Below are 51,279 nucleotides of genomic sequence, written 5' to 3'. Positions count from 1 at the left end.
CCAAGCGTCATAATGCAGAGGAAATTTGATCTTAGAATTGGAATGATTTTTGGGTTTAGACGGGCGGTTTATGTATCCCAGATACTGCGGATCTCCTGCGATTTTTCCCTCAGCAGTCTCTGAAGTTCATAAAGTATGGTGCGGAAAAGCGAAACAACAACAAAAAAAAAACAACAACAACAACAGCAAGGAGCGGCCATTGTGAAGGCGCAAACATATTGTTAGCGAAAGATGGTAAAGGGGAGGGGTCAGACTGGCGCGAGCTGGCGGAAAACGGACAATCCAAATGTAGTACGAGTTTGCAGTTGACCACTTCTCAAGCCTAAACACTACGAAATTTGAACTAGGGGCTACAGCAGCGGAGCGAAGCAGCTAAGGTACAAGCAGGGACCAATTTATCAGATACAGGAGTTGCCTAACAAATTATATTATCCGGTACCAGTGATAGGGAATGAGCGGGCATATGTGATATATAATATTAAGACAGTATGGATGTGCGGATGTGAAATGAATAACGTTTCATTAATGAGAGAAATGATTAAATTAAAGACGGTTCTTAAGGAGTCCATTTAGAATGTGCTGACACAGAAAGAGCGTGCAAAGCAACTTGCAGGGCAACGTATAAACCAATTTGCAAAATCAGGATGAAACAATAGCTTGCTGATTAAGAAGGAGAAGGGGCGAATACGGGTAACGGGAAGACATGCTTAACGGTTGAACAATAACGGTGTTAATGCGCTGAGGCTGATAAGTGGGCCAAAGGGTAATCACAATTGTAATTTTGCAATGAGATTAAGGAAGAATGTCTGCACCTCACATGGGTGCAACTCACAAAGTCGTAAACGAGTAGGGTATAAAAAACTGTGCAAAGTGTAATTCGGCACTCAATCTAGCAGGAGCTGGTTGGGTCCGACTCTGCAGACTCGAAAAATAAAGTTTACCGTTCTGCAAATTGCTGAGACTCAGTGTGTTTCTGACAACGTGGGGGCTCGTCCGGGATCCACACTCCGGCCGCGGTGGACACGAGGAAGGACATCGGAGACGGTGCACCCCGCCGAGTTTGGCGGTCCCTGACTCCTTGCTTGTCGCTCCGACGCGGCTTGAGCGAGTGATATCCGGACAGCGCAGAGCGGTAAACGGGGAGAAGGGGACAGTACCTGGTACTGGAAGTCCCAGGACGCACCGGGTAAGTGCCTACTATTATACGGGGAGGAACAGGATTTGTAAACGTCCCTCTGACAAGTACCGAAGTACGAGGATTTAAGAAAGATATGAAAACTTTATTAGAAGATCCAATGGGACTGGCAGAACAGTTGGATCAATTCTTAGGACCTAATGTTTACACTTGGGAAGAAATGCATGCGATTATGGGAACGCTATTTTCTGCACAAGAGAGGCAAATGATACGACAAGCTGCAATATCAATTTGGGGAAGGGAACAGCCGAATGAGTTCAGTGTGATAGATCTAAAAGATGCCTTTTGGAGTTGCCCGTTGGAGGAAGGTAGCCGAGATATGTTCGCATTTGAATGGGAAAATCCCTTCACTGGGCGGAAGAAGCAACTCCGGTGGACCGTCTTGCCCCAAGGGTTCACGGAGTCCCCAAACCTATTCGAACAGGTACTGGAGCAAGTATTGGCTGGATTCCATTGTACCGAAAAGAACCAACTATTACAGTATGTCGATGACCTACTACTATCGGGACCAGCAGAGGAGGTAGTGCGAGACGATACTATAAGACTCCTGAATTACCTAGGAGAAAAAGGATTGCGGGTGTCCAAGAAGAAACTGCAATTTGTCGAGAAGGAAATAACATATCTCGGACACAGAGTCAGTAAAGGGCACCGCCAAATAACCCCAGAAAGAATAGCGGGAATAACTAAAATACCGCTTCCCAGGACAAAGAAGGAAATAAGACAATTTCTGGGCTTAGTGGGCTATTGCCGGATTTGGATAGAGAATTATACCTCCCTGGTGAAGTTTATGTACGACAAATTGGCAAAGGAAGACCGGGGAATAATCAGCTGGACCGAAGAAGAAGAACAGAAGTTCAGGAAAATAAAAGGGCAACTAATTCGGGCCCCGGTATTAACACTGCCAGCACTGGAAAAGCCCTTTCAGCTGTATGCAACAAACAATGAAGGAACTGCGTTAGGAGTACTAACCCAAGAAAAAGGAGGAAAGCGGCAACCTGTGGCCTTTTTATCAAAAATGTTAGACCCGGTATCCCGGGGATGGCCGACATGCATACAAGCCGTAGCGGCAGCAGCCGTACTAGTAGAAGAAGCACGGAAATTAACCTTTGGGGGAAGAATGACGGTGTATACCCCGCACTCCGTTAGCACCCTCTTAGCCCAAAAAGCTCAGCGGTGGTTGACGGACTCTCGCATACTGAAATACGAAACCATTCTGATGGACGGGGATGATTTAAGCTTTGAAAAGAACAATAGTTGTAACCCGGCACAGTTCTTATACGGGGAATCAACAGGGGAGGAAACCGAGCATAACTGCGTGGAGCTAACAGACCTTCAGACAAAAAGTAGGGAAGATCTACAAGAAGTTCCCCTAATTGAAGGCGAGGAACTATATATCGACGGCTCCTCCAGATGCATCAATGTGGTACGACACAGTGGATATGCTATTATAAACGGGAGGATTAGGGAGACGGTGGAGTCCGGCCGGCTCCCGGGTAATTGGTCAGCCCAGTCTTGTGAACTATATGCCTTGCAGAGGGGACTGCAACTGTTAAGAAACAAAATAGGCACTATATACACCGATTCTAAGTATGCCTATGGAGTGGTACACACCTTCGGAAAGATTTGGAAAGAACGGGGGTTGATAACAGCCAGGGGAAGGGAATTAGCTCACGAACAAATGATAAACATGACTCTGGAAGCCCTAACATTACCTCAAGAAATTGCAGTGGTTCACGTTCCAGGACATCAACGAGGAACAGCCCCGGAAGCAATAGGAAACCGGCTCGCAGATGAAGAAGCCAAACGGGCAGCAATGGAAAAAACGGTCCGACTTCTAACCCTGATACCAATAAGGGAAGGGCTTAACAAACTACCAGTCTTCACCCAAGTAGAAATAGACGCTATGAGCCAGCTGGGAGCCCGACAAACATCAGAAGGCGAGTGGAAGACCCCCGACGGAGGGCAAGTACTGAATAAGGAAGTAACTCGTCATATACTGCAACAACTACACCAACAAAGCCATTGGGGAGTGCAAGCTATGGGCGACACTATCCTAAGGGACTATGTTTGTAAAGGGATATTCACACTAGCCCAACAGGAGGTGTGGGGCTGTTACACCTGTCAAAAGGTAAACAAGAAAATGATGCGTGCCACCCATAAGGGGGGACAAACACCGACCGTTCCATCGGATCCAAATAGACTTTACGGAACTACCACAAGTTCAGAGATGGAAGTACCTGTTAGTAATTGTGGATCACTTCACTCGGTGGGTGGAAGCATTCCCAACCACTAAAGCGGACGCCCCTACAGTGGCACGGATCCTATAGAAAATATAGTCCCGAGATATGGAATAATGGGGTCTATTGATTCAGATAGGGGAACACACTTTGCCTCAAAAACACACCAGCTAATCTGTGACGCCTTAGGAATCCAGTGGAAGCTGCACACCCCCTGGCACCCTCAGAGCTCAGGAAGAGTCGAGAGGATGAACAGCACTTTGAAGACGCAATTGACAAAACTGATGATGGAAACCAAGCTACCCTGGACCAAGTGTCTACCCCTGGCCTTACTAAGAATCCTCACGGCTCCTCGAAAAGATATAGGAGTATCCCCTTATGAAATGTTGTTTTGGCCTTCCATATTGGAACAAGGTGGAGGGCTATCCTTCCCTGCAAGGGGGAGATGTCTTTGTAAGGAACTATTTACAGGCACTGTCTCGTTCTTTTGCAGAATTGCGCAGGAAGGGGTTACTCGCACAAACCCCACCTCTGGACTTCGCACTCCACCGAACTCAGCCCGGTGACTGGGTCCTGATTAAGACTTGGAAGCCAGAGAAGTTACAGCCGCAGTGGGAAGGCCCATTCCAGGTGCTACTGACCACCGAAGCCGCAGTAAGGACAAAAGAAAAAGGGTGGACCCACGCCGCGAGAATCAAGGGACCCGTAAAGCCCGAAGAAGGTGCAGAATGGACTTGCGTCCAGGGAGAAGACCCGATGGTGCTAAAGCTCAAAAGACGGACAGAATGAACTTTGGGACTGTAATGTATATACTGCTATTGTTGAGAAGCGCTGAAGGAGGAGTATGTGGAAAGTTTCATCTAACCAACTGCTGCTTAAAGATAGATGACAACGGAAAGGTGGTTCAAAAAATATCAGATAAAATAAGGAAACTGGCCCACGTGCCGGTACAGACCTGGAAGCCGCTGGGGTATTGGGACTGGCTGGACGGATGGTTGAAAGGAGGCTGGTGGCGAACCGCTTTAGGGGTTATAGGAGGGGGATTGATGGTCCTCCTTCTGCTACCATGTCTGATCCCCTGCTTGCGGGAGCTAGTAGCTCGGGTGGCAAGACAAGTCATGCAACCAGGGGCCCCAGCTGATCCTGTTCAGGTACTCCTACAAAGGGAAATAGAGCTAGAGGAAGAAGCCTATGTAAACCCGTGGCAAAAGCCCAACTGATAGCACATTCTAAAAAGAAAAAGGGTGGATTGAAAGAAATGATTAAATTAAAGACGGTTCTTAAGGAGTCCATTTAGAATGTGCTGACACAGAAAGAACGTGCAAAGCAACTTGCAGGGCAACGTATAAACCAATTTGCAAAATCAGGATGAAACAATAGCTTGCTGATTAAAGAAGCGATACGGGTAACGGGAAGACATGCTTAACGGTTGAACAATAACGGTGTTAATGCGCTGAGGCTGATAAGTGGGCCAAAGGGTAATCACATTTGTAATTTTGTAATGAGATTAAGGAAGAATGTCTGCACCTCACATGGGTGCAACTCACAAAGTCGTAAACAAGTAGGGTATAAAAAACTGTGCAAAGTGTAATTCGGCACTCAATCTAGCAGGAGCTGGTTGGGTCCGACTCTGCAGACTCGAAAAATAAAGTTTACCGTTCTGCAAATTGCTGAGTGTGTTTCTGTGTTTCTGACAATTAACATATTGGGAATTCTGTGGATACATTACTTTGAAATAATACCGGACCATGGTCGGTTCCAAATAATTTAGGAATGGGTCAGGTTTTCAATGCAGTCACTGGGACTGAACTGGAATTGTTTACGCTCTGTATGACCATACCAGTGTGGGAAAGCTAACTTATTAAAGCGTGCACACGAAAATGCACTTGTCATCGAACAAAAGCGCACACGTGGCGACACTGTGTGTCTCGTCCGTACAAACTCAAACAAGAGCAGGGATGTGATGCCCAGGCTTTATAAGGCACTGGTGGGGCCTCACCTTGAGTATTCTGAACAGGTTTGGACCGCTCATCTTGGAAAAGTTGTGCTGGCGTTGGAGAGGGTCCCGAGGGGGTTCACAAGGATGATTCCAGGAATGAAAGGGTTCTTACACACGGACCGTTTGATGGCTGTGGATCTGTTCTTACTGGAATTCAGAAGGATTGGGAGAGGGTGGGATCTCGTGGAAACCTTTGGAATGTTGAAAGGCCTAGACAGAGTAGACGTGAAAGAATGTTTCCGGTTGTGGGGGAGTCCAGGACAAGAGGGCACGGCCTCAGGATAGAGGGGCGGCCTCTCAAAACAGAGATGCGGAGCAATTTCTTTAGCCAACGCGTGGTGAATTTGTTAGAATTTACTGCCGCAAGCAGTTGTGGGGGCCAGGTGGTTGGGTGCGTTTAAGGCAGAGATTGATAGGTTCTTGACTGGGCGTGACATCCAAGGTAACCGGGAGAAATCCGGGAACTGGGGTTGAAGAGGAGAAGAAGAAAAGAAAGATCAGCCATGATTGAATGTCTGGGCAGCGCTGATGGGCCAGATGGTCTTATGGTCTAAACTGATCACTAAACTTGCAGGCTGTTTTTCCCATAGAATTGTAAATAGGGAAGGTGGAGGAAAGAGGATCCTCAGGAATATGGAGCTTTTGGGAAGATTAGGGAAAACTTAGCAAATAAATTATGCCGACGACTGAGTATACCTCTGGGAAGTGAAATCGCACATCCTAGGGGTTTCCTTGAGAAGAGAAATAAGTAGGAATTTCTGCCGCCAGAGTGTCTGGAATGCATTGCCACGGGACGCCTGTGCAGGCCAGGTCATGCGTGCTCTGAAAGCGGAATTTGACAGGTTCCTTATTACTAAGAGTACCAAAGATTACCGTGAGCAGGTGTAAACATGGGATTAATAGGGATATTAAATCAACCATGACGGAATGACGGGGCAGATCCAATGGTCCGAATGGTGCAATTCCGCTCCTATCTTGCATGGTCTTGCGATCTGTCATCAGGTTATCTAATTCCAGCTCCCACCCCGCAACGGAACTGGAACATAAAGTAATGCTTTACAAAAGCCAGTGTCTCTGTTATCCAGGCAGGCCCACTATGGTTGTGTCGGTGAGAGCGAGAGTGGACGTTTTGGAAGCTGTTGGGAAGTTTCATTTAAGCTGATCTTCTATGCAATTGTTTGACTGGAAGAATAACGATGCCTGAGAAAATTATAGTATGGCTTAATAAGCCAGTACGCTGGGAGAATCGCACAGAGCATGAAGCCGCCTGCAAAATGAAGGGGAAAAAAATCTATCCACGAAGGAGTGAGCGAGGTGTCACTGAAAAGTTTCAGGTCTTGCTGAGTTGTTGACTCGAAGTATTCGACTCGACTTGGCCTGTATTTTTCAGATATCAAATTGAGACGCGCGCATTTCAATAGTCTCACAGTTTCGGCACAGGGAGCGCTGAACTCGGGCTGAACCCAGGTATGACCTGCAAAGAGCAATGCTGTGCCCGGTTGTCTATCGTACCTGATGAACTCCCTCGGTCCATAATGTGAGGCAGGAACTTGAACTTGAAGGAGTTGACACCACCTTGTTCTAAAAATGAAAACTATGCCTATCAGTCACTGTCTCTCTCTCTCTCTATCTCTCTCTCTCTCTCGCTCTCTCTCTCTCTCTCTCTCTCTCTCTCTCTCTCTCTCGCTCTCTCTCTCTCTATCTCTCTCTCGCTCTCTCTCTCTCTCTCTCTCTCTCTCTCTCACTATCTCTCTCTCTCTCTCTCTCTCTCTCTCTCACTCTCTCTATCTCAACATATATGTTCTTCTTGGGACGGCTGAAAAGTAAATTCTGCGGGTCGTTTCAGTTCATTTAATAGAATATTGACGTGTCATTCTGGTAATCAGTTGAAATGCAATCTGTTGCGGATGAGCGTGTATTAGATTGGACAACAACAGGGGGGCGTTCCGCCTTCAGGACCTCCGATGTTGCAATCTATCCGGTGGACAGTCAATTGCTTTCGGTCTGAATCGGTTCTCAGAGACTCGGAGAACAAACAACTCCTCCCTGGTCAATGCCTTTTCACCGGACATGAGGTAAAGGCGTTCTCGGGATGCAGCTGGATAAGTAGATGGAAAAAACTGACCGCGCATTCTCTCGGAATGAAAGTGAAAAAGGCGCAGACTGCGATGCTCTCACGCGGGTGCTCCTCCCAAGAAGGTTTTAAATTAAGCTGCGGTTTCAGATCAGCGTTACAATTACCTCCGGTTTAAAATCAGTGATGAGTGTGTGTGTGTGTCCCTTTTGTTTCCTGCAATGGTTTGGATATCCACATTTTCTGCAGAGTTGAAGCATTACCCCCCCCCCCCCAACCCAATTTTCTGAATGAATGGGAAAATATAGGAAACAGAAACAGGAATGTCGGAGGCTCAAACTCACCCTATGATCTGCAGTGATTTCTGTGACAGTTTCTGTGCAGATGGCCCATACGCTCTCTTTTTTATTTGACCTTGTCTTCACTTCCTGCTTGAATGGAAAGGGGGGGGGGTTGGTGGGGTTGAGGGGTGTTCACTGTTTCAGTTAGTGACGAGGAGCTGCGAATTTCATCCGTCCCCCTCTGCGGGAAGGTCCCGAGTCGGGAATATCCGACTCTGTGATATTCTCGTCTGTGATACGATACTCTGTGATGACTATCCTGAAACTCTCCTCGGATGCAGAGACCGGGAGACGGTTTCCGGATTTTTTTTTTCTCTAACCCCCGTAAGAGGTATATTTTTAAAACTATATTTTAACAGAAATTTCCCAACACGGTTGGGCGTGGGGGAGCATGAATAGTTTGAACCAGCTCGACTAGGTTTAGGCACAAAAGCCGCAAGTTGCTCCGAGGGATGTTTGTGCGTGTCGGAACCTGCGGATTAGCCACTGGCATCTCCCGCGTCATTGAGCAAAATTGCTCAGCCAGCTGTTAAGGAGCAGAGAAGGCCGTTGATCTGAGGACCTGGCTCGTTCAAGTTCAGGTATGAATTTGCGATTCGGTGGTGTGTCTGTCCCTGATTCCCCCCTCCCCCGCTGCAATGGATAGGATTTGAAGCATTCTCCTCCCTGTCTGACTAAACCGCTGCGATGAATTCTGGAGGCAGTGGCGATAAGGATTGCAGGGGAGCTGGACCAGTGAGTCGGATAATGAGGTTTATTATGTCCATTAAGAAATAAAAACTAAGAGGTTAAGGCAAGACATTGTGTCGGTTTTGATGGAACGGGACATCAATGCGCTGCATTTCTGTGAACATTTTGCCTGATAGAATAGATACGCGGGAAGGTGCTTGATGGTAACTTCTGATTTTTAAAATACTCTTTTAAAAAAAAGTATATTTCGTATCGCCCATGCATGGAATGAATAGACAACCTGGGAGCGCAGAGTTTTGAGTGGATATATTTCGTACGGGGTTCCGAACTGCATGGCGGAGCCCGCAGACCGGACACGACAACAGCATTTATTTCCCTTTTCTGATGACACCTGCGTTGTCTGCCCAAGTAAAACGGAAAATTAATGGTCAGGAACCAGCAGCATCGGAAAAGTTGTCCCCACTCCCCTCCAACACATTTTCCCCAGCGCACACCAGCGACAGTGGCGTGCAAAAGTTTGAGAAAGAAAGCAAAGGAGCACCACGCAAAAGTTTGGGCACCCAAAGACATCTGAGCTCTCAGATAAATTTTACCAAAGTCTTTAATTAGCTCGTTAGGGCTACGGCTTGTTCACAGTCATCGTTAGGAAAGGCCAAGTGATGCAAATTTCAAAGTTTTATAAATATCCTGACTCCTCAAACCTTGTCCCAACAATCATCAGCCATGGGCTCCTCTAAGCAGCTGCCTAGAACTCTGAAAATTAAAATAAATGATGCCCACAAAGCACGAGAAGAAGATACCAAAGCGTTTTCAAGTTGAGGTCTGGAAGACCAAGAAAACTTTCCGAAAGAGCTGCTCGTAGGATTTCGAGAAAGGCAAATCAAACACCCCCGTTTGACTGCAGAGGACCTTCAGGTAGTTTTGGCAGACTCCGGAGGGGTGGTGAACTGCTCTACTGTGCAGCGACACCTGCACAAACATGACCTTCACGGAAGAGTCGTCAGAAGAAAACCTTTCCTGCGTCGTCACCTGAAAACTCAGCGTCAGAAGTTTGCAAAGTTACCTATAAACAAGCCTGATCCATTTTGGAAACAAGGCCTGTGGACTGATTAATTTAAAATAGAACTTCTTGGCCGCAATGAGCAAACGTATGTTTGAAGAAAAAAAGGGTGCAGAATTTTACAAAAGGAACAGCTCTCCAACTATTAAGCACGGGGGTGGAACGATCATGCTTTGGTAGAGGGAGGAGTGAATTCAGTTAAATACCAGCATATTCTGGAAGCAAACATCACACCGTCTGTGAAAGAGCTGAAGATGAAAAGAGGATGGCTTCTACGACAGGATAACGATCCTAAGCGCACCTCAGAATCCGCAATTGTCTACCTCAACAGGCGCAAGCAGAAGATTTTGCCACGGCTCTCACTGTCCCCCGACCTAAACATCATCGAAAACCTGTGGATAGACGTCAAAAGAACAGTGCATGCAAGACGGCCCAAGAATCTCACAGAACTAGAAGCCCTTTGCGAGGAAGAAAAGGCGAAAATCCCCTAAACAAGAATTGAAAGCCCTTAGCTGGCTACAGAAACCGTTTCCAAGCTGTGACACTTGCCAAAGAGGGTCTTACTAAGTACTAACCATGCAGTGTGAGTCCAAACTAGGCTTTGGGCCCTTTTCCATTTTTGTTATTTTGCAACTGTAAAAGATAGAAATAAAAAAGTTATCTTGCTTAAGATATTAAAGCAATGTGTTATTCTTTGAGCCAGGACCCCAAATTTGGGCCACCAGTACCATCTTGGGGGAATAATTCTTAGAGTGATATATTGGCAAGGTAGAAAATCTGTGCTAGCATTGCAGAGGTGGTCGCTTTCTATGTGTTATCACTGGATTTATAACCCGATGCCAAAACACACTTCTCAATGCTATACATAGCACAGAATAAAGCATTCTACTTCAATCTGATGGTCCTCTCTTATTATTGATGCTTTGTCTTTTAAAATTTGTTGGAACATAGCTCAGCCTATATGGTTTTCAGAAAAGCTGTTAAAACTAGCAAGAAGGGCTATTTTATTAAAATGGAATGATATTTCTTCCCCTACATTAATTGAATGGTTTTCTCAAGTAATGTTATGTCTCAGTTTGGAAAAAAATATAGTAGAACTCTTGAACTCGATTTGATTTTGAGAGCAGATGGGATTCTTTTGCCAATTATTAACATTTAATTTGAATTATTCTATATGGCTCCCTTCCAGTTTTAATTATATATTTTTTAAAATGTGAATTTGGCGGTTGATTACTTTTTTATATATATAGATGATGGTTAAACGTATCGTTTCCGGTGGTTGATTCCTAATGTTTGTTTTGGGTTTTTTTTGTAGTTAATGGGTTCTTTTTCTTAGTTAGATGGGGTTTTTTTTCTTCTTTTTTTCCACACAATATTTTTTTCCATTTTTATATATTATGATTAGGTTTTTGTCAGCTTTATTAATTGTACACATTTCAATTTTTTGAAGTTCTGTATTACTCTATAGTTGTGGACGATTATTTATCAGTAAAAAGATTTTTAAAATGAAATTAAAAATAGCATCTCTACAAATGACATCTATTACTGGCACTGACAATACAGTGACTATACTTTACATGAGTGTACTTCTGTTTTCTTGTTCTCTTTCACATTTATGTCTTGTGTACCAGGTGTTTATTTTCCTCCCAGCAAGGTTAATGAGTTCTTTGTTTTCTGTTTCAGGTACTGTGCTGGTGCGATTGTCCTGCACGACAGAGGGCAGAGAAGAGAAGGGTAGGTTTAGATCTGGAGCCGCTGAATCACTTTGCTTCAGAACGGAGAGCCACAAGCACAAATAATTTATTAAGAAGCAGTGTATCATACACTTGAAGACATCAGAAGATGATGAGCATTTAGTAGGTCCTCAAGGCTGACCGAAGCCTGGACTGACAACTTGCCCTACTGTCCTGTTCATTATTTATTGTAATGCCTGCACTGTTTTTGTGCACTTTATGCAGTCCAGTGTAGGTCTGTTGTCTAGTGTAGCTTTCTCTGTGTTGTTTTATTTTATTACGTAGTTCACTCTAGTGTTTTTTTTTACTGTGTCATGTAAACCATGGTCCTGAAAAACGTTGTCTCATTTTTTGCTATGCACTGTACCAGCAGTTAAGGTCGAAACGACAATAAAAGTTGACTTGACTTGACTTGACTATGAATCCTGGAAAACATCACCCGAAGCAGACAAAGTCAGAAACCATGCCCCTATTTCGCACGTTGCTAAAGAAATTGGAGTTACAAGAATCCGCTATCATCTAAAATGCCGAAGCCTCTTCACCATAAAGAGAGACTTGGAGACTCCGAAAAGGAAAGCCCAGGGAAATATCACTGATGAAGCTGGTGAGAATGCCTGTGCATCAAAAGGGCCATGTAGGAGATCTTCATCAGAAGCAAGGAGTGGGGGGTGTGATGAGATCTGCATTTTTTTTTATATTAAGGTGAAATCTCAGAAGGGCTGCAAGTCACATGAAAAGCTTACACAAGCTGTGCAACTCAGAACTGACCAAACACTCCGGGAATGTGCAGCCCAAAAGGAAGATGAGAAGACTGTAGCGGTAACAAGCAGAGGCATAGTTGCTGCAGAGGCCTGCTACCCGGTTTCATGCTGTGAAGATTATACCAGAATCAAGAAAAAGGAACCTGAGTCCAAAAAGAATGATGATGAAACAGATGGAGAGGAAATGTGTAAAAGGATTGAAAGGGAAGCCCAGAAAGGTATTTTTAAGCTTATCAGAACTATATCAAGATGAATCACTTCTTTGGTCACGAAAACTTGAATCTTTCATGCTATCTGGTGGAGTTACTCTCCTGCAGGATTCTACAAGGAAGCACATTCATAGAAAACTGGAATCTGAGCTGGGCAATTCAGCAGATATTTTCCCAGATGACAAAGGAAAATTGTTAATGGTTCCTGAAACTGCATGATTAAGGGAGGTTGTCTTGGAATATCAAACTCTGCAGAGGGAACTCAAGGTTTGGAAGGCCACGGCAACCAATTTCGACACGATCATAGATCAGACTTCATCACACATTGCTGAGAAAGACAAATAAAGCTTGTGCTGTCATTACGACAGTTATTTAGTTTATAATATTTTCGCTTAGTAATTCATTCAATAGTATTTTCTAGTTAGAATTAGAAGTGTTTAAAGTGTATTCATTGCATGTAAAATATATCGGCATGCGATGACGTCACATCCGGTTTCGCCGCGTCTTGTGGGAAAACACCGGTTTGAAATTAGCGCGAGGGTGGGGGCTTTCCACGAGGCTCACCTGAGCAGAAGCAGTTTGCAGGCATGAGAAATCACAGTGAGAGCAACGCTGTAAGTTAATAGATAATCGATATATTGAACTAAGATGTTAATGCCGATCCTGTTAGAAGTAACGACGGTAGATAATGTTTATGCTTTCGTTAGTTAAAGAGTCGCGGATAGTTTGCATGGAAGTGTATTTAAAGTAGTCAATGGAGCAGGTAAACTCTCCCTGTATACTGCACCTTAGTGTAATGTAGTTATAGTCACCTTTGAGAACGTTACAGTTTTTTTTTCCAAAATCTCCAGTAATCTATCATTATAATTTCTAAGGTTATAACCATAAATATTAGCAATAAGAAACTTTTTACCACATGTGATTACTAGGAACTACAGTGGGGCCCAGCAGCTCCTTCAGCATGCATCTACACTACACCTCCTGACTCCGCGTCCATTTTTCATTGAATTTGTTGAGAGTTGATGTACTTTTAGTTACCTAAAACCTTCCCTAACCTTAACTGCTACTCCGTTGTATTTCTTTGCGCCCAGCATCATGGAGCCAAACGCTCGGCAGATTGCGTGGTGATCAGACATTTGTGGAGAGCCTCTTCATTCACAAATGCGTTCATCGACGTTCTTAAGGTTTCTGTTGGACAATGGAGGAAACTTCACGGGATTTACAACCAAATGGGGCCTGTAATTATTGTACTGTAATTCTATATGCTATGATATCATTCTGGAGGAACGTTGTCTCATTTCTAAATGACATTAAACTGAATCTGAAAAGCTTAAGATTGTTTTGATTTGATATGGAAAATATCATGACATTGTGGCGACCCATTTCCTGGCACATCCGAACCGACTCACAATTAGATAGCCTACGGGGGTTTGCGAGCACAGAGCTTTGGAGCCTCTGCGCCAAGAGGGGGCAGGTTGAGGGAGACTTAAAAGTGAGGCTGAAGAGTTCGAATAAAGTTTTTTCCTTCGACTGCAGTTACCGACTCCGTGTCGTAATTTTAGCGCTGCGTGTAGCACACCGCTACAATTGGTGACCCCGACGGTCTAAACGATTTTTGGACCAGAAATGACCGACGCCGCCTCTGTTCATGCGGTTTTGTTGAAACTGCCGGGTTTCTGGACACAGCGCCCGAACCTATGGTTCCAGCAAGCCGAAGCCCAATTCCACGTTCGCCAGATCACCTCAGAAGACACCCGCTACTACTACGTGGTGGGCTCCCTCGACCAGGACACAGCGGCCCAGGTCGCGGAGTTCGTACAGTCGCCCCCGGCAGACGGCAAGTACACGGAATTCAAAGCCCTGCTCCTCGGGACTTTCGGACTCTCACGGCGCGAGCGGGCTGCCCGTTTACTGCACCTGGATGGCTTGGGAGACAGAGCTCCATCGGCTTTAATGAATGAGATGTTGTCTCTGGTCGGAGGACACAAGCCCTCCCTCATGTTTGAGCAGGCATTCCTGGAGCAGCTGCCCGAGGACATACACCTGCTGCTGTCCGACGCGGATTTCAGTGACCCCCCGGAAGGTGGCAGCCCGGGCGGACTTGCTGTGGAACGCCAAAAAGGTGAGCGGGACGTCCATCGCACAGATCTCCCAGCCACGCTCCCGGCAGCAAACCAGTCCAGGCCCGGCCACAAAGCCCGCCAACCCCCGGCCCAGTGAACACTGGTGCTTCTACCACCAGCGGTGGGGCGCAGAAGCCCGCCGTTGTCGCCCGCCCTGCAAGTTCCCGGGAAACGCCAGGGCCAGCCGCCGCTGATGGCTACGGCGGCTGGCCATCGGGATAGCCTGTAAGTGTGGGATAGAAGGTCGGGACGCCGGTTTTTGGTCGATACTGGGGCTGAGATCAGCGTTTTACCTCCGACGAGTTAAGACACCAGCAGCAGGGCACCGGGTCCCCCCCTGAGGGCCGTGAATGGCAGCACAGTAAGGACCTATGGCACCCGTCAGGTGCAGCTACAGTTCGGCTCCAGCCAGTTCACGTGGGACTTCACACTGGCCGCCGTAGCCCAACCGCTTCTGGGTGCGGATTTTTTGCGGGCTCACAGCCTACTGGTCGACCTGCCCAGGAAGAGACTGGTACACGCCGAGACCTTTCAGACGTTCTCCCTGGGTGAAGCCCAGTTGCCAGCCCCTCACCTCGGCTCCATCACGCTGTCCGACAACGACTTCACCAGGGTCCTGGCGGAGTTCCCATCGGTTCTGGCACCGCAGTTCACAGCGGCCATGCCCCAACATGGCGTACAGCACCACATCCCGACCCAGGGAGCACCCCTCCACGACCGCGCTCGGCGGCTTCCCCCGGACAAGCTACGACTGGCGAAGGAGGAGTTCCAGAGGATGGAGGAATTGGGGATCATCCGGCGGTCCGACAGCCCATGGGCCTCCCCCCTGCACATGGTGCCCAAAGCGACGGGGGGCTGGAGACCGTGTGGCGACTACCGCAGGCTGAACGAGGCTACCACACCGGACCGCTACCCTGTGCCGCACATTCAGGACTTTGCAGCAAACCTGCACGGCGCACGGATCTTCTCCAAGGTAGACCTCGTCCGAGGGTACCATCAAATCCCGATGCATCCTGACGACGTCCCCAAAACGGCTCTCATCACTCCGTTTGGCCTTTTCGAGTTCCTCCGCATGCCGTTCGGCCTGAAGAATGCCGCACAGACGTTCCAGCGGTTAATGGACGCGGTGGGACGGGACCTGGACTTCGCGTTCATCTATCTGGATGACATCCTCATAGCCAGCAGCAGTCGTCAGGAGCATCTGTCCCACCTCCGTCAACTCTGCGCCCGACTGAGTGAGTACGGTCTTACAATGAACCCCGCCAAATGCCAGTTCGGACTCGATACCATTGACTTCCTGGGCCACAGTATTACTAAAGACGGGGCCACCCCTCTGCCCGCTAAGGTAGCCTCTTTCCCCGACCCTTCAGGAATTCGTAGGTATGGTCAATTTCTACCGCCGCTTCCTCCCTTCAGCTGCCCGGATCATGCGCCCCCTGTTCGCCCTGATGTCGGGTCCGAGCAAGGACATTACCTGGGACGAGGAGTCCGCCGCCGCTTTCGTTCAAACGAAGGAAGCTTTGGCGGACGCCGCAATGCTAGTACATCCCAGAATGGACGCCCCTACTGCCCTCACAGTGGACGCATCAAACACGGCAGTCGGTGGGGTGCTGGAGCAACTCATCGCAGGTCGCTGGCAACCCCTGGCGTTTTTCAGCAAACACCTGCGACCACCCGAGCTCAAATACAATTCTTTCGACCGGGAACTGTTGGCGCTCTACCTGGCAATCCGGCATTTCAGGTACTTCCTAGAAGGTCGGCCCTTCACCGCCTTCACGGACCACAAACCGCTTACCTCTGCGTTTACGAAAGCGTCCGACCCCTGGTCGTCCCGCCAGCAACGCCACCTGTCCTACATCTCTGAATACACGACGGATGTCCGGCACGTCTCGGGTAAGGACAACGTCGTGGCGGATGCGCTCTCTCGCCCTACCGTTCATGCCCTTTCCCAAGGGGTAGACTTTGAGGCACTGGCAGAGGCGCAGCAGGCAGATGAGGAGATTCCGAGTTACAGAACCGCAGTCTCCGGTTTGCAGCTCCAGGACCTCCCCGTAGGCCCGGGTGAGAGGACCCTACTCTGTGACGTCGCCACCGGCCAGCCCCGCCCCGTCATCCCGACAGCCTTGCGGCGCCGCGTTTTCGACTCCATTCATAACTTGGCGCATCCCTCCATCCGGACAACTGTCCGGATGGTTTCCAGCAGGTTCGTTTGGCACGGACTCCGCAAACAGGTCAGTGAATGGGCCAAAACGTGCATGCACTGCCAGACGGCCAAGGTGCAGCGGCACACCAAAGCCCCACCGCAGCAATTCCATCCCGCCCACCGGCGTTTCGACCACATTCATGTGGATATCGTGGGCCCCCTGCCAGTGTCGCGCGGAGCGTGGCACCTCCTGACTATCGTGGACCGGTTCACAAGATGGCCAGAGGCGGTCCCGCTCACCGACACCACCTCCGAATCTTGCGCCCGAGCCCTGATCGCCACCTGGGTATCTCGCTTTGGTGTACCAGCCCACATTACCTCCGACAGAGGCGCCCAGTTCACCTCCAGCCTGTGGTCAGCTATGGCCAGCCTTTTGGGGACTCAGCTGCACACCACTGCCTACCACCCATAGTCGAACGGGCTAGTGGAGCGTTTCCACCGTCACCTGAAGTCGGCCCTCATGGCCCGCCTGCGAGGAGCCAACTGGGCGGACGAGCTTCCCTGGGTCCTACTCGGCATCCGCACAGCGCCCAAGGACGACCTGCACGCCTCGTCGGCCGAGTTGGTATACGGCGCGCCCCTGGTCGTCCCCGGGGAGTTCCTACCAGCCCCAAGGGGGCAAGAGGAAGATCCCGCAGCAGTCCTGGGCAGACTACGCGAGAAGCTCGGTAACCTGGCCCCCATACCCACTTCACAGCATGGGCGGCACCCGACCTGCGTACCCAAAGACCTACAGAACTGTAAGTTTGTGTTTGTACGAAGGGGCGGGTATCGGCCACCGCTGCAGCGGCCATACGAGGGGCCGTTTATGGTGCTCCGGAACAACGGGTCCACGTTCGTGCTGGACGTTGGGGGGGAAAGAGGAGGTTTTCACGGTGGACCGCCTCAAACCGGCCCATGTGGACCTGGCGCAACCTGCCGAGTTTCCAGCACCTCGGCGCAGAGGCCGACCTCCCAAGCGGGTTCTGGCCCAGACTGTGGACATTGGGGGGTGTATCGCCGGTTCTGGGGGGGGGGGGGGTTATGTGGCGGTCCTGGCACATCCGAACCGACTCTCAATTAGATAGCCTACGGGGGTTTGCGAGCACAGAGTTTTGGAGCCTCTGCGCCATGGGGGGCAGGTTGAGGGAGGCTTAAAAGTGAGGCTGAGGATTTCGAATAAAGTTTTTTCCTTCGACTGCAGTTACCGACTCCGTGTCGTAATTTTAGCGCTGCGTGTAGCACACCGCTACAACATAAATAAAACTCCAGAAACCTCTCCAAATGAGTTTTGTTCGCCTTTGGTGGGGGTGGGGGCTAACATTTAATATATATATACAGAAAGTGATTACTTATTTGAAGTAATAAATCTACCACGGGTGCAATGCTATCACCTATTTTCTAACTCTACACCTTGCCAAAAATCACTATGACCATTTTTCCTTTCAGGTGGTACCGACTGTCGTGGTTTTTTGTGCCTCACAAATGACCAGGAGACGCAGAAGATTCTTCAAGAAGGGTTAATCTTTAATTTGCAAATCAATGCTGAGACAGTCAGTGAGCTAGTCGCTGATTGCCCACCGATCCTCGGACACGGCATTTTTTATAGCAAAATCCTGGTCTCGTTTCACACGTACCACACATACAGTTCTAATCTACATCTCTTCAGCTACCTTCCATTATCACAACATTGACTTCTACATTCTTAATATTTCATTCTCTTGCTAAATCGGGTACATGCATAGCAAATAGCAAGTTTCAAAGCTGACTACATCTCTTAGCTACCTCTCATTAACATAGATTAACACACCATTGTCTTCTGCATTCCTAGGATTTCATCTTGGTTTTTGCCTTGGGGGAGGGTGGGGTAACATGTAATATGAAATATATACAAAAAGTGATCACTTATTTGAAGTAACAAAGCTACCACTGGTGCAATGCTATCACCTATTTTCTAGCTGTATACCTTGCCAAAAATCACTATGAGCATTATTCCTCTCAGGTGGTACCGACCAACCCGACTGGCTCTCCGGACTATGTTATCTTCAACTTTAAGGCTTTCGGAAAATCAGGTCACCTTTTAACTATTCACAGTAACAGAAATTTTAACCAGGTGTGCTCAAACTTTTCCACGCCACAGTTTGTGAAAGAAGAATGAGACAGATATTACAGAAGAGTGGATAGCGGCATCACGTCGGCAGGAAAATCAGGTGTGTGTGTATGTGTGAGAGAGAGTGTGTGTGTATGTGTGTGAGAGAGTGTGTGTGTATGTGTGTGTCAGTGAGTGTATGTGTGTGTGTGTGAGAGAGAGAGAGAGAGAGAGAGAGGGAGGGAGTGTATGTGTGTGAGAGAGTGTGTGTGTATGTGTGTGTGTGTGAGAGAGAGAGAGAGTGTATGTGTGTGAGAGAGAGTGTATGTATGTGTGTGAGAGAGTGTGTGTGTATGTGTGTGTCAGTGAGTGTATGTGTGTGTGTGAGTGTCTGTGTATGTGTGTGTGTGTGAGAGAGAGAGAGAGAGTGTATGTGTGTGAGAGAGTGTGTGTATGTGTGTGTCAGTGAGTGTATGTGTGTGTGAGTGTCTGTGCGTGTGTGTGTGTGTGTGTCAGTGAGTGTATGTGTGTGTGTGTGTGAGTGTCTGTGTGTGTGAGTGTCTCTGTGTGTGTGTGTGTGTGTGTGTCTGGGGGGGGGGGCGGGTAACATATGGATAAAGCATAAATAGACATGTTTTGAAGATGCAGACGCGCCTAGCTTGAAACCAGCAGATGCCTTCAATGTCATCAAACCGGTCAGTGGAGTTTCGCAGCAACAAAAGCTTACGTCAGAGCGCAACGGGGAAACTGCCAGATCAAACGGTCGGGCCAAATTCAGAGCCTGCGAATCGAAATAAAGGGCAGTGCCTCTCTGTTAGACGGTACTGATAAGGCAAGACTGGCGAGCTCGATGCGGAAATGCAATGCAGAAACGACGTGCGGCAGTGAGGTGAGTTTACAGAAAGCTCTTGTACTCCCGTCTATATTTCCTCTCCTTTCTCGCACTCCGTTCTGCCCGGTATCTGGCCTGTCGCCGTGGGGTTCTTGGCGTTCTGAGTGTAGCTGATATTAGACCTGAGGCAGTCCACCTTTAATCTGGGGTGGGATCTTCAGTGTCTATTCGGGTATCTCCGTCACGGACTAAGTCATTGAAGTGGGAGATGGAACGCGGAGGTGGTTTTGGAACCATTAAACGGACATATCCTCGGTAATGGATGACAGATAAGGGACGGGGAGGTGGGGGGGGAGGGGCTGGAAGCGAATGGCAGCGAAGGTAGATTTATCCTGGATTTCAGAGACAGGGGATGTTCCTCAGGGATCAGTATTGGGACGGATTCTTCGCACATTGTTTGTCAATGATGTCGACGGGATGGCAGTGTGGTGAAATCTGCGGCTGATATGAAGAAACATGGAGTAGTAGGTAGCGCTGCGGAAGCAATGCGATTGCAGCGGGACTTAAGACAATTTACATCAGGCGTTCAAGCGGAACTTGGAGCCCTCGAGCAAAGCTCCCGAGAGTTTAATTCACGGGTTTGAGTCTGTGGTAAAGAAAGCAAATTCAATACTAAGATTTATTTCAAGGGAAATACAATATAAAAGTAAAGAGATCGTTCTAAGGAGTTATGAGACACTAGTCAGGACGTAAGTGTAGTATATTCATCAGTTTTGGGCCCCATATCACAGAATGGATTCGCTTTTTTTTCCCCCGAAAGAATCCGGAGGAGGATCACGCGGATAATTCCGGGAATGAAAGAGTTAACAGATACCGAGCGCTTGGCAGCTTTGTGTCTGCACTCTCCTGAATTTGGAAGAACGCACGTTAATCTCACTGAAAGCTGCGGTATAACCGGGAAATTGTCTGCTAGTAACTTTTAAAAGACTTTAAGAAAAAATTTCGCATTTACCCACGCTTGAAATGAATCAACAACCCGGAAGCTCCTAGTTTTCAGTTAATATTTTGTACGGGGCTCTGAACTGCAAGGCTGGAGAAAGCAGAACGGACATGACAACGGCAGTAATTCCTCTTTTCTGATGGCGTGTGCCTTTTCTGTCCGCGTAACCAGATAATGAATGGGCGGGAACCAGCAGCATCGGAAAAGTTGACCCCACTCCTCTCCAACACACTTGCCTCAGCCGCACCATGTTATGTAAATAAGTAGGTAAACACAGAGATGCATTAGATAGGTACTACATAAGAGTAAATGTCCGCATTGCATCAGCAGGAAAATCAGTTTTATAAGTGTTTGTGAGTGTGTGTGCGTGTGTGTGTGTCTGTGTGTGAGCGTGTGTGAATGTGTGTCTGTGTGTGCGTGTGTCTGAGTGTGTGTTTGTGTGTGCGTGTGTTTGTGCTTGTGTTTATGCGTGTGTGTGAATGTGTGTCGGTTTGTGTGTGTGTCTGTGTGTGTGTTTGTTTATCTGTGTGTGTCTCTGTGTCTGTGTGTTTGTGTGCCTGTGAGTGTGTGTGAGTTTGTGCGTGTGTTTATGTATGTGTGTGTCAATATGTGTCGGTTTGTGTGTGTCTGTGTGTTTGTGCGTGCCTGTGTGTGTGCGTGTGTGTGTGTTTGTGCATGTATTTATGTAGGTGTGTGTCAATGTGTGTCTGCTTGGGTGTGTCTGTGTGTGTGTGTGTGCCTTTGTGTTTGTGTTTGTGTGTGTGTGTGTGTGTGTGTGTGTGTGTGTGTGTGTGTGTGTGTGTGTTTTTGTTATGTTAACATATGAACAAAGCAGAACTGCATATGTTTTTCCTGAAGTAGAAATACTTCAAGCAATTGTAATACTAAAGGCAGTGGAAGTGCGAGTTTTAATTAATCTCTCCAAACCTGACCGAATTGGCAGTAGGCAGTAGCAGACTGGTTTGCCTTGAATGCGGCAGATGCTACCAACGTCATGAAACCAGTCAGTGGAGTTTGTGTGAACTCTGGCAGCAACGTTGATAGCAGTGCGGCGCAGAGTAGCTCCCATATCAAAGGGGCGGGTCAGCTTCAGAGTCTGGGATAAACCCAGAGCAAACCCTTTCTGTTAGACAACGTCATGATTCCGGTCGGTCGAGTCTGTCTGTATTGCCTTCGGCTTTGGGTCCCATACCTCAGAAAGGATGCGCGTCCACTGGGGAGTGTCCGGAGGAGGGTCAGGAGGATGACTCCGGGAGCGAATTCGCTGGCATGTGAGGTACTGTTATCACTGGAATTTAGAAGAATGCACGTGGAAACTCCCGGAAAGCGACCGGATGTGGTGAGGATGTTTCCCCCAGTGATAGGCATCCAAAACTAAATGGCGCTGCCTCAGGCTGAGGGGCGACCTTTTAGACAGAAGTTGGGAGGAAATGTTCAGCTAATTGATATGACTGTGGAAGATTGTGTCAAAGGTTGCGGTTCAAGCCAAATCCGTCGGTATGTTTAAAGGAGAATCTAATAGACCATCTGATTGGTCGGGGCATCGGAGGATGTGGCGAGAAGGCAGGTCTATGGGGGTTGATTGGAATCCGGGATCAGCAATGAAGGAATAGCGGATGGGCTGAATGGCCTACATCTTCTCCTTTGTTTTACTTTTTATTGTTTGTGTGGTCTTATCTTTCGTTCTGGAATGCTGCTTCCCAGTTGAAGGGATTTATTTCCTAATGAGACTGTGCCGCTGCTTCCTGTGTATAAACACTTTATTAGGACCCGGTGGCACCTGCCAGAATTTGGGTTTCTGAGCGAGAATCACCCTGGAAAAGAGACCCTGATGATGGAGCATTTCTAGCCAGTGTACGACCATTCTCTGAGAATCAGAACGAGTGACTGCTGATGGTCTGAAAGGCGTGCAGTTTACCCGAGTCTTCTGGCTTTATGTCACTATGGACTTAAATTTCATTCTGGGATCATCATTCCCAGGTGACGTGGTCTATTTCCTGTCTCTTGCTGATGGAATCTGACATTTAATCTGGTAATGGGAGTGTGAGGCTTGCTGTTTCCACCTGCATCGACACACTCCTAGAATTTGGTCTGCCGAGTGAGACTAACCCGGGAAGAAAGGCCTTTGACAGGGTCCTACATAGGAGGTTAGTTAGGAAGATACAGTCGCTATGTGCTCATGGAGAGTTAGTAAATCGGATTAGACGTTGGCTCAAAGCCAGAGAGTGGTAGTGGAGGATTGCTACTCTGAGTGGAGGCCTGTGAATAGTGGTGTGCCACAGGAATCAGTGCTGGGTCCATTGTTATTTGTCATCTATATCAATGATCTGGACGATTATGTGGCAAATTGGATCAGCAAATTTGCTGATGATACAAAGATTGGAGGTGTAGTGGACAGTAAGGAAGGTTTTGAAAGCTTGCAGAGGGATCTGGACCAGTTGGCGGAATGGTCAGGAAAATGGCAGATTGAGTTTAATGCGGACAAGTGTGAGGTATTACACTTCGGAATGTCAAACCAGGGTAGAACATGCAAGGTAAATGGTAGGACACTGAGGAGTGCAGTAGAACAGAGGGATCTGGGAGTACAGATACATAATTCCCTTAAAGTGGTTCACCAGTAGATAGAGTTGTAAAGAGAGCTTTTGGTAAATTGGCCTTTATAAATCAAAGTATTGAGTATAAGAGTTGGAATGTAATGGTGAGGTTCTATCACATTGATGAGACCGAATTTGGAGTATTGTGTGCAGTTTTGGCCACACAAATTACAGGAAGGATATTAATAAGTTTGAAAGAGTGCAGAGAAGGTTTACAAGGATGTTGCTGGAACTTGAGAAACTGAGTTACAGAGAAAGGTTGAATAGGTTAGGACTTTATTCCTGGAGTGTGGAAGAATGAGGAGAGATTTGACAGGGGTATATAAAATTATTTTAGGTGTAGATGGAATGAATGCAATCAGGCTCTTTTCCACTGAGGCCAGGGGAGAACAAAAAACAGAGATCATGGATTAATGGTGAAGGGGGGGAAAGTTTAAAGGGAACATTGAGGGGAAGGGGCTTCTTCACGCAGAGAGTGGTGGGAGTGTGGAATGAGCTGCCAGATGAAGTGATGAATGTGGGCTCACTTATGACTTTTAAGAAAAAGTTGTACAGGTACATGGATGAGAGGGGTTTGGAGGGATATGGCCCAGGTGCAGGTCAGTGGAACTAGACAGAAAAATGGTTCGGCACAGCCAAGAAGGGCCAAAAGGCCTGTTTCTGTGCTGTAAATGCTCTGTGGTTCCATAGTTCTAAAGACCTGGATGATAGAGGGTGGGTCACCAGCGTCCAACAAATCTCCGGGATTCAACCGAGTTACGACCACAAGAACTCGGGTCCAGGGGTTAGGACGGTGTGTGAGCCGCATCCCGGAACGATGTTTATTTTTTTTAACAGTTTCGATACTTGCATAAAACTCACGTTGATAACTTTTGTTTCAGAGCAGCAAAACAGACGAACGTTGAACGCCACCATGGCTAACGATGCAGACAGAATTGGAGATCCGGTAACCTCGACCACAGGTGAGCGAGCTGATTGAGGGAAACAAAAATGAAAAAAAAACCTATTCTTCAATGATGGACGGGGACTGCGAAAGGAAATTATAGGTCTGTTATCCCAAATTCAGTGGTTGGGAAGATGCCGCGGTCAATTACTGAGGATGTGGCTTTGCGGTACGTGGAAGTGCATGATAGAATAGGCCAAGGTCAGCATTGATTCCTCAGGTGAAAATTTGTCCTGAAGAACATGTTAGAAATCTTTGAGGAAACAACAGGCAGGATAGGAAAATATGAGTGAATGGATGAAGTTCCCTTGGATTTCTGAAGGTCTTTGACCAGATGAGCATTCACGGCACTCATGACGTCGTAGGGAAGATGCGAGCGTTGGATAGAAAATACGGTGACCAGCAGAAGAGAAAGGTTGTCAATAAATGGGCTTATTGGGGTTCGCAGCTGTTGACCCGTCATGTGTCAACGACATGGACGACGGAATTAATTACTTTCCGGCCAAGTTTGCAGATGATGCATAGATAGGTGGACAGTTGTCCTGAAAAACATTGCAGTCTGCAAAAAGACATGGTCTGATTGGGAGAATGGGCAAAGACATGACAACTGGAATGTAGTGTATGGTCTTACACCTTGGCTGAAGGAATAGACTTTTTTTCCCCCCAAAATGGCCAAAAATTCGAAAGAAAAATATTTAGGTATAAAGGGACAAAGTACAGAGAGGAGTTGATAGAGGTCAAGGAGACTTATAATGTTTAAAAGTCTTATTGTCTTATCGTTCTGTTTTCGTGCAGTTCTCTGTGGATGTAAACGGATATCCGTCAGCTCGTTACGTGGCAACCGATTCATCAAGGCCGCTTTCCTCGTCCTCCTGATCGTTTGTCTGTATGCCTGGAGCAGTAATTGGAGTCACAGCGGCGTTTCGTCCCGTTGTCGCTCCCGGCTGAACGGCACCTCCTTCCTGATGCGACCCGCCAGCCGCTGCGACGAAGGCGCCCCCTTCCTGGTCCTACTGGTCACCAGCTCCCCGGGTCAGTTCGAGGCTCGATCGGTCATCCGCCAGACTTGGGGGAGTGAGCGGTGGGTTGGCGGAGCCCGGGCAGTCACCTATTTCGTGCTGGGACATGGAAGGCATCAGCAGGATTGGATTCAAAGAGAGGGTGATATGCACCGGGACATCATCCAGGCTGATTTCGATGACACGTACTACAACCTGACCCTCAAGGTGCTGGTGGGTCTCGAGTGGCTCTGCTGCTACTGTCCCTCTGCCGCCTTCGTGATGAAGACCGACTCCGACATGTTTGTGAATACCGACTACCTGCTGGAGCTCCTCTCCCGCGCCCCCCGCAGCAGCTTCGCCACCGGGGCCATTTTCAGAAACTTCAAGCCTATACGCGTGAAATGGAGCCGTTGGTACATCAGCAAGGAGGAGTACCCTGGGGCAACCTACCCACCTTTCTGTTCCGGCACCGGCTACGTCATGTCCACCGACGTGGCTTGCGGCGTGTGGAACCTCTCCGGGACCGCACCGATGTTCAAACTGGAGGACGTCTACGTGGGGCTGCGTCTCGCGGAGCTGAAGGTAAATCCGGTGCCAATCCACTCAAAGCCCATGTTCTTCTACCACAAGGTACCGTATTCTGCCAGCACCTACCGGCGTCTCGTCACCTCGCATCACATAACGAACTCGGAGAAGCTGCTCTACTGGAAGGGGGTTCAGGACTCGGACAGTAAGGAGTGACCTGGGGAGGCGTGACGGAAAAGGTTTTACATATTCTGTTACATTGGCGAGCGGGCGAGCTAACTTTTGTGGTGGGCAGTTTAGGGAAAGGAGAGCAGGCGACGGCAGAGGGCTGTGTGGGCAACAGTGCAATGGGAGGGGTAGTGGATGGTGCGGGCTGGAGAATGTGAAGTCGCTGCAAAGGAGTGGAGAACGAGTGAAAGGCGCATAAAGAGGCAGGGGTGTATGCGTGGAGATAATCGCACGAGCGGCGGTGCGACTGAGCTGGTATTAACAGAAGAGAGCAGGAGAGAGGGCAACATACAGTCTGCAATGAGAAATGTGAGGAGGCAAAGCATGTACAGAGCAAAATGGGATAAAGAAATTGACAGGGGAGCGAGAAGTTTTGGGAAACGTGAAGAGACAGCGGGGTTCGGGCAAGAATCGTAAGAGTGAGTGACGGGCACAGAAAGCGAGAACGGAAACGAGGTGGATGGAACCGGATATGAAAGATGTCAGGCGAGAGAAGGGTGTAAGTGTCAGAAAGGGGAGAAGAGTGCTGCGTGAAAGGGTTTATATTTGCTGAAATAGCGGGGGGTGTGGTGAGAAAGCTCGAGGGGCAGGGAGTGGAAATGAGGGAGAGAAGCGGTTAATAAGAATGAGGTTAATAAGAATAAGAATTCCACGCTCGTCCTCTGTGATGAGTCAGGTCTAGTGGTTCCAGTGATGAGAGGAATAATAGTGAGTGGTTTGGAGGAAAGGAAGTGTGTGAAATCGGAGAATGAAACAATGTTGTAAACGATTACACAGCGTCTGGAACACAGCCGGCTGAAGCTAACAGATTGCACAGAGCGGGGTAAAGAGACACAGAAAGTAGGACATCGGGAGGGAATGGATGGAAAGGGTCCATGTATGAGATCGATTGTGAGAAGCTAGCGAGTGCGCATGCGAACGGCCGATCGCGAGGGTGTACCGATTGGGCCTCCTATGTAATGGAGGCCCTCACTCTCGGCATGACTTCTCGAGGGCGCATCTGTCGTTTCGGTGGGCCAGCTCCGTTGTTCCCGCCCCGCAGGATTCCCAAGGTGCACCACTGCTGACATGAATGGTTCAATCCTACAAACAGCAGTGAGGTCTATAGTTGGAAAGGACTGGGGTATTTGACCTGTAGGGAGGACGGAGGTGGTTTGTGGAGGTAGAAATCAAAGGTAGAGGACAGCGAGGCATTTACAGCAGAACAGGAAAATGCAGAAGAGAGACGAGGAAAGGGAAATTCGAGGACATAATTAAGAAAGTGGGCGATGCCGATCAGGGCGGAAAAAGCAATTCTTTGACAGAGTGAAGCCTAGTGGAGTGTGGTTGACTTGTAGCAAGATAGGTAACAGTGTTTGCAGGGTCAGAGAGGTCGCTATTAGGACAGGAGGGAGAACTTGGGGAAGCAAAAAGAGATTCAGCATTTAGGGAGTCAATAAGGATTCAAGGGGCAGAGAAAGAGTTTCTAGCTGGAAGAGAGAGGAAGGGAGCCAAGTGGGAGAAGGAATGCATTTTACACTAGTTTCCAAACTGCGCTTTAGTCGGCCAAGGTTACGATATCGTCGACTGGCTGCGCTCAGATATGGAGACTGTCCAGAATTCCTCTCTTTATTTATATGCGCTGAAAAGGTTCAGTGACATTTTTGTTGTTGCTGACGTCCAAACTACTCCATAGTGCCTCTCCAGTCCTCCCCCCATCTACCCTCGATGCACTCCCTCACATCTGCGGCAATGGGCAGATACCCGTGCAGTCGGAGTGTGATAGGCACGATCACGACGCTGACAACCCAATGCCGCATACGTCATGAGGAGACTGACAAACCGCGTCGCAGCAGCAGCGCGTCGGCGAACGGGAGCGCAGCCGCACTCCCCACTCAGGATTTCCCATTGCACTTCAGCCTTGTAAGTTACGCAACTGTCCGGCCGCTCTCCCTTTTCCTTGCCAAAAGTTTGCACAGGTCTCAGCCGTCGCTCCCCACCTTTGCCCCGGCATCTTCAGCCAGCCGGACTTAACACTGGCTGAACATTATCATCGTGTTTTTTCCTGACTCTGTGGAGTCGAGCTTCGGGATTCATCATAACCTTCGAATCATGATACGTTTGGGTCAGGGGGGCGGGGATCGTGAGGAGGGAGGAGTGCGATTCCACAAATTTTAGAAACAATTTTTTTTTAAATTCACCCATCTGAAGGTGCCAGACAATAACAGGGAGTGATGGCAGAGAGTAATTTTGTTTGCAACCTTGGGGCAAGGGAAGGTTAAAGGTCCGCGCAATTGTCCGTAAACAAATCACACTTAAGTCTGAAATTTAATTGAATGGCCGTAAGAGAGTCTGGGCCCGCCCTCAAAGTTGCCGCGGCACTGCTGTGAGGAACGGTGACAAGGTCTCTGTCACCTTATGACTTGTACCGAAATGGATTGTCATCGTTGCGATTTCCACTATAAATCCTCCCTCCACTGCACTCAACCTTCTCCAACCACCTGACCACATCTATAACCTTCTCGGTTGTCGTCCAGCTCCCTCCCCCACCCAGAACTCTCCCCGGGCTCATATTCAGTTGGTTTCCTCTTTCCTTCCCAGTCTCGGCCGGAAGACTCTCGGCCCGAAATGTCAAATGTTTGTTCCTTTCTAGAGACGCTGCCTGATCAGCATTGTGCGAGTTGTTTCATATTACTACGGCTTAAAAATCTTCTGGGGAATAAAACCGCTGGAGAGGCAGGGTTGGGTTGGGGGTGGGGGGGGTGTGGTGGACGGTTGACGGAAAATAAAATAAACGATTAGTTGATCATTTACACGATCAGCTCGTCGTCTATCTTCTTCGCTACTTGTGTATATGTTGTTCCAGCCACGCTTGTTTTTGGGAGAGAGAGATTGAAAGAGAGAAAGTGACAGAGAGAGAGAGAGAAAGAGAGAGAGGGGAGAAACATCGGATCTCGGGATTGAGAGAGGTATTAAATCTGGCATGAGGAAATGGCGGGTAGCCCGATTGGCACATGGTCTTACAGGTCTGATGAAAGGCTATCCAACTTTTGTTTCCAACAGAACTGGAACAGAAGGTAATAATTTGCAAATGCTAGTTTTTCTGTTATCCGAACAGGCCCAGTCTGCTTGTGCGTAACTGAGAGTGATGGCGAAAGTTTTGGAAGCTTTTACCTTTAAAAGATTCATTTTGCCTTCGCTTTCGTGCAAGTGCTTCAGGGCATGAGCACCAATGCTCATGGTGTCATGGCAGGCTTAATGAGATGGCAGACAGGAGAACCGTGCAGTACCAGAGCCCCATTGCAGAGTGCAGACTGAGACCTATCCACAGAGCAGCGAGTGAGGTGTCGCACAAAGGCGTCATGTCTTGCTGAATTGCTGGCTCGAAGCGTCCGACTCAAACTTGGCCTGCATCTTCAGATGGCAAATTAAGATGTACACGTTTCAATCAGCTTCAACAGCTTTGGCACAGGGGATCGCCTGAGGCTGAACGTTTAGGTCCGAGATGCGGGGAAGTGCTTTAACTCACGGCACTTCAAGTCGCCAATATCAAATTCAGCTTATTTTCGTGTAACACTTGCCCAACAGGCTGGTATATTTCTTGGGGGAAAGGAGATCCAGCCACTCACCAGCCCCACCCTCCCGTACTCGCAGGTGCTGTGAGAATCAAGTTTATGCCGCACGCACACACACACAGTATCAAACTCACACCAGATACCGTTACGGAATACACTTTAAAGAGTTTACTAAAACTAAAAGAGTACTATGCAATATGGTATATATGAAGGAAAATACAATAAAGTAAAAGGCGCCAACTTAACAAAGTTCAGTCAGTTTAGTGGAGCTCAACCACCGAACCACCCGACCCCTTGTCACTCTCCTCCGACCTCCACGTCCTCGCACCCGGGACCACCCCGCTCGCTGGTCGCCCAAGCAGTGCAGCGCACCTCCACCTTCCTCGGCGTCTCCTTCCCGCCTCCCCTGAAAAAAACCGCGGAAATCCCCCGCAAGCTCCCAGCCCCACAAGACAAAATAACATTCCCCATTCGTTAACTAATGAATACAATCCCCATATCAGCAAGTCCAAAGCTAAACAACTGCGAGAGAAAAGACTTACCAGACATAAAAGCGTTCCAATTCTAGCAAACCAAAGAAGCCATTTTGATTAACATAACACAGTGCATTGCACATTCGAATATGGTCTACGTAAACGACTCGCGAGCAGAACGAACAAAAGATGACGGGAGCCGTATGCAAAACAAGAGAATTTGCAAGCAAAAACAATATGACTAGTTGCAAAATGGAAGTCTGCCGTTCGTGGAATCGATATAAAGGAGGGGTGATTGGGATTACACACGCCCTTGAAGCAGGGCGGTCGTAAGTAAAAACTTCTGCTCCATCTATTGTCAGTGTCCTAAGCCTTCGCTGCCTCCTGCCAGATGGTAGAATCGATAGGAGATGGTAGCAACGAGCCGTCAACTACTACCGATTGTCCACCGCCCCACGCCCACCCCCCCCCCCCCCCCCCCGCCGTCAACCTGTAGTTGGGCTGCAGCTATGAAAACGAACGCGATCGTACACTCAATGGGCACTTTATTGGCTATCTCGTTTGGCTTATCACATGGTCAATGATTGCATATAATCGCCGACACAGAACTCAATAGCCCAGGGCTGGGGTGCGAACAAAATGGGCAGGTTAATGATCTCCGTCTGCTTAGCGCCGGGGGTATCACACTTTGACAATCTGGACCAAACCCAAGTACAGAGAGGCGACGCAGAAAGAAATATTGCGCCCGGTTGACAACCATGCATGATGCTCACAGCAATTCTCTCCAATATCGCTAGGGATGGATGGAAAGAGAGAGAGAGAGAGAGAGAGAGAGAGACAGACAGACAGACAGACAGACAGACAGAGAGAAGGGGGGAAGAGAGAGGGGGCGAGGGAGAGACAGAGGGAGAGAGGGGAAGAGAAAGGGGAGAGAGAAGAGTAGGAGAGAGAGACAGAGGGAGAGAGGGGGGAAGAGACAGAGGAGGAGAGAAGGGGAGAGTGGAGGAGGAGGAGAGGGGGCGAGGGAGAGAAAGAGGAGGAGAGAGAGAGAGAGAGAAGGGGAAGAGGTTGGGGGAAGAGAGAGAGAGGTCAATAGTTTTACAATTTATTTCTGTCCACCTCTCTGCGGTTCCCTTGGCCTCGTTTGCAGCTTCCTGGGATAAACGCAACGGCACAGGGCGGAACAGGTCCTTCGAGGGCCGGCTCAAAAGTCAATTCTGCGGGTCGATTTAATTCGGTGTCTGTGTTAGTCCAGAGTAATAGAGTACGTAAGCGGCATTTTGATAACGAGTTGAAATGACAATGGGTTGATGATTCACCTGGATTAGATTGGAGAGTAGCAGGGCGTTCCTTCAGGCGGACTCCGATCTCTGAGTGTCAGAGAACAAATAACTCCACCTGGGTCGAACTCTGATCAGCAACATCGGGTGATGATGTTCTACGGGTGTGACTGGGTAAACAGACGCACCTTCTATCGGTATAAAATTGAGCAACATGCAGCCTCCGACGCTCTGCCATGGTCGTCCCTCCCAAACAGCGTTTCAGAGCAACTTAAAGAGCAAACGCGAGGAAATCTGCAGGATCTCCCAGTGGCCACAGGTTTTAATTCCACGTCCCATTCCCATTCTGATTTGTCTATCCACGGCCTCCTCTGTTGTCAAGATGAAGCCACAGTCAGGTTGGAAGAACAACCCCTTATATACCGGTTGGGTAGCCCCCAACCTGATGGCATGAACATTGACTTCTCTAACTTCCGTTAATGTCCCTCCTCCCTTTCCTACCCCATCCCTGACATATTTAGTTGTTTGCCTGTTCTCCATCTCCCTCTGGTGTTCCCCCCCCCCCCTTCCTTTCTCCCGAGGCCTTCCGTCCCATGATCCTTTCCCTTCTCCAGCTCTGTATCCCTTTCGCCAATCACCTTTCCAGCTCTTAGCTTCACCCCATCCCCTCCGGTCTTCTCGTATCATTTCGCATTTCCCCCTCCCCCCACTACTTTCAAATCTCTGACTATCTTTCCTTGCGGTTAGTCCTGACGAAGGATCTCGGCCCGAAACGTCGATAGTGCTTCTCCTTATAGATGCTGCCTGGGTGTGTGTGTGTGTGGTTTCATTATAACTGCTGTTTTAGATAATCGTTACAACAGTTAGGATCTGCGCTTTAAAATCAATGGTCCCTGTTTTTTTTTAAATATTTCCTGCTGTGTTTTGGATTTCCGCCTTTTGTACGCAATTGACAAAACCGGTGCGATGCCAACCGGAGGCAATGACGATGCGGATTGCAGGAAAACTGGAAATATTTTCCAGCTGAGGTCTATTTTGGAGGGGATTTTGAATACAAGTCATAACACACGCTCCGTCGGCTAATAATCTCATGACCAACCGAGCTGCTTAGGACCCCACTATAGTCAGCATTCAAGAGAGAAAAGATTACTACTTTAGAGTAAAGTTAGAACCGCCCAGGCTTGAGCAAGCGAATCCAACAATGCAGTTTATTACGTCCATTAAGAAAAACTGATAGGTGGGAAGCCATGACGTTGTGTCGGCTTTCAAGGAACAGGACATCAATTGCGCTGCGTTTCTGAGAGTACTCGGCTCTCAGAATCCGCAAGCGGGGAATTGTTTGCTGGCAATTTCTCATGTTTATAAGATTTTATTTTGGCATTTGTCCACACTCCTGGAATGAATCAACAGCAAGCTGGTAGCACGTAGTTTTGGGCTCATGTATTGTCCGGGGCTCTGACTGCCAGGCTGGAGCCAGCAGAACGGACATGACAACAACAGTTACAATTTTGTTTCTGATAACGCGCATTTTCTGTCCGTGTAATCCGAAAATGAAAGCTAGATTAGATAGGTAGAACACAAGAGTAAGTACACACACACACACACACACACACACACAGAAACACACGCACACATATATATGTGTATGTATGTATCTATACATGAAGTGTGTTATGTCCATTTTACGTGGGTGCGTGTGTGTCCGTGTGTGTGGGTGTCAGTGGGTGTGTTACGTGAACATATGGATAAAACATAAATATATATGTTCGGATCGGGCATATTCTCTGCAGGTTTGAGGGAGCTGGTCGAAAAGCCCAAACATACATTTTCCTAAGTCGGTAAGCCGCGGTTTCTTTAAGCAATTGTAATACTAAAGACAGCGCAACTCGGAGTGTTAAGCTGTCTCTCTGACCCCAGCCTCTCTGGCGGTGGCAGACACGTTTGGCTTGAATCCAGCAGATGCCACCAACGTCCTAAGGCAGGTCAGCGGAGTCTGCATCAACTCTGGCAGCCACATTGACATCAGAGCGGGCCGAGGGAACCTCCCAGGTGAAAGGAGCGGGTCAGATTCAGAGGCCGGGATTTCCAGGGTGAAATAAAGAACAAAGAACACGAGGGCGCTGTGAAGGAAAGGACAACACATAACAAGGAGGGTAAAGATCCAGGAGTGTAAACACGGGGGTGTGCAACCGAGCGGCGGGACGACTGGGCTGGCGGCAAAAGTGGAGAGATGGAGAACGGAGGTGGGGAATACAGTAGGCATTGAAAAAACATGAGAAATGGGAGAACAAGGTGTAGAGAGCGAGATGGGGAAAGGAAATGGGCAAGAGAGTGAAGAGTGTTGGGAGCCGTGACAAATGCATCTCCGGGACAGAAATCGGAAGAAGTGTAGATCCTTTGGAAAGTGGGTTAGAAATGAATTGGTACTACGCCGAGCGTGGCGCAGACACATATGGAAACGCTGGTGTCACAGTGGGATGGCGGGAGAAGAAGAAACAGCGCGGTTGTGCAAGAACCTCGAAAGGGAGTGACGGGCGCGGGTAGCGACAATGGAAACGAGGCCAAAGGAGTCGGATGTGAAAGAGTTCGGGGGGGGGGGGTCTGGAGGAGATTTAGTGCTAGAAAGGGGTTTCAAAGTTTCCCCCCCAATCCTACTCCACCCCATTCACCGCCGCCCTCATTAGTTGACTGAGCCTTGAGTCGAAAGTACCTTGTCAATATCTGAAACAGATTTCAACCGAGTCTACGCTGAGTGGGGAATGCGTACGTTCCAGCCAGCTCCCTTCTTCCGATTGGATAGTTCGTTATTGTTTCGATTTCTCATTTCTCTGAAAGAGTCATCGTTCAGTTCATTGACTGAACGCGATCACCCCATTGCCTCCCGATTGAAAGGGCTCCGGATGCGATTGTGTCGGGAGTGGAGTCGCGATTTGGGATTCATCGCCATTGGAATCATGGTTCAGTTGGGTGAGGCCGAGGGGAAGGTCGAAGGAGTGCGAATCCATAGCTTATAGGCACAAGGTGGCCTCAGCCCGTCTCAAGATGCCAGACAATAACGGCCGAGTCGAATTCTTTTCGGCCTTGGGGCAAAGGAAGGGTAAAGGGTCTCGCGCAACTGTCGGTGATCAATCGCATCTCCATCGGAAAGTCAATCGAAATTCTGCAGGGGAAAGTGGGTCCTGCCCTGAAAGTTGCCGCGGCACTGCTGGCGGGAAGGGTGACACGGTCTTCTGTCACCTCATGGCCTGTACCGAAATTGATTGCCATTTTCGCCCTGTGCTCTCTTACACGTCCCTCAATAAACCCCTACCTTTCCCATCCACCAGACCACGCCTATCACCTTCTCCGTTCTCTTCCTCCACCCACCCCACATCTCTCACCAGATTTTCATCAGTTGGCTTCCTCTTCCCTTCCGCGTCCCGAAGAAGCGTCTCGATCCAAAATGTCAAATGCGTTTTTTTTTATTTCCAAGGCTGCTGCCTGACCGGCATTGTAAGAGTTGATTCATTTCACTACAGCTTATAAAGTCTTTTGGGGAACAAAACCGCCACGCGGGTGGTGGTCGGAGAATAAAATAAACGATTAAATTGATAATTTACAAGACTGCTCGCTATCTGCCACCTTCTGGACGTCGGGATATGACCTTCCAGCGGCGTTACTGTGGCAGGTTCCGACTTGGCGATCTGTCTGATGTCTTGGCGTTCTGGCCAGGAATTCACGCTGCCGCTTCAGGGCCCGGCAGTGCCGACAGTGTCCTTCCCTCTCGTTTTGCAAAGATTTCCACGAGAGAGAGAGAGAGAGAAAGAGAAGGAATGGGGGCATCGAATTACAGCAGACGATGTAGGTTGAGAAAATCGTTCAGAGTGTGATAGGAAGGCTTTGAGAGGGATGCAGAATGGAGTGCGACAGACAGAGAGGGGAGGGGACGGAGAAAGAGAGGGGGCAGCGAATCCGCCCTCTGGGCCTCAGCTGGAACGTGGCTAGAGAGGACCAGCGAGAGAGAGAGAGAGAGAGAGAGAGAGAGTATTGCCAAAAGTTCGAAATGCTCACAGTTCATTTAAGGGAGAGACTTTTTAGGACGATTTAAATTCTCTTTCACGTCGTTTATCTTCAGTCCCCGATGTCGAACTTTTCCCACGAAGAATTTTACGAAACGGAACGGCTTAAAGGCACTGACCTTTCCTTCCACACTATCCTCAATCCTTTCTGGTATTCCCAGGGATTAACACGAGAATAGTCAACAAAATCCTTCCAAATAAGGATCAAACAAATGTCGAACCCGTTTCACCATAGAGATCGATTCTCCTCGATCTTTAACTCCGGAACTCCGATCTTCACTCTCCACTGATTCTCAAACTAGCAGTATTGTAAAGAAACTGCTGGCAATGACCTTTGAAACTTTAGGCATTAAATAAAACTTCATCTTTCAACTAAATTGCATCATCATATTAAATCACGCAGTGGCATGAAGTCAACTTGGCAAATCCAGCCACGAACTGCCCCTCCTCACAGGGTGGGGTCTTCCTTTTATAATCAGTAAAAATAACCTGTCACATGATCCCTACTGGCGGGAGAATGATGTCACTCCACCATCACAAGACCATTACCTCAAGACCAGTATAGCTTCAACCCCAGTCACGTGACAAGGGTACCACTGTCACGTCACGAGTACGTAACACTAGAAGCCCGTTTTGTAACATTCGGCTTAGTGTCAAAGGTGTTAAAAAGTTACTTCTGTAGGAGTCATGTTTGTCAGAGGTGTTAACACCTTACTTCTGCAGAGCGATGTTCTTACGCGAACTGCCACATAAACAGCTTAAAAATTAACCACAGCCTAGAGCTTCTTCTTTAAAGCTTAGAACAGCCTGTTCCAGCTAAAACCGCAGACTAGACAAGCCATACAATGTTATTACTCTTTTTTGTAAGTCAAACTGTTTCATCTTTCCGTATAAGAGGTCAACACGTTTATACATCGGGTCAGTCCCTCCACCGTGAGGGTCGGCTCTCCGTGATCATCACGACAATAAAGGGTCTCACTGCGAACTGAGCCCAGCGAGTCTCTGTCTTTTATTTTAAGTTAAGTGTTAAATCTCTGCTACAACAGAGACTGAGGAAGTGAAAAACAGATCGAAAGAAGTGAGCGAGAGAAAGAGAGGAAAAGAAGTGAGGGAGAGAAAGAGGAAAAGAAAAGAGAGAGAGAGAGAGAGAGAGAGAGAAACGGAGAAAGAGAGGGACAAACACGCTTTCGGCCAATCAGACAAAACTTACCGAAACAATTTGCCCAGCACACAGACTCAACTTCTCTCAACCCAGTCAACACTCGGAACAATACTAATGCCTAAAATCCAGAGAAACACAGATGAAATACCGGAACAACCTAGCCGGTCAGACAGCATTTATGATCTATGGACTATGGGGGTTGTGGGGGGGGGTTGTTGGGAAGACGTCGAGCCCAGGGATAATGCTCATATCCGTGCATTCTGGACCAGCAACATATTCAACCTCCCTGCAATATCGACGCTGCTGGGAACGCTTTGCAACAATGCACACGGAGGAGATGGAGGGGTTTGGGACGAGTGACAGAAATTTAAAAAGGAAGTAATATATTTATGTTAGAGCCATACTTGACACAGGGTCGTAGGTCACTTTGCTGTACTTTTCGCTTTATCGCCAGTAGTTGATGGGTTTCCCATTGACACCGCAATGCACTGGAGATCCGGGGTCTAGAGAGCGGGAGATTATCCGTGTGATGGTTATCTGTCATGGAAGCTGGAGTTTTCGGTGTCAGATGTGGGAGTGGCCGAGGCCCTTGATACATCAGCGCTGGTTTGTCCGGACCTTCTGGGGCAAGTGGGACCTGGACAAAAAGGGGCGGCTAACAGTAGAATCCGAGCGGGGCCCATATTCTTGCGGGCAGGTTACTGGAGCTGCTGGGAACGGTTTGAAGTAACATGGCGGGGTTGGGGAAGGGTGGGGAATTGGGTACCAGGATGATAGAGCGGAGGATGAGCCATCAGGCTTACGAGTAGAACAGGGGTGCAACATGAATGTAACGAAGAGACAAGTCAATAATTGGGCATAAATGAAGTTAAATTGTACCACGGAGGCAAAATTCAAACCGGCGAAGAATGCAGGACTTCAAGAATGGCGGCGAAAGGGCGTACAGGAGCGAGATATGCCGTCCCGTGGAGTGGTGTCACGGCAATAACCCGGCACTCAACGTCAGTAAGACGGAAGATCTGACTGTGGGCTTCAGGAAGGGCAGGAAGAAGGAACAAACACCAATCCTCATAGAGGGATTAGAAGTGGAGAGTGAGCAGTTTCAAGTTCCTGGGTGTCAGGATCTCTGAAGACCTAACCTGGTCCCAACATATCGACGCAGTTATAAAGAAGGCAACACGACGACAATAGTTCATTCGGAGCTTCAAGAGATTTACTATGTCAACAAATACTCTCAAAAACCTCCATAGATGTGACGTGGAGCGCATTCTGACAGGCTGCATCACTGTCCGGTATTGGGGAGTCAGTGGTGGGGGGGCGGGGAAGATCTGCTGCACAGGACGGAAAGAAGCTGCGGATGGTTGTAAATTTTCGGTTCCATCCCGGGTATTAGCCTACAAAGTACCCAGGACATCTTCAAGGAGCGGTGCCTCAGAAAGGCAGCGTCCATTATTGTGGACATTCAGCACCCATGGCATGTCCTTTTCTGATTGGTACCATCAGGTAGGAGGTACAGAAGCCTGAAGGCACATACTCATCGATTTAGCAACAGCTTCTTCCCCACCCCCATCCGATTCGTAAATGGACATTGATCCTTGAACACTACTTCACTTTTTAATACATATTATTTCTATTTTAGCCCGATTTAATCTATTCAAATACGTATACTGTAATTGATCGTATACCTTCCTGATGAAGGGTTTCGGCCCGAAACGTCGTCACTACCTCCTCCCATAGATGCCGTCTGGCCTGCTGAGTTCTGCCAGCATTCTATGTTTTTATTTATTTCCAGCATCTGCAGATTCACTCGTGTTTACTGTAATTGATTATGTATGTATGCATTATTATTATTTTCCTTCTATATCATATATTGTTTTGAACTGCTACTGCTAAGTTAACAAATTTCACAACATATGCCGCTGAAAATAAACCTTATTCTGATTCCTCCCGATGGATTTGACTTCAAATTCATTGATTAGCATGCTAAAGAAATAATTTTAGGGGTCTATTCTTCTTCGTATCAAGCTGCAAATTTTCCCATCATTTTCCAGCCGACATGACTTGCAGAGGTTCTGATTTCCTGAGGAAATTTAGCGGGTCACCAGGGACACTAGCACCCCCGTCTGGATTGGAGACGCCACTGCAAAGGATCGGGAAAGAACGTGGAAGTTTGTAAACACAGCCAGCTCCATCGTGGGCACTGTCCTCTCCAGCTTCGAGGACAGCTCCAAAAGGCGAACCCTCAGAAAGGCGGCATCCTCACTGAGCAGTCCCATCACCGAGGGCGCAGATTGGAGAACTGCACAGAGGGAAGAGAAGCGTTCCGGCGCAGGGCCGGCGACGAGCTTTAAAAAAGTTGTATGTTTCTCGACGGGAGTTGTTTGTTGGAGCACGGCGCGGACCATTTGCTGGGTTTGGTTTCAGACCTCGTTTTGAGTACTGTTGGGGGTGGGGGGCGCGTCCTGCCTGGCGGGAAGCAACAGCGGCCGTGCCTCTGGCACTGAGACCGACCCTATAGATGAACCCTGGAGAGCTTTCTGACAGGCTGCACCACTGTCTGATATGGCCAGGGTGGGTGGGGGTGGGGGGCTACTGCACAGGACCGAAAGAAACTGCAGAGGGCTGTAAATCTAGTCAGTTCCATCTTGGGTACGAGCCTGCAAAGCACCCCGGGCGTCTTTAGGAAGCGGTGTCTCAGAAAGGCAGCGTCCATTATTAAGGACCTCCAGCACCCAGGACATGCCCTTTTCTCACTGTTACCGTCAGGTAGGAGATACAGAAGCCTGAAGGCACACAGTCAGCGATTCAGGAACCGCTTCTTCCCCTCTGCCATCGGATTCCTAAATGGACAGTGAACACGTGAACACTACCTCACTTTTTAAAGATATTATTTCTGTGTTTGCACGTTTTCTAATCTATTAGATATACGTATACTGTAATTGATTGATTGATTAATTGATTATTATTATTTTATATTTTTTCTAGATTATGTATTGTATTGAACTGCTGCTGCTAAGTCAACAAATCTCACGTCACAGGCCGGTGATGATAAACCTGACTCTGTGTCAGATTCCGAATCTGGTTCGGAAGGGTAGGGAGCTGAAGAGGACGTCAGCAGTAATAGGGACTCTATAGTCAGGGGGACAGATAGGCGATTCCGTTGGACCAGGAAAGGTAACACGGCTGTTAGTTTGCCTGCCAGATGCCAAATTCCCGATGTTTCTGAACGCGACAACACTGTCTAGACAAGTGTGATTGAGCAGCTGGAAGTTTTGTTACATATTGGTACCAACGACGTTGGAAGAAAAGGGAAAGAGGTCCTAAAAAGGGTAGTGCAGGGCGTTAGGAAGGAAGCTAAGAAGCAGGTCAGTAATCTCGGGATTGCTTCCCGTGCCACGCGACACTGAGGATAGGCATCGAATAGGGTGGCAGATAAATGAGTGGCTGAGGAACTGGAGCTAGACGCAGAGATTCAGACCTCTGAATAACTGGGCGCTCTCCGGGGGCAAATGGGACCTGGACAAAAAGGGGCGGCTTACAGTAGAATCCGAGCGGGACCCATATTCTTGCGGGCAGGTTACTGGAGCTGTTGGGAGCAGTTTAGACTAACATAGCGGGGGGGGGGGTGATCAGGATAATAGAGCTGAGGACGAGACAAGAGGTCTACAAGTAGAATATGTGTGTAAGATGAATGTATGGAAGGACAAGCCAGTAACTGGGTATAAATGAAGACAGAACACAGAGGTAAATTGCACCTTGGAGGCAACATTCAAATGGGCGAAGAATGCAGGACTGAAGGTGTTGTATTTAAATGCGCAAAGCCTTCGCGATAAGGTGGACGAACTTGTGGCGCAGTTAGAGATTGGTCTCTAAGACGTATTGGGCGGCAGCGAGTCGTGGCTGAGATGAGGCCACAGTTGGGGACTTTGCATCATGGGATATACTTTGCATCGAAAAGACAGGCAGGAAGGCAGATGGTGGCGTGGCCGTAGTGAAAAGCGACGGGATTACATCTTCAGAAGGAGGTGGTATAGGCTCAGAAAACGTTGAATCTTTGAGGGTGGAGTTCAGAATCTCCAGGGGTAAAATAGCCATTATGGGAATCATATATAGACCTCCAAATAGAAGCCTGTATGTGAGATCGGAATTGCAAAGCGAGTTTAAAAAGCTTAAGGTAATGAAATAATTGTAATGACCTCTTACTTGCAAAGGGAATTGGGTAAATCAGGTTGGTGTCGCATCGCTGGAGAGGGAATTTGTAAAATGCCTGGGAGATCGCTTTTCAGGGCAATGTATGAAAGAGCCTGCTAGGCGAAAGACTATCTTATATTGGGCCCCGTGCCATATCCCAGATCTTATGAGGGAGCTGCCTATAAAGGAACCTTTAGGAGCCAGTGATCACATTATGATTGAATTCTTACTGCAATTGGAGAGGGAGAAGATTTGGGATAAAGAGAATTGCGGAGCCATGAGAGAATTGCGGAGCCATGCGCAGGTGGACTGCAGGACGATACTGGCGGGGATGACGTCAGACGGCTGGTGTTCCTGGGATTAGCTCACAAGGCGCGGGGCAGATTGGACCCACAGCAGAAGAAGTTCTTACATGGCAGAGGTCGGCAACCATGCCTGACAAGGGAAATTAAGGACCCCATAACAGCCTAGGAAAAGGCGTATAAGATAGCAAATGCTAGTGGAAAGTTCGATGACAGGGAAACTTCTAAAACACAACAAAAAGAAACTGAATAACGCCTAAGAAGGGAAAGGATGAAATCTGAGGACAACCTATCCATTAATATAAAGCAGCATACCAAAGTTGGTTTGCTTGTTTTTCTTTTAGTTATATGACGTGTAAAAGGGAAGTACAGGCAGACAGACATACTTTATTCATCCCGAGGGGAAAATGGGTTTCGTTCCAGCCGCACCAGCCAAGAATAGTGAAGGCATATAGTGGAGTCGATATTTGAAAATGATGTTGGTAGTAATAGGGGACAAACCAATGACAAACTAATAAATACCCTTAACGGGTACTTTGCATCTGGCTTCTCTGCGGAAGACACCGGCAGTGTGGCAGGGGTCCAAGAATGTCAGGGAGCAGGAGTGAGAGCGATTACCGCCAGAAATGAAAAGAACACCAGGCAAGCTCGAAGTTCTTTAGGGGGATAAGTCACCTGGACCAGACACCTGGGAGAGGTTGCTGAAGAGATAGTAAGGACAGGAAGATTGCAAAGTTCACTCCACTCCTTAAGAAGGGAGATAGGCAAACGAAACGAAATTATCACCCGTGATTCGGACAGTGTTGGAGACTATGAAGGATGTGTGGTTCGGGGGTACTCAGAGACTAACGAAAAAGTTAAGGCAGTGATAGCATGGTTTCTGTGAAGGGAAATCACGCCTGACAAATCTGTTAGAGTTCCTGGAGGAAGTAACAAGCAGGGTGGACGGAGGAGAGGCAGTGGATGTCATTTACTTGGATTTCCCAGAAGTCAGTTGTTCAGGTACCAAACGAAAGGCTGTTTAACAGGATGAAATCTTATGGTTTTCCAGGAAAGATTCTGGCATGGATAGCGGAATGGCTGACAAGGAGGAGGCGGCGACTGGGAGTAAAAGGGAACTTCTCCGGTTGGCTGCCTGTGACCTCTGGTGGTCCGCAGGCATCAATGTCGGGACTGCTACTTTACACACCGTCTGTCAATGATTTTGATAACGGAATTGATGGCCTTGTGGAAAACATTTTGCGGACGAAAGGACGATAGGTGGAGGGGTAGGTATTTGCCGAGGAAGCAATGCTTTTGCAGAGGGGCTTAAACAAATTTGACAAAAGGGCTAAAACGCAGCAGATGGGACACGGCGTTTTGAAATGTGTGATAACGCATTTTGTAAATGATCAATCGTGCGGACAATTACCTAAACGTGGAGAAGGACCCAACATCGGCGGTGCAGAGGAACTCTGCAATGCTCCCAAGTGTTTGATTTACCAGTTTAGTCTGTGGTAGAGAAGGCCAATGAACACCGATATTTACTGCGGGGTGGGGGGGAATAGACCACAAAAGCGAGGAGATGATGCTCAGACTCAACAGGACACTCGTCCGGCCGCAGGTGGAGTATTGTCAACAGTTCTGGGCCCTTCATCTTTAATGAAAAGATATGTCGGCATTGGAGCGAGTCCAGAGGAGGCTGACGAGGATTATTCTGGCAATGAAGGGGTTAACGCGTGAGGTGCGTTTGGCGGCTTTGGGCTTGTGCTCACTGGAACTTAGAGTGGGGATCTCAGTGCAACCTACCGAGTGTTCAAAGCATAAGATAGGGTGGATGAGGAGAGGATGCTTCCTTTGTCGCTGGTATCGAGATCTGGAGGTCACAACCTCAAAGTTGAGGGGTGATCGTTTCAAAACAGAATTAAGCAGGATCTTTTTTTTTTAAAAACCAGAATGTAGTGAATCTGTGAAATGCTCTGCCCCATACTGCGGTGGAGCCCTAATCCGTAAATATACTTCAGGCAAAAGTTGATCGTTTCCTACTAGGTCCGGGCATCAAAGGATATGGTGAGAATGCAAGTGTCTTGGGTTGATAGGTTTCCCGGATCAGCCACGATGGAAGGGCGGAGGAGACACGATGGGCTGAAGAGCCTAATTTCACTCCCATGTCTCCTGGTCTTTAGGTCTTATCTATATTACTATCACCAGACAGGAGGGGCAGGATCCCGAAGACACACAGTCAACGTTTAGGAGCAGCTTCTGTACATACACCGTCAGATTTTAGCACGTACGTTGAATAAACCCACGAACACTACGTCACTATTTTTCTCTTTACGTACTATATACTCAGTTACGTGCAGATATTTAACTCTGAATTTATTGGGAAAATAACTATAATATATTTGTGTACATCTCACAGAAATGTATAGTTTTGTTCGTACTGCAAAAGGACACATTTCACAAGGTTTGCCGGTGATAATTAACCTGATTGTGATGTCTGATTCTCAATAAACTCCCACCGACCCACCGCTGCGCTTCCAATCCGGAATTTACGTTCTGACACCCGTTTTTCGGCGTGCGCACCCAGAAATCTGCCGCCTGCCACTCCCTCGCGAGATCCCGCGAATCACCTTACGAACCGTCCCATGCCGATATCAAATTCTACTCGTTAATGGCACCGCCCCAACAACCCCGTGCGCGACAGACAATATACAGAAAACCGCTCGAAGCGTTCGTTTGGACTTCAGTAACCGCCACCGATCTAGCCCCCCCTCCCCAATGATTAGGCACCTTGCCCGTAAGTTTACCCTTCCGGCCGAGTGTGCGAGGTAAAAGGAATGCAGTGCAGAGGACGAGAAGGACGTTTAGGCAGCTTAGAAAAAGGAACGTGGACCTCACTGAAAATCCTGTGCAGGACAGGACCTGACAGGAGACAACAATGGAACTGGGATGGAAAAGTGGGGTAAAGACAGTGATGGGTCGTCGTTAGTAGTTGGCTCGCCCGAGGCTTCTTCATCCCGACATTACTCCTCCTGGAGCATGCCCGCATATTCCCGTCTCCTCCATCCACCCACCCCCGTTCGCCTCATTCTATCCGGTTCCTGTGCTGTCTTCCCAGTGACTGTGCTCCCTCTACCAAAAGCGTTCCCTGTTCTCAGTTCCCGAACTCCCTGCAGACCGTTCTCCTTCGTTTTCTCATCTCCCTTGTCCACTCTCTTTCCTCTCCACCCACTCTATCGAGCCGCTTAACTCTCTCGCGAGAGCCCCGTTCTCCCGCTCACTTCTCGTCTCTGTCACTCCCCCCGCCACCTCCGCCTTCCTGCCCCTTTTTTCGTTCCCTCCGGTTCCCTTGCAATGCAGAGCTTATCGCAATGCCCCGCCGTCCCCTACACAAGCCCCGTGACCATCCGCCACCTTCCAGGCGTCCGCCTCGTTGTCCCACAAGACCATCAGACCAGAGGACATAGGGGCAGAATCAGGCCAGGCGGCCCGCCGAATCTGCTAGCCAATGCTTAGTGTATTGGACTCTGCAGCCATCTGCGGCAATAAATTGCACAGAGCCACCGCTCTCTGCGTAGCAGATCCTCCTACCCTCTCCTCTAAAGGTTGCTGACCGTGCCCGCTGGTTAGCCCACACCCTTGTCCTGAATCAGGAGGAGGGATCCAACACCACAGAATATACCGTCCGACATCTTCCTGCTCCTGATCCATGGAATGTCTACCGGACACAGGGGGCCATTGGAAGCATATGGGGTCCTGTTGTTCCTGCGGTCCCTCTATTTTTCCTTCTCCCTTGTCTCGTTCACAACATCCGTGAAAGCTTTGACCGGCCGTGGTCCTCTGTTCACGCAACCACTCGCTTCTTATCAATGCTCCCTCGGCTCTTCCTGTCAGGGAGGTAAGTACGTCGAGCCATCCCTGTGAAAAATGTGCTGCCAACTTATTGCGTCCCAGCAATTATTATGGGGATTAATTCACCGTCAGTAATCCTCACCTTGAATCGAAGGTCCGGTGTACAGAGTGATGGTCGTCGACCGCTTGCCCCCAAAGGGATTTCCGACCTGAAGAGCGGACGTACGCAGAACGGTCAGTGCACGTCCAAACTGCGCATGCGTCTGCTCAAACGTTTCTCCCTTCACCCGACTGGAGTAGCCTTCATCCATCGTGGAACTGAATTTAGGAGCCGAGAGGTAATGTTACGGCTATATAGAACCCTGGTCAGACCCCACTTGGGGTACCGCACTGTGCTCAGTTCTGGTCGCCTCACTACAGGAAGGATGTGGACACCACAGAAAGGGTGCAGAGGAGATTAACAAGGATCTTGCCAGGATTGTGGAGCGAGTCTTATGTGAATAGTTTGAGTGAACTCGGCCTTTTCTCTTGGAGCGACGGAGGATGAGAGGTGACCTGATAGAGGTGTACAAGATGATGAGAGGCATTGATCATGCGGATAGTCGGAGGCTTTTTCCCAGGGCTGAAATGATCACCATAAGAGGACATAGGTTTAAGGCGCTGGGGAGCAGGTACAGAGGAGATGTCAGGGGTAAGTTTTCTTATGCAGAGAGTGGTGAGTGCGTGGAATGGGCAGCCGACAGCGGTGGTGGAGGCGGACACGAGAGACTGTTGGTTAGGTACATCGAGCTCAGAAAAATAGAGGGCTATGGGTAAGCCTAGTAATTTCTAAGGCAGGGACATGTTCGGCACAACTTCGTGCTCCGAAGGGCCTGCATTCTGCTGTACGTTTTCTATGTTTCCAGGTTTCTAGGCCCGAACTCTGCCATTGCTGAGGCCCAGCAACCAATACGAGCCATAGTGTATCTTAGTTGACACCAATTATAACGAAATGCGGCTTTAAAATAAAATACGGTCCTGTATGGAAATCCGTGTTGACCCACTTTGAAGGGGCAGCCCTGCGATAGGCCATATTGTCGTTGCCCTTTATTGAAGGATATCCATTGTTTGTGGAGCCGCAGTACCGGGAAAGCAGCATATTGTCCCATGGACGCAGTTGTAGCACTTTCGAAGATACATAAATCAAGAGAGAGAGAGAGAGAGATAGAGAGAGAGAGAGAGAGAGAGAGAGAGAGAGAGAGAGAGAGAGAGAGAGAGAGAGAGAGAGAGAGAGAGAGAGAGAGAGAGAGAGAGAGAGAGAGAGAGAGAGAGAGAGAGAGAGAGAAGAGAGAGAGAGAGAGAGAGAGAGAGAGAGAGAGGAGAGGAGGAGAGGAGAGAGAGAGAGAGAGAGAGAGAGATAAATGGATAGATGGAGATGAAAATGAAGATAGAAGTGGAGATGTAGATGGAGCTGGTGGTGGAAAAGGAAATAGAGATAGAGGTGGAGATGGAGATGGCGGGAGGAAATAGAGACAGAGGTGGAGATGGAGTTGGAGATTGAAATAGAGACGAAAATAAAGATGCGGTAGAGACATAGTTGCATCGCTCCGAGGAGTTCCCTCCCAACACTCTGTTCTTTGTCATTCCGAACGTGTGACCGTCCATCTGTGCAGGCCACCAACAAGCCCCTAAGGCAATAAACCCTCTACATAGCTCCTCGAACATCACTGTGGCCTCCTGCAGTTGGTTTCGCTTGCATTTCCCCCCTCCTCCTCTTTCCTACGTCATACTCTGCACGGCCTACCTGGACGTTCGTGAGAATCGGAGACCTCCGATTCCCATTGACGATAGGGAAGGGGACAGCAGTGCGGCTGACGCGGCTAGAGGGATGGGGGGAGGGGAGATAAACAACTGTCCTAATATGGACTGAAACTCTGTGATGAATAAAACGTCACACTTTGTTTCAGCCACGTGGTATTGTAGATAATCTCCCACACGCCCTCGCTCATGATGGCTGCCATTTTCCCAAGGAAACAGATATGGAGGATAGAATTGTGTGGATTGTTTCCACTTTGTGTAAGGATGTCTGGACTGTTATTTTCGTCTGCCTATTAAAGCGCACGAAGTCGGGAGATTTCAGCTGAAGGACTGTGCCCTCGTTCCATTCCCTCCGACAGTGCTGAGATCCGTCAAGCTGCGTATCCACATCCCACAACCCGGCTGTTCCCACTGCCGGCGCTTTCCTCACCATTTCTCCACCGAGGCGCGCAGAAAGCGCGCCTGCTGCATATGCATCACACGGGGTCACAGGAGTTCACCGATACGATGAGATAACGGTGACGGGACACAGGAAAGGGCGATCCCGGTATCCCGTCCTGGCCTCGAAATGGAGAGTATGTTATCCTCAGGAAGGCTCCCTCTCACTCGTCCACGCTTTGTCACGGTGCGCCCCCTCCGCCATTCTCGGTCCGCAACTCTGCCTGTCGTCCACAGTGTCTCTCCCCTCACAGCAGACCCTCAGGAGGACCTAAGCGGGTTTAGGAGAACGTGTCTGAACGAGGCAGACGGAATACAGTGTAGGGAAGTGTGCGAGCATGCGCTTTCGCTGAAGGAATATTTTCAGCAGCTCGGAAATCAGGGGTGCAAAGGAACGTGGAAATCCACGTGGCGGTTGATTCGGTGGTAAGGAAGGGAAACTGGCATGCTCGCATTTAATCGGAGAGGGCAAGACAGCAGAGAGAGATACATGGGAGTCACTTCAGAACGGAGATGATTGCCAGTTCCTTTAGAGAGTTGTGGGGGTCTGGAATGCACTGCCTCGGAAGGCAGTGGAGGCCAATTCTCTGGATGCTTTCAGGAAGGAGCAAGATAGGTATCTTATGGATAGGGGAATCAAGGGATATGGGGACTAGGCAGGAACCGGGTATTGATAGTAGATGATCAAGCCATGATCTCAGAATGGTGGTGCAGTCCCGAAGGGCCGAATGGTCTACTTCGACCACCTATTGTCTATTGTCTATTGATCCCTGTGGGACACCACTAGTCACAGGCCTTCACTCAGAGAAGCAATCCTCCACTACCATTCTCCGTCTCCCATTAAGCCAATGTCTAATACAATTTACTACCTCACCATGTACACCTAGCGACTGAATCTTCCTAACTAGCCTCCCATGCAGGACCATGTCAAAGGCCTTACTGAAGTCCATGTAGACAACATCTACTGCTTCCCTTCATCCACTTTTCCTGTTAACCTCTAGAAAAGCTCCAATAGAATTGTTAAACATGAACTACCATGCACAAAGCCATGTTAACTTTCCTTTAATATCCCCCTGTCTATCCAAATACTTGTAGATCCTATCACTTAGTACTCCTTCCAATAATTTACCCACTACCGACGTCAAACTTAACAGTCTATCATTTCCCAGATTACTTTTGGAGCTTTTTTTTTAAACAACGGAACAACATGAGCTATCCTACAATCCTCCGGCACCTCACCCGTGGATACCAACATTTTAAATATATCTGCCAGGGCCCCTGCAATTTCAAAACTAGTCTCGTTCAAGGGTCCGGGGGGAATACCCTGTCAGGTCCTGGGGATTTATCTACTCTGATTTGCCTCATGATAGCAAGCACCTCCCCCTCTTCAATCTGCATAGGTTCCATCACCTCACTTCTTGTTTGCCTTATTTCCATTAACCCCATGTCAGTTTCCTTAGTAAATACAGACGCAAAATAATACCATTTCAGATCTCCCTCATTTCTTTTGGTTCCATACATAGCCGACCACTCTGATCTTCAAGAGGACCAATTTTATCCCTTACGATCCTTTTGCTCTTACTATACCTGTGCAAGCTCTTTGGATTATCCTTCACTTTGACTGCCAAAGCAACCTCATATATTCTTTTAGCCCTCCTGATTTCTTCCTTGAGTATTTTTTTGCACTTTTGATACTCCTCAAGCACCTTGTTTGCTCCGTTTCCTATACATGTCATGAATCTCTCTCTTCTTCTTTATCAAAGTTCTAATATCTCTTGAGAACCAAGGTTCCTTATTCTCATTCACTTTGCCTTTACTGCTGACAGGAACATACAAACTGCACTCTCAAAATATCTTCTTTGAAGGCCTCCCACTTACCAATCACATCCTTGCCAGAGAACAACCTGTCCCAATGCACGTTTTCTAGATCCTTTCTCATTTCTTCAAATTTGGCCCTTTTCCTGTTTAGATCCTCAACCCGAGGACCAGATCTATCTTTATCCATGATCAAGTTGAAACTAATGCTGTTATCATCACTGGAACCAAAGTGTTCCCGTACACACACTTCCGTCACCTGCCCTAAATCGTTTCCTGGCATGAGATCTAACATTGCATCCTCTCTAGTAATTACCTCTATATAGTGATTTAGAAAACTACCCCTGAACACATTTTACAAACTCTAACCCGTCTAGAACTTTAACAGTATGGGTGTCCCAAGCAATATGTGGAAAATTCAAAGGAACGAAGAAATCTGCAGATGCTGGAAATTCAAGCAACACACGCGAAATGCTGGTGGAACGCCGCAGGACAGGCAGCATCTATAAGGAGAAGCACTGTCGACGTTTCGGGCCGAGACCCTTCGTCAGGACAGGGTCTCGGCCCGGAACGTCGAGCGTACTTCTTCCTAAAAACAATTACCTCGTCATCGGAGTTTAACGATCCAGTCGCCGAATTCATCTGTAACCAATAGAAATGGCACATATTCGCCCCCCCCCCCCCCCACACACACACACACACAGTCGGACTAATCACAGGACACATAAACGACGACAAATGTTAGATCACTGACACTTCATTCGAAGTTGCACTGATGATGTTGCCTCGCTAGCTAAGGAACGTTTGCAAGCTAACAAGACAGCTCTGCGAATCGCTCCACAACTATGCCCTCGACCCGAGCTGCAAATCTTTTCCAACATCTTATAGGTGTTAAAGCTTGCTGACCATTGCCTCAAACGGGGAGAAAAACCTGCAGCGAGGGATCCATATAATAGCGCAACAGGCGATTAATTTGCGTTTGCATTTCCTCAGATCCCTGCGCACAGCGTTCACTCCGATGGCAGCATTCAGCACCGCCGGCAAGTCAAATTCCTCTCACCCGCATCCCGTGTGCGGGTACCCGAGAGGGGAAGGGGGTATTGAGGTTGGCCGCTGCTGGCGAGAATGGGACGACGAGCGAGCGGCGGACCGAAAGGGTGTGTTGGTGGTGTGGGTGGGGTGGGGTCGGGTTGGAGTTGCGGTGTGCAGGATTGTCGCGGGCAGTAGGACAGAGAAAAGGGTGTACACACGGTGGGAGAGAGAACAGGCAAAGTGGGAGGGAATGCCAAAGAGGTAGCACCAGCGAAAGACATGGGGACAGAATTAGGCCATTGGGGACTGTGTTGCCTTTATGGTAGTTATTTAGTTTATAATATTTTCGATTAGTAATTCGCTTGTTAGCATTCTAGTTAAAGTTAGGATTGCTTAAAAGTAAATTCATTGTCTGTGAGATATTGCGATGACGTCACATCCGGATTCGCCGCATCCTGTGGGAAAATACCGGTTTGGAGAAAAGGGGAAGGTGGGGGGGTCGAGACATGTGCGAGCGCAAGCGCCAGCAAAGTTTTCTCTCTACGCACTAGGAACATAGTGAAAGCAACGCTGTGAGTTATGAGATAATCGATATGTTGAATTAAAATGTTAACGCCGATCCTGTTAAAAGTAACGACGGTCGATAAGGTTTACGTTTCCGTTAGTTAAAGAGTTGCGGATAGTTTGCGTTGAAGTGTATTTAAGCAGTCAAAGGCGTAGGCAGATTCTGACTGTATGCTGCACTTTAATGTAATGTAGTTGTTGTAGTTTTACTTTTGCAAGTATTTACGATGTAAATGTAATATCAGAAGGAAAACAACTGTTGTACGAATCTTGTGTAGCCCCCTGGATCGCCTCAGGCTCGCTCAGCTCGTTTCGTCTAGGGGGAGCAGCCTTCGGCCCCCGCCAAACTGGGTAATCAGCTGGTGTGGATGCTGTGTGATGTCCCCGCCTCGCCCAAAAACAGACAGTACACCATAAGCGATTAAATGAGTACAATTTATAAAGGTTACTATAACTGATTAATAACCATACAGTATATATGGAAGAGAAAAAAAAAATAAAGAAAAGGCGCCAAACTTATCAAAGTCCAAACCCACGTCGTGCACAGCCGTTGGAGCTCAATTTCTGGAGTCTTCTGGCCACCATTCGATCCCCTCCGAACTCCTCGACTCGCAGCTCAGGACCCTCCGATCTCCTCGATTCGCAGCTCAGGACCCTCCGAGTGGTCAACCAAGCCCATCTAGCTTCATCCCCCCTCTCGTAGTACCTCCCGGCCTCGGACCCCCGCTCGGGGTCCGATCCTCGCCCAACTTACAGCATTGCGTCCTCTCTCTCGACCCCCTCGCGTCGATCTGCCCAAAAGCCCGTCAACCAAAGCTTACAGACTCAGAAGAAAGAACATTAGTCCCCATTTGGTTTACAAAGGAATACCATTCTCGTTATCAGTAAATTGTAACAAACAAGCTTCCAGCACTCTCTCGCAACAAAGAAACATTCCTGCTTTTAACAAATAAACCCTTTCCC

The 51,279-nt window shown here is 48.3% G+C and overlaps 1 protein-coding gene across 1 annotated transcript; it reads left to right on the top strand.

Moving 5' to 3' along the window:
- Window positions 1–10,172: 10,172 nt before the first annotated feature.
- On the top strand, window positions 10,173–34,137 carry LOC132386043 (beta-1,3-galactosyltransferase 5-like). The gene is made up of 7 exons (XM_059958333.1): window positions 10,173–10,179; window positions 11,280–11,330; window positions 12,120–12,308; window positions 24,001–24,081; window positions 24,858–25,793; window positions 33,041–33,172; window positions 33,959–34,137. The coding sequence occupies exons 1-7, from the start codon at window positions 10,173–10,175 to the stop codon at window positions 34,135–34,137; spliced, it is 1,575 nt and encodes a 524-aa protein (XP_059814316.1).
- The last annotated feature ends 17,142 nt before the right edge of the window (window positions 34,138–51,279 follow it).

Source organism: Hypanus sabinus, unplaced genomic scaffold (genome assembly GCF_030144855.1).
Source record: "Hypanus sabinus isolate sHypSab1 unplaced genomic scaffold, sHypSab1.hap1 H_1, whole genome shotgun sequence".
NCBI lineage: Eukaryota > Metazoa > Chordata > Chondrichthyes > Myliobatiformes > Dasyatidae > Hypanus > Hypanus sabinus.
Note: the sequence above shows the minus strand (reverse complement) of the source record. Positions and strands in the feature narration are given on the sequence as shown.

What these genes read in the sequence shown, in the direction of transcription:
- LOC132386043 (XM_059958333.1), top strand. An exon ending in AGAGGGCAGAGAAGAGAAGG is followed by an intron (nt 11,331 to 12,119) that starts GTAGGTTTAGAT and finishes GGGAATGTGCAG; the next exon opens with CCCAAAAGGAAGATGAGAAG. An exon ending in GGGCCGAGGGAACCTCCCAG is followed by an intron (nt 33,173 to 33,958) that starts GTGAAAGGAGCG and finishes TTTCTCTGAAAG; the next exon opens with AGTCATCGTTCAGTTCATTG.